This window comes from Mirounga leonina, unplaced genomic scaffold (assembly GCF_011800145.1).
Source record: "Mirounga leonina isolate KUSES-001 unplaced genomic scaffold, KU_Mleo_1.0 Mir_166, whole genome shotgun sequence".
NCBI lineage: Eukaryota > Metazoa > Chordata > Mammalia > Carnivora > Phocidae > Mirounga > Mirounga leonina.
The window spans coordinates 25957800-26026827 of record NW_023270418.1 but is presented as its reverse complement, the minus strand read 5'-3'; the positions used below and the strand labels follow the sequence as shown (position 1 = coordinate 26026827).

Here is a 69028-nt window from a genome sequence, read left to right as displayed (position 1 = left end):
TTCCACAGTGAACTGGATACCATTATTTCCAGCACTTAAAGGACTAGAAGAGTGAGGCTCAGGAGTGTGCATGTCTTGGGCAAAATCGCACAGCTCATCAGCTGCAGACTCAGGATCAGGACCCAGCCTGTGTGACTCCGGAGCGGATGCTGCTGCTGGCCCAGCTGTGAAGCAGGCTGCAGCCAGCAGGAGAGCCCATGTGATTGGGGGTGGTGTCAGGGAGACGGAGTCGAGAAAAGGGTTACTCCTGGGGTAGGGAGGGGGGCTGAGAAATCCTATCAAGTCTGATACAGAAATGTATCTCCGGTCTCTTCCCTTTTTTTTTTTTTTTTCATCTGAACTATTAACAGTGGCTTTAAGGTTTTTAAACTGTCATAAGTTCTCTCTCCTTTCCAATATATCCTCCATTCATTAAGCACACTCGACCACATCTATCACCATCCTTAAAAGGAAAAGAAAGGAAAGAAAAGAGAAGAAAAGAAAAAAGAAAGTAAAGGAAAAGAAGAGAAAAGAAAAAGAAAACAAGAAAACACTACCAAAACACAATCCAGGAGCTCCTGTGGGCCATCTCACAACACTGGAAGTCCTTGGCCTCGCAGAGGTCCCCCAGCTTATTTTTTCAGCTTCATGTCCCACCACTCCCTTTCATTTATTCAACAAGTGTTCCCAGGGGCTCTTCACATGCCAGGTGCCGGGATAGGAGACAGGCCTACACCTACCACGTGGCTGTGGGCCCCCAGGAGATTTATAGCTCACGGGGAGGAGGCAGACACTCAACCAAGGAGTCAAGGTCACTGGGAGGCCTTCAGTGGAGGTGAGACTAGTGTTTTGGGGAATACATGCGCAGGGCCCCAAACCCAGCTTAGGAGACCAGACAGCTTCCAGGAAAAGGTAAAACTTGAGGTGAGTTGTGAAGGAGGAGTACATTAGAAATGAAGAGGGCAATCTGTCATGCCCGCAAGAAGGAAGAGCAGGTGCAAAGGCAAGGAGGTATGAAACCAGCTGGCTTCACACTTCATTCCACAGGTGCTTGCTGAGGGCCTCTTAGGGGCCAGGGGCTGTTCTAGGTGCTGGGCATACAGAAGGGAACAGGGCAGACCAGGCCCTCGCCCTCATGAAGCTGACCGTCCACGAGGGGAAAATGTGGAAATGTGTTGGGGATGAAGAAGGGCAAGCATTAAAGCCATGGGGGCCCATGAACCTCTAGATCCCAGGGAGGGGGCCCACAGAACCCTGAAATTTGAATGTGAAGATGTGTGTATGTGTGCTCATGTTCACACATGCATTTTCACAGGGAGTGGACTCAAAACATTGCATATTGTATTCTCAAAGGGATCCATAACTGTTTTGGGTTAGAACCCTTATTCTAGGGCACCTTGTGTTAAGCTAAGGAGTTTGACCTTGGTCTGGAACTTCTGGGAGCCAGTAATGAATTTTAAGAGGTGAAGCCATCAGAGCCTGCCAGAGAGAACTCCCTGTGCCTTTTTCATTGCTAAGCCTTTGCTCTTGCTCTTCCTCCTGGCCTGGAGGCCCGGAAAGGACCACACTTAAAAGCCAGAAGATCTGACTTTGCATCCTGCCTCCACCCACCACGTTCCAGCTGCCAGCCGCTAGCCTTCTCCCGCTGTGAAAAGCTGTGAGGTTGAGGTGAGCCCATGCTGTTTTGGGGATTTAATAGTTTTTGTTTGGCAAGTGCCCAGCATTTGGTAGCCACTCAGCAAATGTGAATTCCTCTCTGGGCTTGATGGCTTAACTGTTGAGGGATCCCCTCTTGTCTGAGGTCTTCCTGGGCAGTTGCTCACATTGCCACAGAGCTTTGTGGGTATCACCACTCACTCTTAACATGCTGTGTTGAGCTCATATCTGTACTGACTGGCCTTTGCCTCATCTCAGGAACCCACACCTCCCCTCTATTTTACCAAGAGCAATCTGAGGCTCGGGGAGGAGTCAGGAAGTGTCTGGAAGCATCCTATCACCAGGTCTTTGGAAATAATAATACTAAAAATAGCCATAGCAGTAACAACAATGAACCCTTGCTGTGTTACTGAGCACCGTGCTCAGCATTTGCCCTGCAGCACCACAAGCCCCAGTTCCATCCTTCACCTCCCGCCTCCTTAATTAGGTACTGTTACCTGAATTGACAGAGGAGGAAACCGAGGCTCAGCGAGGTTAAGCAGCTCGCCCAGGGTAACCCAGGCCAGTCACCTCCGAAGTCCAGATGCAGACCTCCAGCTGACTAACCCGTGGAAACCCGTGTCACTCTGCTTCTCGGAAAACACTACTCCTAACTGCACGGTTCAAAACCCCACCCAAGCCCGCCCTTGCGTCGCGGCCAGTCTGCTCCAGCTCAGTCGTTCTCCGTTTTGGCCAAGGATACAGAGGGCGCTGCCCAATTCATCTGGGGGGCCCGAGGAAGAGGGAGAGGGTGAGGGTGAGCGAGTGAGGGTGAGGGTGGAAATATTAGGTGCTGGGGCGTGTGCCGGGGGAGAGTATCTGGGGACCCGATGGCGAGTCACGTGCGCGTGAAACTCGACCTGGGGGGAGGGGAAGAGAAGGGAGCCCCCGCCCCTACCTCAGGGCGCAGCCCGGGACGAGTGTAAATACAACGCTTAACTCAGTGGATCCACTTGGTCTATGCCCCACCTCAAGGATCCCGGGTGCCCGGCGGGTTCCCAGCCCCCCGACTTCACCCGAGGGGACTGAGGAGGCAAGGACACCGGACTGCGGCGCTGAGTCGCCGAGGCGGCCCGGCCCCGGCGCGCAGAGAAGTCCGAGCGCCCGTGCGGTTCGGAGCTGGGCCCGCGGCTGCAGGAGGCGCGTTCGCCCCCAGGCCGGAGGTGAGCAGTGGGTGTGGGGAGCGGGTCCCCAACTGCGGGTCCGCTGAGAGCCCCCCGGGCCGGCTCCCACCGACACTCGCAGGCTCCCCAAGAAGCCCCAACCCCGTGGGTCCCGCGGCGCGCTGTCGCGTCTCTCCCAGCGTGCCCCTCCCTCCCCTTCCCTCCGGCCCCTCGGACTCCCCTCTTCCTCTCCGCCCGCTCGGCTTCACTTCCTCAATTTGGAGCAACAGTCCTGTCGGAGTTTGAACGGACTCGCGGCGCGCGGGAACGCGGAGCCCCATTTCACAGATGAGGGTACTGAGGCCCGGGGAGCCGCATCTGCTGTCCTCCGCCCCTCCCTCTCGCCCTTCCCCCCCTTGCCCTTCCCCGTCCGCCTCCTCTCGGCGGTGTCCGTCTCCCCCCCTGCCGCTCCCCGCCCCCGCGCCGCCCGTGTCCCGTCTCCTCCCACGGTGGTGGCGGCGGCCGCGGCGGGGGGAGCTGGGGCGCCTTCCCTCCCTCTGGTAAACACACCCGCCCGCCGCCGGCCCGCTGGCCCATCCGCCACCACTGCCCTTATAAAGTCAGCGGCCGCGAAACTTCCTGCCGGAGCGCGAGCCCCCTTCCCCGGCCGGAGAGCGCGGGCTGGCGCGGAGGCGTGCCGCGTGGTGGCCCGCGCCCCGCCGAGTGAGTGAGGGGCGCCCCGACCCGTCCTAGGTCCCCATCCACGTGGCAGCTGTTGGCCAGGACCGAGAGACTGCAGGGACACGGGTCGCCCGGTGCGGAAAGGGGGAGGGTGGAGGGCTGGCGGGGGCCCGGCCCCGGAGCAGAGGAGTGGTCTCACCCGGGCAGCAGGAAGGGGGGGGGTCTTAGGCGAGCCCCAGACTTCCCCTTCCTCCTCCTGCTTGCTTCTGGGGGTCCTTCCTGGCGCGGGCGGCCGGATACTGGCCAGCGGTGGCTTCAGAGCGCGCTGTGCCCCTTGCTGACCTTTGGGGACTTGGGGAAGTGCGGGTTCGGGCCCGGGCAGCGGGGCGCCGCGCGTTCTGGCCCGGGTGGGAGAGGCCGGCAGCGCGCCAGGAATCTGTTGCGCTCACACAGGACCTTCCTTGTTTCCGATAGTGCGAGCCCGGCGCCGCGTGAGCCCCTGGCACTGCCGGTGCGCCCAGAGCCAGGTTGGCGGCACCCGCCGGGAAGCCCGGGGCTGGTTCGAGGGGCCTCGGGAGCCACCCTCATGCGAGACCCTTCCCGGGGGCCGCTGCGGGGCGGGGAGGGGGCTCCCCTCGCTCAGCGTGGTGTTCCTGTGCAGGCTCGCGGCCAGCATGGCCCCCACGCTGCAGCAGGCGTACCGGAGGCGCTGGTGGATGGCCTGCACCGCGGTGCTGGAGAACCTCTTCTTCTCGGCTGTGCTCCTGGGCTGGGGCTCCCTGCTAATCATGCTCAAGCAGGAGGGCTTCTATTCCATCGTGTGCTCAGGTATGTCCGAGGAGGGGCAAGTCCGGCTGGGGGAGGGGCAGCAGACGTTCTGGCCAGGTGGACGTTGGAAAAGAACAGGTGGCCGAGGGGACAGAAAGCAGGGCTGCCTAAGACGGAGCACTGGGCGGGAGTTGGACAGCCCCACTTCTTGACCTCTTCACGCTTCCCCTAGAGAGTGGGTGGCGTTCTGCTCACTCTACCTCGTTGATCTAATCCAGTCTTCACAGAACGCCAGGTGTCCTGCTGGGTATTCAGACCCCAGGACTGACCGGCAGAGTCCTAAGTCTTTGGCAGCCTCAGGTCTAGCTAGAGCAAGATGAAAACCTCTAGGACAGCTGCTGCACCTAGCTGGGTGAGGGATTTTTTTTTTTTTTTAACCAGGGCTCCTGTAAGACTAAACAAGACAAAGGAGCGCCTACAAAGTGCACTTGAACTTAACAGGTCTGTGCCCTTCCTCTTCTAAGACTTTGAGCCCCCAGGTGTTCAAATCACCCATCTGCACAGGGTTAATAAGCCTGCATTGTGGAGGGACCCTGTTTTCCATTTCAATTCCTTTGGCTTCCTGTGAGCGGCCCCTAATGAGGAAGTAGGAATTCTAAGGCTCCTTAGTGGAGGGGAGGAGTCCAGGTCCCCTCTGAGTTGCTTACGCTGAAGACTGGAGAGGACCTGACCTGCTCTTTGTCACCTCGTGTTCTTGATGCTTGCCACTGCCCATCCTGTAGCTCCTTCTTGCCTTACTCCACCTGTTTGGTTTGTTTTTTTGTAATCAACTTTATCGAAGATTAATCTACATCACACATCTTGATGAGACTTGACAAATGTGTGCCTCAGGAACCATCACCCACCTCAATCAATATTTAGAATATTTCCATCACCCCCAAACTCCTTCCAAAAAGGAAGCAAAGCTTCCCTTTTGCTGCCCATCCCTCCACCTGTGCTTTTTTAAAAACGGGTGTGAAAACTTTATTAAGATCTAAGTCATATACCCTACAATTCACCCATTTAAAATACACAATTTTTTTAAAGATTTTATTTATTTGAGAGTGAGAGAGCAGGAGCAGAGGGGAGGAGCAGAGGGAGAGGGAGAAGCAGACTCTGCTGAGCAGGGAGCCCAACTCGGGGCTCGATCCCAGGACCCTGGGATCATGACCTAGGCCGAAGGCAGCCGCTTAACCGACTGAGCCACCCAGGTGCCCCTAAAGTATACAATTTAGTAAGTTATGCAGCCATCACCATAATCAATTTTAGGACATTTTCTTTACCCCAGAAAGTAATCCTGTACCCATTAGCAGTGCCTCGGTTTACCTAGGACAAAAATAGGTTTTTTTTTTAAAGCACTTGTTACCATTTAGTAAACGCCCACCCCCCACCCCCCACCCCCGGGGCTTCAAGCTACCAGGACACAGCCACCCCTCACCCTTAATCTTCTCTTCAGCTCTTCCGTTGAAAAATTTGGCCTTCCCAATGATGGGCGGCTTTGGGGAGCCCTCCCTTTCTAACACTCTGTAGTAGCCTGATTTTACCCATCAATGATAGGTGCTATTTGAATATTTCATCTACATGGCATCTTATAATAGGTGGTCTTTTGTGACTGGCTTTTTTTCACTTAGCATGATGTTTTCAGGGTTGATCCGTGTTGTAGCAGGTGTCAGGACTTGGTTTCTTCCCATTGTTGAATAATAGTGCACTGTATGGATCGACCACATTTTATTTATCCATTCATGAGCTGATAGGCATTTGCTTCCATTTTTTGGCCATGATGAATACTTCTATAAACACTGAGGTACAAATTTTTGTGTGGACATAGGCTTCCCTTCCTCTTAGGTATCTACCGAGGGGTAGAATTGCTAGGTCAGAAAGTAACTCCATGTTGAACCAGACTGTTTTCCACAGTGGCTGCCCCGTTTTCCTTCCCCACCAGCAGTGTAAAGGGTTCCAGTTTCTCCACATCCTTGCCCACACTGATGATTGCTTGTCTTTTTTATTATAATAAGCCATTCTAGTGGATGCGAATATCATCTTCTTTTTTTTTAAATTTTTATTGTTATGTTAATCACCATACATTACATCATTAGTTTTAGATGTAGTGTTCCATGATTCATTGTTTGTGCATAACACCCAGTGTTCCATGCAGAATGTGCCCTCTTTAATACCCATCACCGGGCTAACCCATCCTCCCACCCCCCTCCCCTCCAGAAACCTCAGTTTGTTTCTCAGGGTCCATCGTCTCTCATGGTTCGTCTCCCCCTCCGATTTCCCCCCCTTCATTCTTCCCCTCCTGCTATCTTCTTTTGTTTTTTTTCTTTTTCTTTTTTTTTTTTTTTAAGATTTTATTTATTTATTCATGAGAGACAGAGAGAGGCAGAGGGAGAAGCAGGCTCCCAAGGAGCAGGGAGCCCAATGCGGGACTCGATCCCAGGACGCTGGGATCATGACCTGAGCCGAAGGCAGACGCTTAACCATCTGAGCCACCCAGGCGCCCTTTTTGTTTTTTTGTTTTTTTTCTTAACATATATTGCATTATTTGTTTCAGAGGTACAGATCTGAGATTCAACAGTCTTGCACAATTCACAGCGCTTACCAGAGCACATACCCTCCCCAGTGTCTATCACCCAGTCACCCCATCCCTCCCACCCCACCCCCCACTCCAGCAACCCTCAGTTTGTTTCCTGAGATTAAGAATTCCTCATATCAGTGAAGTCATATGATACATGTCTTTCTCTGTTTGACTTATTTCGCTCAGCATAATACCCTCCAGTTCCATCCACGTCGTTGCAGCAAATATCATCTCTTAGGGTTTTGATCTGCAATTCCCTAATGGCTAATGATGGTGGGCAACTTTTCATGTGTTTCCTGGCCTTTGGTATATCTTCTTTGGAGAAATGTCTGTTCAGATTCTTGGGCCATTTTTAAGTTGGGTTATTTGCTCTTTTATCATTGAGTTGTAAGCGTTCTTTATATTCTAGATACAAGTCCCTTATGAGATCTACAATTTGCAAAATTTTGCTCCCCCTGTGGATGGTCTTCTCACATTCTTCATGGTGTCCTTGGGAGCACAAAAGTTTTTTAATATTGATGAAGTCCAATCTATCCTTTTCTTTGCCATTTGTGTTCTGGTGTCATGTATAAGAAATCCTTGCCTAACCTACAGTCATAAAGATTTATGCCTGTGTTTTCTTCTAAGAGTTTTTATAGTTACAGCTCTTACATTTAGATCTTGGGTTCAGGTGGGGGTGATCTCATCTGGTGTGAGGTGTCCACCTGGTGTTTTGAGCTGTCTGGAAGTGAGCATGTGTCTGAGCCCAGTTGTCTGGGATCACTAGAGGTGACCAAAGCGAACCCTCCTTTCTCAGAACTTACTTGTCCACTCTTGGAAAGCAAGGCAGAGCCTGTCTCTCTTCCCCTGGCTCTCATTCCCTCAAGTGACTTAGCCTAAATCCTTGGGCCGTCAGGCTGATTGGGGGTGCTGTAGCCTCAGTCATGCTGCCCTATCAAAAGTGGTTATTTTCTGTTTCTTTTAAACATTTTTTTTAAAGATTTTATTTATTTATCTGACAGAGAGAGACAGCAAGAGAGAGAATACAAGCAGGGGGAGTGAGTGAGGGAGAAGCAGGCTTCCCGCGGAGCAGGGAGCCTGATGCGGGGCTCGATCCCAGGATCCTGGGATCATGACCTGAGCCGAAGGCAGACACTTGATGACTGAGCCACCCAGGCGTTCCTATTTTAAACATTTTTTAAAAAGATTTTATTTATTTGAGAAAGAGAGGAGTGAGCACGAGAGCGAGAGAGCGCGAGTTGGGGGAGGGGCAGAACGAGAGGAGAAGCAGACTCTCCAGCTGAACAGGGACCCCAGGACCCCAGGATCAGGACCTGAGCTGAAGACAGACACCCAACCAACTGAGCCACCCAGGCACCCCTATTTTCTGCTTCCTGAAGCCACATTCACAAGGACACCAAATCAGACCAGGAATGTGTGTCCCCACAGTGTGTGGAAAGAGCCAGGCAGCATGGCTTCCAACTCTGTGTGTCTCTTGGCTTATTTTAGGTGTTTACTTAGCTTTCTGAATATCTCAGTTTTCCCGTATGTAAAATGGGACCAATCATCCCTACCCCATGGGACTGCTGTGAAAATGAAGTGAGAACAAGCATGTGAACTACAGGTGGAGGTCGTTATTATGTGCTGGACCCAGTTTTTGCTGTCATTTGCCGTGTGACCTTAGACAAGTCACCCGTCCTCTCTGGATCTCCACTTCTAAGTCTGCAAAACAGAGTGGATGCCCCTCATCCTTCTTGCCACAGAGTAATGATGTGAGCACCAAATGATGGCAGTTAAAAAATGTGGAATTCATGATTGAGGTGTTCACTAGTGTTGGCCTTGGGGGTCCCTGGCCACACCATCTGTCTTCTCAGTGTTTTCTGTTCCCCCTCAAGCTGTGCCCTGGGGTGGGCGGTCGAACCACCTCTAGGGGTGTCAATAGTTGAAGAGGGCTCTGTTACACAGAATTCAGGCAGGAGCAAATCAATTTAACACATACTGCTGTATATCCAGCAAAAGTTCCAAAACAATAAAACAACACCTAAAGTTCATCAAACCTTTACTATTTGCTATTTAGATCTTCAGTCCTCACAGCAGATCTGTGATCTAGGTATTATTATTAACATATTTTGTAGAAGAGAAAGCTGAAGCTCAGAGAGGCTAAGTAACTTGCCTGAGGTCACACAGCTAATAAGGGGCAAAGTGAGGATTCAACCCAAGATCTGACTCCTCGACCTGTCTCCTGGTCCTCAACCTTCTTTAGCTTAGAGTTCTCCTGGAGCAGTCCTAGCATAGACGAAACAACCAGCTAGAACCTAATCCTACAGGTGTTTGGTGAATGTGACTGTCGACTGCAGGAAAGTGAAGCATCAGGGCATGAGGATGATGGTATCTTTTCTGTGTCATAGGTACTGTTTACTTAGTGCTTCCTTTTAAATCAACCCATTTAAAAAAATTAGCCAAAATTTAAAGTGTAATATCCTTGGAATCTTGGGTTTGATTGTACTTACCCACACACACACATCACACACATATATGCGTCTGATACATACACATATGTATCAGAAACACATCCGGACATAGATATGTGAATATATTAGGAAAACATGCATGTTTCTTTTTTTTAACTTTATTTTTTAAACGTTTTTTATTTTCTATTTGTTTTTAAGATTTTTATTTATTTGCTTGACAGAAAGAGAGAGAGCACAAGCAGGGGCAGTGGCAGGCAGAGGGAGAAGCAGGCTCCCAGCCGAGCAAGGAGCCCGATGCGGAGCTCGATCCCAGGACCCTGGGATCATGACCTGAACCGAAGGCAAATACTTAACAACTGAGCCACCCAGGCGCCCCATATGCATGTTTCTTATTTTTTTTAATGTTGCAGTTTATTTATTTTTTAAGATTTTATTTATTTACTTGACAGAGAGAGAGAGATCACAAGTAGGCGGACAGGCAGGCAGAAGGAGATGGAGAAGCAGGCTCCCCGCTGAGCACCCTCATATGCATATTTCTAATGTACATATTCATGCATACATTTTTTCCAATACATTCACATACGTATGTGTGTACTTATGTGTGTTTCTGATACATACTGAAATGACTAATAACTTGGCGCCTGGGTGGCTCAGTTGGTTAAGTGACTGCCTTCAGCTCAGGTCATGATCCTGGAGTCCCAGGATCGAGTCCCACATTGGGCTCCCCGCTCAGTGGGGAGTCTGCTTCTCCCTCTGACCCTCCCCCCTCTCATGCTCTCTCTCTCATTCTCTCTCTCTCAAATAAATAAATAAAATCTTAAAAAAAAAAAGAAATGACTAATAACTATGAAACATCAAAATCCATTCCCTGTACCCCCTAACCCATCTTGAGTGTCCCACATGCTGTGCATACCACAATTTGGGAAACAAATTCTTTTCTAAGGCTTCAGCTCTACCACTAACTCAATACATTTTCCCTATGCCACCCCATGCCTCACTTTACTTGCCTATACGAGTGGGGCCGTTGGATTTCGATGACCTCTTCTGTTGTAATTGGATGGATAGCGTTCTAAGGAGCCTTTGCAACTTGGTCTGGCTTTATCCAAGAAGTCCAGCTTTAGCCAATTACCAGAGTGATCAGGCCTCAGGAGCTATCTCACGTTAACCAGGCTCGCAAGAGGCTGATTGATAAACCAGACAGACTGGTGCACTAACTGACCTTGATTACCAGCCATCCACAGGGCTGGCATGCTCCATGGGCGGAGGAACACGTCTCCTCGCCAGCACCAGCACAAGCTTGGGAAGCGCCCTGAGCTGCTGCGTTCAGGACCGAGGGGTCCTGTGGGGGATGGAAGAGTGCTGGTCTTGGAGACGGTCTTGAGTCCGAATGGAAGCCTGCCTGTAGGAAGCGGTGCGGCTGCGAATTGCCAGCTTCTCAGAGCCTCATTGTCTGTAAAATGGGGATCATCGGGCTCACTTCGCAGGGAGGTTGTGAGGATTGGATGAGATACTGTATAAAAAAGCCTGGCACAAAGTAGGTGTTAATCCAGAGCTAGTGGGACAGTGTAAGGGAAGGTGCCATCTGATGGTGAAAGACTGAGGAGTGGGGCCAGGGTCTAATTCAGGGGCTGCATGCTCATATGCCAACAGGGATCAAGCAGGTCATAATAATTAATTAATAATCAGAATTTAATAATCATAATAAAGTAGGACAGGTGTAAGATGGCAAATGTCTGGGAGCTACAGCAGAGGGGAGGACTTGGGTGGCCTAGAGAGGGCAAGCTGTGGTGGGAAGGGTTGACCTCCATTCATCTCCAGCAACGGCCAGATCTTCTGGCTTCTTTCTCTCTCTCTCTCTCTTTTTTTAAACATTTTATTTACTTATTTGAGAGAGAGAGAGAGCACGAGCACGAGCACGAGCAGGGGAAGATGTTCGAAGCAGGCTCCCCACTGAGCAGGGAGTCCGAGGCGGGGCTCAATCCCAGGACCCTGGGATCATGACCTGAGCCGAAGGCAGACGCTTAACTGACTGAGCCACCCAGGTGCCCCGATCTTCCGGCTTCTTAAAGAGAAGCCAGATTGTTCGGGGATAAGTCCCGATTTTAAACTGCACCCAGTTACAATTTGCACGCCAAGCAAAACACGTGTGGGCCATTACTGGTCGCCTGTTTGCAGCCTCTGGTCTAAAGGATCTTTGCATCTTTCCATCTCTTCCCGCTTCACCCGCTGCCCCAACTCGGTGCCTGGCATACAGTAGATGTTCCGGAAGTGCACAGAGACCGAATAAAGTGGAGCAGATGAACCTGGTGGAGAAATGAGTGATCGTGACCACCACGAAATTATGAGGCTAGCCTGAACCCCAGAGGCCGTGGTCTGAACCCCCCCACTGCTTCTCCCACGGGCCTGAGCACTCTCCCCCAGTGTCCTGGGCGGCAGCTGGTACTGTGGCCGGCTCCCCGTGGCCCGAGGTGCCTCCTCGCCTGGTTGGCCAGCACTCATGATCTGAAACTTCTTCCTCACGTTAACACACAGGTCACTTCACCCCTCTGCTGCCTGCAAGCCCTTCGGATATCTGAAGTCAGGAGTCATTGTGGCCACCCAGGGCACGTGCTTCCCCTGCCAGCATTCAGGCATCCTCACGTCCTCCTGTTTTGTTCTCTTGACAGCACCTGTCACTCTGCACTTTCCTTTCCTTTCCTTTCTTTCCTTTCTTTCCTCCTATGTAAGCCCTACGCCCAACATGGAGCTTGAACTCACAACCCTGAGATCGAGTCGCATGTTCTACTGACTGAGTCAGCCAGGCGCCCCAAAAGCACCTGTCACTCTTTCAATCAGGGTCCATTTGTTTACTTGTTTAGTATCTAATATAAGCCCCACGAGAGCTGAGAGCTTCCGTTTTTATTCACTGTGGGATCCCCAGCACCTAGAGAAGAGGCTGACTACATTGAGACCCCCCGGGAGGGCCACCACCTACCCCTTCGTCAGGTGTTTCAGGAGAACCTTCTCTGGGCCAGGCCCTGTGCCAAACTTACCTTCCTCAGCTGAATCTAAGGAACCCACGGGCTAGGCCTCCTCCGCTCCCTGTCACAGGCTAGGGGCCTGTGGCTCAGAGAGAGGAAGCGACTTGTTCCAGGTTGCCCAGCCTGTAGGGACGGCAGTGGGAATTCAGACCCTGCTTGGGCTGCCCTCCCGGTGCACCCCCGAGTGCACCCTTTGGCAGTGATGCGTAGGCAAAAAATGGGGCAGGGAAGCAGCCACCTCGTGACTCAGTGAGCACTGAGTGAAGTGAATCGCCCTCCTTCCCCTTAACCTTTTCTATTAACTTGTCATGACTCCAAGTTAGCAGTTTACCTTGAGGATGAGTCCTCAACCAGAGTAGATAGGACTCTGGGCCACACGCAAAGTTGCCAGGTTGGCAGGAAGTCCTAAGCTCAGGAGCCCCGGCCCCAGGCCCTTCTGTCCTGTGCCCAGCAGCTCGTGCCGCCGCGTGCTGAGCCCTCCCTTGCCTCCTCAGCTGAGAACACCACCAACATCACCCAGGATGAGCAATACAAGTGGCTGAGCTGTGACGGCCAGGAAGAGATGCTCAACCTGGGCTTCACCATCGGCTCCTTCGTGCTCAGCGCCACCACCCTGCCGCTGGGGATCCTCATGGACCGCTTTGGCCCCCGGCCCACACGGCTAGTCGGCAGGTGAGGCGGCCAGGCCCGTCTGGGGCTGAAAGGCGGGCTGGCACCGCAGGGCGAGGAGAGGCTCAGAGTGTTCACGGGCAACTCCTCCCCCTGCCCTGGGTCTCCACAGCGCCAGCTTCGCTGCATCCTGCGCCCTCATGGCCCTGGCCTCTCGGGACACCAGAGGTGAGCTGTTTGGCCTCTCGTGCGCCCACAAGAAAAGAATGGGTGGATGCAGGTGGATCATCTGCCATCCCAGCTCCCCCCTTGGCCTCACAACAGCTCCCCAAATGCCCTCACCCATCCCTCTCCCCTTCCCAGTTCTGTCTCCGTTGATATTCCTGGCGCTGTCCCTGAATGGCTTTGGTGGCATCTGCCTAACGTTCTCTTCACTCACGGTGAGTGTGACCGGCCCCGCTTGGCAGCAGGGCACCCAGGAGTGGGGTGGGGGTAGAGGTGAGTTAGGGGGAGAATGGGTGAGGGAGGGGCCAGTGGCTGCAGAGCAAATGCTTGTGTGGGTCTGGGACCCTGTAGGCTGCAGCTAAGGGTGGGTGTGAGGCTGTGCACGTGGGGATGCGACAGTGTGTGAGTGGGTGTTGGGCTGTGCGTGTGTCCCGAGCATGTAATGTCTGCCCAGCGCCGTTCTACACACTGGGGCCACGGCTCAAACAGAACTGCCAACTTCCTCACCTTCCTGGAACTTCCGTTTGGGGGGCGGTGACCAGGCAACGCCCCCAAAGAAGTAAACTCGTAAATGATGTCAGTAGTCGTTAGTGCTGGAAAGAAAATAAAATTGGGTGTCGTGATGGATAGTGACGGAGGAGGAGCAGCTGGGGTGTGCGTTTGCCACGTTGTGTATTGTGTGGTGCTGTAGATGGGGAAGGGCGTGCGTCCGTGAATATGAGCGTATGAGGTTAAACCGTGTGAACTTGCCGGCGCTTGACCGTGCTGGACCTACAGAAACAGCTTTTTCCATGACGAGACCTCTTACATATGTGTGTTTGGTGTGCGTGTTGCTCTGAGTGTGTATGTTTATAGATGTGAGTGAGCGCAAGGGTTAAAGGCTTCTGAGTGTGTGGTGGGGGAAGGGTTCCTGGCTGGGCCAGCCTCAGGCTGTTTATCCCTGACCGCCAAACTGGGTGTTTTTGGCTGAATTTCACCTCACCCAGCAGCCGCCTTTAATTCCAGCCTGGGACATTTCACAACTCTAAGGAAGCGGATCCCTTCCTCCCCGCCCCCTGCGCAGCCCCTTCTCCACGCTACGCAACTTGGCTCGGGCCCTGAATCCCTGCCCTCCGCGGCGCCCAACCTCGGACCCTGCCCCGGCCTGCCTAGGGGTCTCTGCCCGCCGCCCCGCCGCTCCTCCCCCTGCCCCGCCGCCAGTAATCTCCAGCCAATAGCAGGGCCCGGCGCCCGCCCCGCCCCCGGCCCCGCCCCGCCCCCGCCCCCCGCCCCGGGCCTCTGCCCTAGCCCGCCAGGACGGACCCAGCCGGGACACCCAGTGCTGCCCAACCCCTCGGCCCGGGTTAGCCAGGTCGGCCTCGCGCCCTGCCCCCGGCGCGCCTTGCCGGGCGGAGGCAGCGCCCGGGGACCCTGGGGCGGGGGCGCCAAGGGTTCGGCCGCTCTCCGGCCCTGGCCCTGGCACTTTCCCCCCGCGTCCTTGGCGGCGTGCCTTGCAGATACTGGGTGTCAGGGAAACCTCTACCCCAGTGAGGGTCAGCCTGGTCCCACCCCCTTTTCATAGCCACTTGGAAGGTGGTGGTGGACTCCGTTCTCCGTGTTTACCATCTTCCTTCCCCAAGGTATTTGAGGTCCCCCTTCTTGGCCTGGGTTACCCCCTTTGTAGAGAGGGTTGAAGTTCGGTATGGCATCTAAGGCCCTTCCCGGCTATGGGATCTGTTGACCTGGGGAGGATGGTGGGGCCAGAGGGGGGTGTACACAAAGGGCAGCGTGACTTTGCTTTCTCCTCCCCGGAGGGCCTGGCTCAGGCGGGTGAGCAGAACATATGATCAGTTCTCTACTGGTGGGAATTCTGGGCCTGCTCTGGACGTCAGAGCCGCCCCTCCTGGACACCTGGCCTGCCCCTGCCCCTCCTTTAGCTCCACCCTAACCTCCCTGGCACCTCCCATGACTTGTCCTGGCTCAGCAGACTGGGACCTTTGGCGTCACCAGGAGGGTTAATTCCAGAGCCAGCCATGGTCACAGCCTTGGGGCTTGGGAGAGAGCAAGGATCGCCAGAACAGGGGAGAAAGTCAGTAACGAGCTCTGTGAACTTGAGTACATTTCTCTCCCTCGCTGGGCCTCAGTTTTCTCATCTGTCAAATGGGTTGCACTAGATCAGCTTTTCTTAAACACCCATTGCATGGGTTATTAAGAGGCGGCACCCAATAGAAGGGCTCCATTAACAACTAACTTTGGAAACCCCGGGGGGGTTAGACAAAATTGACAAATTTTTGTCTTTGAGGGCATGTCCGGGAACCTTTCAGATGCTAAAGTGCATTGGGAGTCTCTAGGAGGCTGTTGGCTAGTTTCCGACCGTGATTTTGCCTTCAGACTTTTCTGCTGCATCTCCCGGAGCTAGTGTTCCTGGAGCTCACTTTGAGGGCGGTGGGGCTGGATGCATCCAGGCTTTACCCCATGGGGCTGGGCAAGGGGCGCCCTGGGTGGCTGTGAGGGTCCCCCGGCTCACTAGGGCTGCTTCCCTCCCTCAGCTGCCCAACATGTTCGGGAGCCTGCGGTCCACGTTCATGGCCCTCATGATCGGCTCCTATGCCTCTTCTGCCATCACGTTCCCGGGAGTCAAGGTATTGGGACTGTTTGGGGGTGGGGGCAGTGAGGTCACTTGGGTTTTCTTTTTGCCTCGACACAAAAACTCGGGGTTGGCTGAGTAGTGGCCGGCGTGTCTGAGGATCCTGTTCCGGCCGGTCAGAGGTCCATCCCCACCACCATGGGGCAAAGCACTGAAGCATCATGGGGAGAGCCTGGACATTGCTGTGGACCTGCAGGTCTAACCTCCCTGCGTTGCCCCCTTCCCTTTACTGCTGCCCCAGGCCAAGCCTCCATCCTCTCTCCTGGGCTAGTTCAAGCCTTCCTAGCTGGTCTCCCTGCCTTTGACCTTCCCCCTCTCTAGTCTGTCATTCACATGATTCTATTTTTTTTCTATTAAGATTTTATTTACTTATTCGAGAGAGAGAAAGGGAGAGACAGAGCACAAGTGGAGGGGGAGGGGCAAAGGGAGAGGAAGAAGCAGACTCCCCCCTGAGCAGGGAGCCGGAGCAGGCAAGATCCCAGGACCCAGGGATCACGACCTGAGCGGAAGGCAGACATCTGCCCAACCAACCGAACCACCTAGGCAGCCCCTCTCATGACTTCTAGAATGCTCTTAGATGGAGGCCTGGCTCACTGACAGAATCAAGTCCAACCCCTTCAGGAATGCATTCAATGCCCTTGACCTCTCTGGCCTCACCCAGCCTTTCCAGCCACGTCTCCTTCTCCTGCCTTGGAGAGACTGTTTGCCTTGGGTCCAGGGTCATGAACGTAGTCCATACCGGGCTGGAGCCTGGACAGATCCGCCCGGTGGAACTAGAACCAGAAGGCCTGGATTCTAGCCTGGGGGCAAGCTTGGGGCCTCACTTCTTCCCCTGATATCAAAGGACATCAAGGCGTGATTTCACCTGGGCCATCGCATACCCTTCAGATTCCGCCTGGGGCAGTCACGTTTGTTAGTTTAGAAGGCACTTGCTAGGCATCCGAAGGAGTTTGAGAGTGCATTGGTGGGGGTGGCCATAAACTGTTCAGGTAGCACCAGGCATGGAGGGTGGCAGGTTCTCCATTTTCTTTGAAGCGCTGTCCCGTCTGCAGGGAAGAAAGAGCACCCAGGCCCCAGGCTGAGGAGGAACAGAAATGCTCCCAGGCTGCAGGGGAGCTCTGAGCCCGAGCCCGAGGGGATGGCAGATGTCAAGTCATCCCAAGCAGGGAGGACAAGGGGAGGGACACCATCTCTGTGTACCTGGCTTCCCCGTTGGCACCGAATCCCAATCAGTTCAGAACCTACTTGTCCTGGGGTGGGGAGGCCTTGGGCAGAGCTCTTGCATGTGCGCGCATACACACACACAGTTGTCCTGCGCACCTGGGTACACCTGTGCAAGGAGAGATAAGGCTTCTCAGATTGGGTTTTTCTTTCCCTCGGGGAATGTGCCAGGAAGGGGCAAGATAAACACAGTTAGGCCCGGGAAACCTAGAACATTAATTTTTCTCTTTTGTACATAAAATGAAATGGCATTTTTGTGTGAAAGCCAACATGCGCATGGACTCATAGGCAGATTTGTGCACCTTTTTTAGAGAGTAATTGAGATTTCAAAGACCTTTTGTGCTTGTGGCCAGCAGCTTCAGCTCTCTGTGGGAACTGTTTCAGATCTCGTTAGGGGGCTGGGGTTACGAAGGAAGAGGGTGGTGGGTCTTCTGGGTCTGACTCTTCACTTCTGCCTCAGCTTCCTCATCTGCAAATTAGGCACAAGGAATGGGGTAAAAGAAACCTTGTCTCGGGCCAGTGGGGCCTGGGCTTGGCCTTGGGCTGGAAGAGGTGGGGCCAGGCGGCCACCCCCATGGGCCTGCCCCCTCCTTCCACAGCTGATCTACGACGCCGGCGTGTCCTTCGAGGTCATCATGTTCACCTGGTCGGGCCTGGCCTGTCTCATCTTTCTGAACTGTGCCCTCAACTGGCCCGGTGAAGCCTTTCCGGCTCCTGAAGAAGTCAACTACACGTGAGTGGCTGTGTCAGGAGGGGAGCTCCCCTCCCTGTGGAGGGAGAGATGGGGGGGCGGCGGCGGTGGTCGTGCAATGCACAGAATCAGCTTTGGTGTCAGAGACCTGCATTTGCAGATGGCCTCTGTTTTCTCATCTGTACAATGGGCTTGATCCTCCCCACCCACAAGTGTGTGAATAGACGTGGCACCTAACAGGTGGTCAAACAGGGTGACTGGTACTGGTAATATCCTTTCTGAGTTTGGAGGGTGGGATCAGAGTAGGAGGGATCCCAGCAAGGGTGCCCTGTGCCATATGGTCCCAGGAGGGGGATACAAAGACTCAAATGCCCCACCCTTTATGGGGCAAGCTAAATGCCAACTTTTCCCCATGCCCTATCAGTTCAGTGGGGGTGGGGTGATGCTCCACAAGGAAGCACATAGGGTGCCGGTCAAAAGCTGATGTTTTTCCAGTGTCTTCTACAGGCCAGGCGCTGTGCGTAGCTCTCATACCATTCTCAACAGCCCTATGGTGTGGCTTCTGTTATTAACTCCATTAATAACAAAGGCTCAGGGAACAAAGTGACTTTCCTAAGGTAGTACCACCGAAGGGGGTTGAGGTAAAGCTTGGAACCAGGCGCTCTGACTGTAGAGTCTGAATTCTTAATGCTGCCTCCATGGCAACAGCCCAGGTTGCCTCACGACTCACCCACCCTTCACTTACTGGGTGCTAAGCTGGCCCCTGGCCCGGGCTCTGAGTGACCAAGACGCAGTGGGCACATCGGTCAGCGCTAGGTCCCGGGGTGCTCAGCACCCCTGGGACCGACTAGGACAGACCTGGAGAGGCAGGCTGTTGAGGGCAGGGTCTGCATAGCTGGTCCCCACATGCCCTGGCCTGGCTGCCGGCAGGAAGAAGATCAAGCTCAGAGGGTTGGCCCTAGATCACAAGGTGACAGGTGACCGCTTCTACACCCATGTGACCGTCGTGGGCCAGCGTCTGAGCCAGAAGGCCCCCAGCCTGGAGGAAGGGGCTGACGTCTTCATCTCATCCCAGGATGTTCGTGGCGCCTCAGAAAGCCCTCCTGAGAGTGAGTTGTCTGGTCAGGGAGGGTGGACGCTCAGGCTCAGTGAGTACTCATCCTAAGCACTCATTCTCTCCCCTTGTGTTCTCTCCACACCCCATGATGTAGATGGGTCATGCTCCCCATTTACAGAATGGGGAGAAATCAGAGCTCAGAGAATTCTGGAAGTTCAGACTCAGGGGTACTCTGCTGGATTCCTGGGTGAAGGAGGGAGGGAGGAGCTTCCAGAAGGGGGCGGGCTCTGCAGGCCTATGGGGCAGTCGGGGCAACCCTCTGAACCGCTAGCTTCAGACCCTGACTGCGTGAGCCCGCGGCCAGGATCGGCACTCCGACGCCCGGCCGGCTGGCTGGCTCCCCCTGCTGGCTGGACGAGGAGCTGCAGCCTCCTGCCTGGGCCACTTCGCAAGGTATCCATCAGCTCCCAGATTAGGGGAAGGTACACCCGCCTTGGAGTCAAGAGATGGGGGTTTGAGTCTGGCGCGCCCGTTGCAGACCATGTGACCTGGGCAGATCCTGTAACCCTGCTCTGGCTTTCCTTATCTCTTAAACTAGCAGCCATAACACCCACTGAACAGGGAAGTTAATCGTGAGGATTAAATGGTCCACGGATGTGGAAGCTCTGTTCCGGGCACAGGGGTGTGCAGGTGTGAGGGTGTTACCCGTGCTGCTGGCCTCTCACGGCAGAGTGAGGCCGGGCAACCTGCCGCTTCCAGCCCCGTGAGCTTGAGCAAGTCATTGAGCTCTGGGCCTCAGTTTCCTCAGCTGTAGAATGTGCTGAAGACAGGGTTTTGTACGCTTTGAGTAATGGGATGGCATGTGTCAAGTGTGCAGCACATAATGCTTAATACATAGTAGCTAGAGTTATTATTACCACACCAGCGTGGACATCCAGACATCGTTATAAAACTGGGCAAGAACCTGGAGGCCGGTGAGTCTGAACAGTCCTTTTTGAAGAAACCAGTCCCTCCAGAGTCACGTAGTGAGTGTCAGAGCCCCCTCTGGAACTGCATCCGCTGGGACAATCAGAGGGAAATGGAAGCTCGGGAGGCTCAGGGCGCCCTCTGCTGTCTCCCCAGAGTCCGTCCCCCTCCGCCAGAGCCTCTGCTCCCCCATTTTCCTGTGGAGCCTCCTCACCATGGGCATGACCCAGTTGCGGGTCATCTTCTACATGGCCGCCATGAACAAGATGCTGGAGTACCTCGTGACTGGGGGCCAGGAGCATGGTGAGGTGCTGCTGAGCCCGCTGGGGGCCGGGGGCACGGGAGGGTCACCCCGCTGAGCTCCTCTCACTCTGGCTTCTCTCCCCACCCCCCATCAGAGACGGACATCCTGAGAAAAAGGGCGGCAGAGACAGGTAGGGGGGTGAGGCCCTGGCCCACACCCGTCCCACCACTGCCTGCTCCAGAGGGAGCCTGGGCCCACCCTCGGAGCTCTGGGCGTTCGGGGCATCGAAGAATCTGGGGTCCCGGGGGAGGCTCTTCTGGCACCCCCTGTCCTGCCCCGAAGTGGGCTGCTGGCATCTGTCATGCCGTCTCCTGACTCCGCTTCTCTTCCCGTCCTTCCCAGTGGGGTTCTACTCCTCCGTCTTTGGGGCCATGCAGCTCTTGTGTCTCCTCACCTGCCCGCTCATCGGCTACATCATGGACTGGCGGATCAAGGACTGTGTGGACGCCCCCAGTGAGGGCACTGCCCTCGGAGACGCCAGGTGACCGGCACAGGGGTGCCCACAGCTTGTCACTTTCTCTGCGCTTTCACAGCCAGCATCTCATTTCATTCTGCCCAGAGCCCTGGGAGAGCAGGAGCCTCTCCCCAGTTTACAGAGGAGGAAACTGAGGGGGGGCACGGCTTGCTCGATGATAAGTGTAGCCCACCTCAGGTGCTGACTGCACGAGGTACCTTGCATTGTCCTGTTGAGTCCTGCAGCAGCTCTCTGAGGGAGGCGCGGTGTCCTCATTTCACAGATGAGGACGCTGAGACACAGAAAGGTTAAGTAACTTACCCAAGATCACACAGCTTTTATTTATTTTATTTTATTTTATTTTTTTTTCCTAAGATTTTATTTATTTATTTGACAGAGAGATAGAGAGAGAGCACAAGTAGGCAGAGAGGCAGAGGGAGAGGGAGAAGCAGACTCTCCACCGAGCAGGGAGCCCGACATGGGGCTCGATCCCAGGACCCTGGGATCATGACCTGAGCCGAAGGCAGCCGCTTAACCGACTGAGCCACCCCGGTGCCCCTATTTTATTTTATTTTAAAGATTTTATTTATTGGAGCGCCTGGGTGGCCCAGTTGGTTAAGCGTCTGACTCTTGGTTTTGGGTCAGGTTGTGATCTCAGGGTGCTGGGATCAAGCCCCGGGCCTCCCTGCTCAGTGGGGAGTCTGCTTCTCCCTCCCGCTCTGCCCTTCCCCCCACTTGTGTGCCCGCATGTGTGCACTCTCTCAAATAAATAAATAAAATATATTTTTAAAGGATTTTATTTATTTACTTGAGAGAGAGAGGGCCCAAGCAGAGGGAGGGATAGAGAGAGAGAATCTCAAGCAGATTCAAGTATGGAGCCCAACACGGGGCTCAATCCCAGGACCCAAAGATGGTGACCTGAACTGAAACCAAGAGTCTGCCGTTGAACCGACTGAACCACCCAGGCGCCCCGATCACACAGCTTTTAGTAGCAGGTTGTAGAAGCTATCTTATAAAGGGTATGTATATATGTGTACATATATATATATATACACATATATACATGTGTATATATGTGTATATATATATATATATATACCCTAAAGCCTTCTTTTTTTTTTTAAAGATTTTTATTTATTTATTGAGAGAGATAGTGATAGAGAGAGAGCATGAGAGGGGGAGAGTCAGAGGGAGAAGCAGACTGCCAGCTGAGCAGGGAGCCCGACGTGGGACTCGATCCCGGGACTCCAGGATCATGACCTGAGCCAAAGGCAGTCGCTTAACCAACTGAGCCACCCAGGCGCCCCTACCCTAAAGCCTTCTTTAAGCAGCTAACATTTATTGTCTCATATAGTTTCTGAGTCAGGAATCTGGGAGTGACTTAGCTGGGTGGTTCTGGCTCAGTGTCTGTCTGAGTCTGTTTGAGCTGGTATAACAAAACACCACCACACACTGGGTAGCTTAAAAACAACAGAAAGCTAGTTCTCACGGTTCTAGAAGCTGGAAGTCTCAGATCAGAGAGCCACTGGTTGAGTGAGGGCCCTCTTCTGGGTGGCAGACTTCTCCCTGTGTCCTCACATGGCCTAAGGAATAGAGAACTCTGTGGGGCCTCCTTTCTAAGGACACTAATCCCATGAGGAGGGCTCTGCCCTCGTGACCTAATCACCCTGCAGAGCCCCACCTCCTAATACCATCATGTTGGGCTTTAGGATTTTCAGCATACGAGTTTCGGGGGGACACAGCCATTCGGACCATAGCAGGGTCTCATGAGGCCACAGTCTGGCTGTCGGCCAAGACTACAGATATCTGGGGTGTTGACCAGGGTGGGGGAATCCATTACTGAGCTCCCTCACATGGCTGTTGGCAGAAGAGGCGGCTCCTCCCTGCCTGGGTCCCTCCATAGGGCTGCTCACCACAGGGCAGCTGGCTTCCCCCGGAGCCAGGGGTCTAAGGGAGGGAGACCAAGATGGAAGCCTCTGTGTCCTTCACAGTGAAATCTCATGAGTGACGTCCCATCGCTTCCGTAGTATTCTGTCGGTCACACAGAGTGACCGGTCCGGTGTGGGAGGGGATGACACAGGGTATGGCTAGCAGGAGGTGGGGCTCACTGAGGCCCATCTTGTTGGCTGGAGACCACCGTTGGGTCTTGAACTGGGGTTTTCTGACTGCGTGTGTTCTTTTTGTGTTTGTCCTGAGAGGATAGGAGGGAAGGCATCTTAAGGAACAGTCCAGTGGCTTCCCTCCCCAGCACTGGTACCCCAGCCCTGGCACCCAGCCTCCTGAAGGCAGGGCCGTCTGTCTAGGATAGATGGGCAGCCTGCCCTCATCCCAGCCTACTGACCTCTCCCCTGGGGCAGCCCTCAGCCCTTGATTGTGCCAGAGCGGGGCTTGCTGGACAGTCAGGGGCCAGGCTGCTGTCCCCAGAGCAGTATCTACTTTTGTCCAGGCTGATGGGCAGAGACGCTTTTGTAGGGGCTTCCAGTGGGGGGTGGTGTGAGAGCTCCCGGTTCTCCACCTTCCTTCCCATCCTTGAGCCTCAGACTTCAGTGTGCGTGAGACATACCTGGGCTGTTTGTCAAAATGCAGATTCCTGGGCCCCACTCCTGAGATTCTGGGGGTGGGAGCCTGAAATCTGCATTTTAAAGAAAGGCCCCAGGTGATACTGGGGTCATAGGTGGGGGAGCCCCATTTCGAGAAACACAGGGCTGGAGAAATGGCCTGCTCCCTTTGCTGCCCCACAGCAAAGGCACAGTAGAAGAGGGGAGGCCAGGCCGAGAACCAGGGAGCTGCTGGGGAGGTGGAGGCAGCGGCCAGTGACACCCTGTTCTCCTCAGGGATGGGGTTGCCACCAAGTCTGCCAGACCCCGCTATCGCAAGATCCAGAAGCTCACCAATGCCATCAACGCCTTCACCCTGACCAACTTTCTGCTGGTGGGGTTTGGCATCACCTGCCTCATCAACAGCTTACACCTCCAGGTACCCACTTCCATCCTCCCTGCCTCCCTGCCTCCCAGGACCCCTCCAGAGGGACATTGCACCCAGCGCCTGCCTTCCAGGAAGCACGGTTCTCATCCTCTGGGCCTGTTTTCCGGGGACTGGTTTGTCAGGGGCTCCGTGTCCCTCTTCACCTTACCCATCCTTCCTCTTGCCTGCACACCTGCTCTTCACCTCTTCCCTCTCTTTGGTTTCAGTTTGTGACCTTCGTCCTGCACACCATGGTTCGAGGTTTCTACCACTCGGCCTGTGGCAGCCTCTATGCAGCAGTGTGAGTCAGCCCGCGCTGAGCTGCCTTCCCGAGCTTTCCCTCCATAACCAGAGAATCCCGGAGCAGAGTTGAAAGGGCCCCGGACACCCCCTCACGCCCTCCCTGCGCTCCGCTGCCCCTCCGGAGTGCTGACTGACATCTCAGAGTCAGCGGGGAGCTGGGAGGCTGTCTGGGGGGGCCGTCCTCTCGGAGCTTCCCTGGTGGTGGGGCCTCCGCCTCTATCAAAGGCAGCCTGCCCCGCCACCAGCCGCCTCCAGCACCAGGAGGTCCTGCCTTCGAGGAAGCCGAAATTCTTGGTTTGATGACGCTTTGGTCCTACGTCTGCTCTCCTCTTAACACCCCCCCCCGCCCCCCCACCGCCGGCAGCCCTGTGTCCTTCACCGGCTCCAGCCAGAGCCTCGGAGTCACCCTTGAGTCTGCCCTTCCTCACACTCCACGTCCAGTCCCCAGCAGTCCCGCCAGCTCCCCGTCCACAGACCCCAGGGCAACCCTCTCCTCCTCCCCACCGCCACCCCCCTGCCGGGGGTGCAGCAGCTCCTGGCGGGCTCCCCGTGCCTGCTCTTGCCTCCCTTGGTCTATTTTTAACACAGGGGCTGGAGACACCTGTTGGGACAGAAGTCTTTTCCTGTCACTCCGTGGCTTCCTGCTACGCTCTCAGAAAAAGCCAGAGGCTTTGTTATGGCTGAACAGGTCCCCCCCATTGACAGGTTCCCCTCCAACCACTTCGGGACGCTGACGGGCCTGCAGTCCCTCATCAGTGCTGTGTTTGCCCTGCTCCAGCAGCCGCTTTTCATGGCCATGGTGGGACCCTTGAAAGGAGAGCCCTTCTGGGTGAGAACTGGGGGTGGCACACGGGGAGCAGGACCCCCTTTCCAGGGGTTCTGAGGAGTTGGGGCTGGAGGGGGGGCTTGTATCTGACAGAATCCCTGACTCCTATCTCCGACTGAAGGTCTCTAATCGGGGGCTTCCCAAGCTGGCTACCCATCACAACCCCTCACAGAGTGAAAAATAGATTCCCCAGCCTGCCGACTCAGCGCCTCTTGCTCTGGGCCAGGAGTGTCTCTGGAAGAAGCTCCAGGTGCCTGGTGAAGTGGCCCAGTTCTGATGCCGTCTGGTTTCACCCAGGGCACGGATGCTCTTAGCACCTCTGGAAAGGGGTTCCTCCAAACCCTCTCAGCTCAAACACCCTCAAGACAGGGCAGCAGCCTTTGGTATGGTTAGAAGGGCTTTTCCTTCCACCGACCACACGTCTGCCTCCCCAAAGCTGGTCCTCTCTCCGCCCTCTGGGGCCACCTGTCCCATAACCCTTCTCCCAGCAGAGCGATCAAGAAAGGACAGTCATGGTTTATGGGGTGCTCACGAGGTGCTGAGGTCATTTTGCCCTGACGAGGCACTTAGAGTCAAGGTGATTTGCCTAAGTTGCACAGCGAGTCATGCAGAGAAGGCTGTGAGCCGAGGCCACGCCCGAGTGAGGGCCACTGTCCTGGGCCTTCCGTCCCCCGGCTGCATGCCTGGGCTCCTTTCACCATCTGCCAACCTCTTCTCACCAACCTCAATGGAATCAATGGGATCCCGTCATCAATGTCCCCAGCCCAGAAGCTTCCATTTCAGAAGGTGCCCTGCATTGGGCACCAGCCCAGACTCCCCCAGTATCTCCCCAGAGGGCACCAGCTCGTGTGGGCACTGGCCTCAGCCAGGGTTCAGACCACGCTCTGATACTTTACGAGGCTGTTGAACATTAGATGAGATATTGGTGAAATGGTGATTGAACACAGTACGTGCTAGCCATATTTCTCATTCTGGCCCAGGACCTGGAATGAAAATGGCTGCCTCCTCCTCTCTGTTGGAAGCTGAGGGGAGGGTCCTTGAGGGTGATGAGGGAAAATCGGTACCTACTTGACTCTTGCCTCTCTCTCCTTGCCCTCAAGGTGAATCTGGGCCTCCTGCTCTTCTCACTCCTGGGCTTCCTGCTACCTTCCTACCTCTTCTACTACCGTGCCCGACTCCAGAGGGAGTATGCCACCTACTGGGAGGGCCCAAAGAAGGTGCTTGGCGGCTCTGAGGTGACCGCGTAGACCTCTTAAGGCCAAGGGACCTGGATGACAGGCAGCCAAGGCCTGAGCAACCAAAGGGAATGCCTCATGTGGCTTTTCTACCTGTAACATACACACAGAGCTGGGCCATGGATTTATAAATACCAAGAGAGGTTCTATTTTTGTAGGGACTTGCTAAAAGGGAGAAAAAAAAAAACACCTAAAAAAAAATTTCCCCAAAGCAATGCTCCATTGACTGAAGACAGCCCCTGTGCTAAAAGGATTGGGCCCTCTTCCTTCTCAGATTGGCAGATACCAGGGTGTGGGGCTGCCCTTTCTCTAGGCCTGCATCCTAGGGGCCTGCCTGCTGGTGCCCCCTGGGGGCTTGTGGGATCAACAGGCAAACAGGCTACCCCTAGGGTCCCAGCTAGGCAATGCCCAGAGCCCGCGTGTGTGTATATGCTCACGTATGCATGTGTGTGTGTGTGTAGGTGTGTGTATGAAACAACCTTCCCCTCCGAGGAAAGGGGCCTGAGGTGCTCGCTGTGTCTCGGATGGGGTGTTGGGGGCTGGAGGGCGGGTTCCCTCCCTGGTACTGCTTTTGGCAGGTCTTAGAGAAAAATAAAAAGGGAAGTGAGAGACCGGCTGGTGTGTGCCTGTATCTTTGTTGGGGGGGTAAGGGGGAGTGTTTTCCCACACCCCCATCTCTCTTCCTCACCCAGGCTCGCCTGGGCATTAAGTAGGACACCTGAAGTGTCAGCCTGTCCACCTCTGGCTGGCTGGCTCATCTTCCGGTTCTTATCCGTGCCCTGCCCTTGGTGTCCGGAGGGAGTCCACATCCTCCCTCTGCTCCTACCCCCCACTTCCCATGGTTTGAGGTGCATCCAGGAAGTCGCCTTTCTCTGTACAGGGGATCAGGGCAGGATGCTTTAGAAATAATGCTGAGGGATGGTGGAGGGTTGTTGAAATGTACACTTTTTTATAGTCTCCTGTTTTATCTTAAAACCTCATGCAAATGTGGAGCTTCACTTTGTACTATATTTATACTTATTTTCAACATCTAAGTGAGGCTTTAAAATTACATAGGTAAAGACACCATCTTTGAGAACAAGGGGCCTTCCAAGAAGATATATCTTATTTTCCCCAGGCCTACACCTCTTCGTGTCCCTGGGACATAAGCCTTGGAGGCTAGAGTAAGTCACAGAATGGAGGGATGGGGCCCAGAGGGCCACTGACATTTGTTGGGGATCTGCCTGGGCTTCACAAGTATCTCATTTCATCCTAACCATGGCCCAAGAGGTTGGTATGTTCACAATGTTTTGCAGGTTGAGGAAAGCCCAGGCAGTTAAGGCACAAGACCAGTTGGTAGGTGGTAGAGCTGAGCTCAACTCTGACTGTCGAGTCCCGACCACAGGGCTACCAGGACAGTCAGCAGAAAGGAGGTCCCAAGCTTCTCAGGCTAGCTCAGCTGTCCTCTCAGGGCTGAGAGACCTCAAAGGCCCTAGTCACAACCCCCCTCCCCAGGGGAAAAAAAAAAACAACTTTGGAGAACCCACAAATGTTAGTGCTGAAGACAGTATTACAGATAAAACTGCCCCTTTGTCTCAAACTCTTTAGAAGGTAATGAAACAGACTGATCCACCCATTTCATGGATGAGAAAACATGTCCAGAGGGGTCTGGAGGCTTGACAAAGTCACATAGCAGACTCCCAGCCGCTCTGAGCCCAGACTCCTGGCTTTCAACACAGTTCCCTTTTTGCAAAATACCAAACCAGAATTGGACAGCACCCACTAAGGAGTTGGGTGGGTTCCTGGAGGGCCTGCCTGGGTCTCACCGTGCTCGCCGTCCCGGACCTTGACCTTCCGAGTAATCTGGTGGGGAGTTTAATCACGAGCGACGGGGAGTTTGATCACGAGCGACGGATCCCACCGGGCCGGGTTGGGTTAGGGTTAGGGTTAGGGTTAGGGTTAGCGGAGGAAGCAAGGCGGGTGGGCCGGGTGCTGGGTGTGCCCAGCAGGCGGCGCTGCGGGGCTGCGTCTGGGATGGGGTGGGGGTGGAGAGAGGGGGACGGAGAACCAAAAGGGAACCCCACCCGCCACACACGCACACCCCTGCACGCACACAGCCTCCCCGCTGGCCGGTCCTCCCTGGGCCTCGACCCCCAGACTCCCACCCTGGCTTGCGCTGCCCTCTTTGGACCGCTTACGCCTTCACGACCCCCACCCTTTCAAGCGTTATCTGCACCCCCACCGACCCTCGGACGGAGGGAGGGGCTGCACGCCGGCCCCTGCCCGGCTGGGGCTTCGGACCGGGTGGGAGTTGCCGCCAGAAATCTCGGCCTCCCCGGGGAGGGGTGGAGAGCTTGGGGAGGGGGCTGGGCAGGGGCGGAAGCGAGCTAGAGCCGTGTTTGTCGCGGCGCTGCCGAGTGGAACAGATGGCTGGGGAGGGGAGAGGGTACGTGGCGGGGGGGGTGTTGGGGGGAGGAGGGGTGCGGGGGCCGGAGGATGAGGAACGAGGAATTTCGACGCCCCGAGTCTCCCAGGAGAAATCCCCCTCCCCATCTCTTCCCTGCAAGAATGGGGGCCAGCGCCGGCCTTTCTCCCGGAGAGCCTAGCCTCTGGCCTGCCGCGGCCCCCGCTGCGCAGCCGGCCGTCCCAGGGGCGCCCCTCGCCCCTGGGCCGCCCCCCTGCGCGGGCCTGGCCGGCTGGGTCAGGGCCGCCGCGAGCCGCCCGGGGCGCTAGGGTTAACGGGGCCGCACCCCGAGGGGCGAGGGGGCGGCGGGAAGCCGGCTCCCGAGCTGGGAGCGAGTTCAGGGATCGTAAATAGCTGAGGGAAAACGTGTTAATTGGAACTTTATGCAGATGAGCTGGGACCGGGGGCCGGGGGGTGGAGGGAGGGAGAAGGTCACGCGGGTGCGGGACCCGAGCCCAGTTCCGAGGGCAGGGGAGGAGGGCTCTGGCCCGGGAGGGGTAGGTGAGTGTCCTGACGTCTGGGCGTTGGCCTCCGGGGAGGGCCGCGGGTCCCTGCAGGCTAGCCTTCCTCCCTGACCCCCCCACCCCACCCCAGAAACCGAGACGACTCTTCCAGCGTGTCCGCATCCCGCGTCCAGAAGTCCAGGGTCTCAAATCGCCGCGAGGGTGGGGGACACCTTGCAAGCATCTGTTTCCGCTCGTGGCTGCTTACCTCGGGTCTCACTTCTGCTGTGTCCCCGCCCCCTTCGGTCTCTGCGTCCTCCCTCTCTGCCTCCTCCCTCCTTTATTCCCCATCCCCGGCATCACCCTCTCGGCGCTGGAGTGTCGTCTGTTACTTTCACCAAGTGTGCCTGCGGTGGGGGTGGGGGTGAATTTAACTTTTCTCCCTTTGCTTTCCCCAGTCTGCCCCCCCTTCCCTGACCACCCCACCTTTGGGATGTTTCTCAGCCTTTAGAGTGCTTGGTAACCAACCCCCTCTTGTCTAAAATGAGTTCCAGGGTCCCTCCGTGATCTGATTCAGCAGGGCTGAGGGGCTCAGGAATCTGCATTTTAGCAACTTCCCACCTAAATCAGATGTAAAAGACCCCCGTTCTTAAAAACCACTGGCAGGGAATTGGTGGGCAGGAAAGACTGGGCAAGTCTCCTTCGACAGCACCCCCCTTCCCCCTGCCAACGCTGCCTCCATGCTCCTGACCTCACCTCTGCTCAGAATGGCCATCCCGGCTTCTGGCGTGATTGGCCCAGGTGTGGAGAAGGTGCCAGGAAGGAGGGAAGGAAGGAGAAAGGGAGAAAAGGAAAGAAATGAGCCTGCACTTAGCTCTTCCCTCTCTGAGTAGGGTCTTCCCCTTCCTGGCAGCTGCCTGCTTCCCTCCCCTTCACCTCAGCTGGACCATCTTCTCTTACTCCACCGGCCTGGCCTCAGCTTCTCACTTCCTTTCCCCCTCTTCAGCTGAAGTTTCTAGAAAGGCCAAAGGATCTTAGGGGGGAATGGCAGAGCTGACCAAAGCCCCCACCTCCAAAAGAAAGGGGCAAGAGGCGCCCCTGGGATTGGAAGTAAGAGGGGGAGGGAAGCTGGACTTGAGGGAAGATAATAATAACAGCAAATGTGTAGGTCACCTTTCCACGGGGTTATTGTACTTACTCCCCACAGCAAGTCAATTTAAGCAGGTGCTATTGTCCCCAGGTCACAAATGGAAAAAACACAACAGACATTCAGAGAGGTTAAGTAACTTGCTGAAGGTCACACAGTAAGTGGAAGAATAACTAGGTCATTCACCTTCCACTTTCCCCAAATCATTTCTCCAGAGGCCACTGGTAGCTGTCCCAGGCCTGTCCTCCCTGCCCTACCCCCAGGGGCAATGGGGATGGGGAAGGGCACGGGCGTACAGAAATGAAAGGAGATGCTCAGGTTTCGGAACATCTGACAGGTCTGGCTGGAAGCATTAAAAATTCATGTAGAAACCTGACCCCAGCCGGACCTTGGGTCTGCCACCTGGACTGTCCCTGGCCTGTGGCCTCTCAGAGCCTGGTGGGTGAATTTCCCTTCAGCAGTGGCCTGGAAGCCCCAAGTCTTTGTAGCTCAGAGGAGAGGGGTTCTCTTAGGGATTAGGGGTCTGAAGTCAGGTGCCAGCAGTTCCGAAAGCAGGGCTGAGAGCCCTCCCCGCTACTCTGAGTGTAAGAACCTTAGAGGCTTAAGGGCTTATAAACCCCATCATCTGGCGTCCTCCTGTTCCGCTCCCCAGGCGGGTGGATGGATGCTCACGCTCAGTTTACGTTGACTGGAGCCTGGCTGTGAGTCCCAAGGTGGCCAGTGGGGGGCAGCCATCGGCCTGGAGGTAGCCTGAGCCTGAGCCTTTACCACCGCTTTGAAGGACAGTCAAAGAACCCCCACTGATAACGTCAGAGAGGTGCAGACTGGGCCTCCGGGAAGGGGTCTGGAGTCTGTCATCTGAGGAGAAGGGGAGAGGCTTCCTAGTTCCGGGGGGGAGATCGAGGAACTTTAGGGAGAGCTCAAAGTAGGTTTGTGGGTTGCAAGTGCATGATAACTGACGGCCAGCGTGATGGAATCATTCTAGCTGGAGTGAAGATTTGGGGCGAGGCCATGAGAGAAAAGTCTAGAAAGGCAGTTGGTAACTGACTCTGAAGGATCTTTGATGGTCTGCTATGGCATTTCATCTTTAACCTGTAGGCAGTAAGGAGGCATTGTAGGTTTCTGAGGGACAGAAAAACACAACGCAAATTTTGGTCGGCTGAATCTGGCCACCATGGGCAGTGGGTGGGAGGGAGAGAGACTGAAGGTAGGAAAACCAGAGCTGGGTACTGCTATTTTCTTCTCTATTCTAGGCATGAGGTAATGAGGAGATGGAGCAGGGAGGTGGTAGGGAGAATGGAAAGGGAGGGATGAGTCGGGCCGGGAGGGGACTGGGTAACTGGGCAGATTAGAGAGAGGAGTTAAGCACAGCATGCCCGGGGGGCTGGCAGACAATTCAGGTCGTGGGTCCACTCACAGAATGAGGCAGGTGAATGAGCTTTGTTTTGTTCAGGGGTGGGGACTCTCGGACAAATCCCTTCCCCTCTCTGGGCCTCAGTTTCCCCATCAGAGCACTGGTGGTTGGATGGGATGGCCTTGAAAGCCTCTCCTGTTTCAGGGTGTGAGGCTCAAGGCTGTAAATCTGAGTTGTCCGGAGTCGCTGGGGGGGGCGGGTGCGTGAGATCTCTGGAGGTGGTCTCTGTGCAGGGTCCTGCGTGCATGCATTTGGGGTGCATCTGCCTGTTTGTGGGGCCCGTGGGTGTCAGCTTGCCTGCACGTGCTCCACTGCTCTGCATTGTGCGAGTGTGTGTGAGAGAGCGTGTGAGCGTGGGTGTGCACGTGATGGGCGTCCGTGGGTCTGTCTGGGCTGGTGGTGGTGGAGGTGGGGGTGGTGGAAAGAGGCATTGCTGTGGACTTCTTCCTGAGGCTCACACACTCCTCTTGCTTTCACTGTTCTGAAATAGCATCTGGACCGAAGGCCCATGAATATTTCACAACGATAATTCTGTGACCTGGACAGCCTGCTTCTGATTTCCCAGCATCCTCCCTCCCCCTGCCCAGTCCCCAGCAGCTCCTCCTCCATCAGAGCTCTTGCCCCCCATGCCGCTCGCTAGCCTCCCCAAAGCCAGCCTGACACAGGCTCCCTGTGAGGCCCCAGACCCGGAGCTCCCCAGGGTCCTGATTCAGGCTCTTTTCACTGTTCCCCCACCCATCCCACAGTCTTATCCGAGGTCCACCTGCCTCAGGCCTTCATTGTCGACTCCTTCCCGTTTCTGCCTCCTCTTCTTGCCATCCTTCTGACTTGCCTGGCCAGAGTCACAGGATCTCAGCATCCCTGCTCTCTGAGCCCTGGCATCCAGGTCCCCTCTCTTTCCATTCCCCCCACCCCCTGCGGTTAGATTCTTAATCCTAAATGTAAACCATCAAACTTCTCCCCAGTTGCTCTGATGAGGCTCACCCCTAACCTCTATCCCAAGTTCTTCTCAGTTGGGCTTTTTCCTTCCCCAGGCCTCCCTAGCCCTAACCCTAACCCTCCCTTGCACACACTGGAAAGATGAGGCTTCAGATCATACCTCAAGCCAGCAGAGTACCCCAACTTGGGATTCATGTCCCTCTGGTCACCCTAGGACCTTGGTTTCTCCTCTAATGTGCTTGCAGAACTGCTTCTTGACCTGGTCTGGCCCACCTCTGGAGCCAAGGGAAAGAGACCATTGATCTCTAGGGTTGTTGCGTACAGCTGTGCAGGCTGTACACTGCACAAAGACACTCAGCCAACGGGGCAAGTACGAGCTGAAATTCAGCCTTAGGCTCTGCTTGCTGAGGTGTTTCTTGTGGTGTGGGGCTGGGTTCCCCTGAGGATGAGGTGCCTTTTTCAGATTTGCCTAAAGCCATATTTGGGCTGGCTGTGACCCTGGATGTCTGTTATTTCTCCTTGCAGGGTAAGATGGGAAATGCTCTTCCTTCCTGAAGGAACAGGCCTAGGAGGGAGCCGTTAACCAGGCTGGAGGCCTTCCCCAGCCTCAGCTCCTCAGGCGCCAGACAACTCAGGGTCGTCTGTAGCTGCTTCCCCGGACCGATGGGAGGTGAGGCGATGTCAGCACCCACTCTTGGCTGTCAGATTTCACCAGATTTCAATGGCCTGCTTGGGACTCCAGGGTCACCCCTCTTTCTCAATCTTCAGCTTCTCATCATGGGGGAGCAGCTCTCCAGCCAGCAAGAAGCACTTTGGTGGCCTGGGAAGGATCCCCTTTCTCTAACCCTCCTGGCCCTGGAATCCTGATTGTTCTAAGCCCTCCTCCGACTTTTGAGGTCCTGAGCCAACAAATCTTACAGAAGAAGATAAAATAATAGAATTTTTTAATAAATTTTTTTTTTTTCCCCAAACAACTTCTGTTGATCTTCACCACACAGGGGCCACGGTGGAGAGGAAAGTTCTCTCCAGGCACCCTAAAAAGTGTCCCGGGTAGACTTAGGAGAAAAGTCTTCCTCCAGTGTCGGGAGGCTGAGGGGGGCTAGGATAAGCAAGGGCCTAGGGCTAGCCTGGCCCCAACTGAGGCATCCCTCCAAAGGGCTCCTGGGTGGGGCTCCCTTCCCGGGAGCTTCCAAAGGCTCTGCTGGTGGAAGACGCTCTGCAGACAAAAGCCCCCTCTCGAGTCCACGGTGGGCACTGGGAGAAGGGGTCAGCGGCTGCCTGGGGTGCCCCACCCCAGGCTTGGGGAGGGAAAGAGTTAATGGCCGGACTCGGGGAGAACAGGGCTGAGCCACCCGAAGCAACCCCGTCCTCAGCCAGCAGCCCAGGAGGCAGGGAGAGGCGGCCGGTCTGTCCCTGGGGAGGGGACAGGAAGGCCGGGGCGGGACGCGGTAAGGGGGCGGGTGGCCCGAGCCGCAGCGGGGGGCGGGGGCGGGCGACGGACACACTGGCCTCTTCAGTCTCAGCACCGCAGTCAGAGGTGGTGGGGCGCCAGGAGCAGGAGGCAAAGCAGAGGGGTGGGCAGGCCGGCCGAGAGCGCCGGGCCGCGGGAGTCCGGGGGCGCCTGGCAGGCGGCGCCCGGGCACGTCTGCTCCCCCCGCTGGTCCTCGCCCCCGTAGCCCCCCCAGTAGTCGTCCTCTGTGGGCGCGTCCCCGCCCTGGCGCCCCCGCGGGTCTTCGGCGGGCAGGTCTCGGTAGAGGGTGGAGGGGTCGGCGGGCGGCGCCCCGGCCTCGGCCACGCCGTACAGGTGGTTGGACGAGCTGTTGCCGCGCGCGCGGCTGCCGGGCCGCGTGGGCGCCGCGGGCGGGCACGCCTGGAAGTCGGACTCGCGGAGGGCGCGCAGGTCGCGGCCCTGGCGCTCCGGGGGGGTGGCGCAGGTCACGTCGGAGCTGGACACGCGCGCGCGCTGGAACCAGGCCCAGAGCGGCCGCGCGCGGCAGTCGCACGCCCAGGGGTTGGCGTTGAGCCGCAGGAACTCGAGCGCGGGCAGGTCGGCCAGCGCCTCGCCGGGCAGCGAAGCCAGGCTGTTGTTGAATAGGTAGAGGATGGTGAGGCGGCTGAGGCCGCGGAAGGCCGCGCGGTGCACGCCCTGCAGCCGGTTCCCGTGCAGCAGCAGCCGGTCCAGGCTGCCCAGGCCGCGGAACACGTGCTCCGTGAGCAGCCGCAGGCGGTTCCCGTGCAGGAAGAGGTGGCTCAGGTTGGCCAGGTCCGCGAACAGGTCATCCTGGGGGGGGGGGGGGGGGGGGAAGAAGAGAGGGGTCCTCAGAGGCAGGTGGGGAGGAGGGGAAGGAGGGGGAGCGTTGTGCTAGAACGGAAAGGGTTTGACGGTTTGATTTGGAGAGATCTGGGTTCGAATCCCGCCTCCCCTAACCTATTAAGAAGGTAATGTGGGGGGCACCTGGGTGGCTCAGTTGGTAAAGCGACTGCCTTCAGCTCAGGTCATGATCCCAGGGTCCTGGGATCGAGTCCCGCATCGGGCTCCCTGCTCCTTGGGAGCCTGCTTCTCCCTCTGCCTCTGCCTCTCTCTCTCTCTGTCTCTCATGAATAAATAAATAAAATCTTAAAAAAAAAAAAAAAAAGAACACATTCTCTTGGGAAATTCTTTAAAAAAAAAAAAAAAAGAAGGTAATGTGGGGAAAACAATATCGTTGAGGCCAGTGGTTCTTAAATGCTAGTGCTTTGAATCCCCTGCAGAGCCCTGCGTGCTGTGCCGCCCCCCCCCCCCCCCCCCCCCCCCCCCCCTCCCCCCGTCTGGGGTGCGGCTGCAGGATTTGTTCCCAGGTGGTGCTGATGCTGCTGGTCAGAGGACCACACCTGGAGAATGAGCACCCCCGGTTTGCTTAAGCATGCAGGCTGGGCGCCCAGACTTCCTGACTTCAAATCCTGGATCTATCAGTACTGACTGCCACTCTGGGCAAGGCTCAGTATCTCTGACTCCGTTTCTTCAGCTGTAAGATGTGGAGATTAAATGAAGCAACATCTATGAAGTTACTTAGAATAAGATTTCCATGAGGTAGGCATTCGGTGGGTTGGCCACTGTTGTTAACTTGGCCAAGCCAGTAATCTCTCTAAGCCTGTTTCCTCATCTATAAAATGGGGATGAGTGTACATCCTCCTGTGTTGGTGCTGAGGATTAAGGAAGACAAGCCACACAAAGAGCAGATGGGTGAAGTGCTGGGCCCAGTGCCTGGCACATTGGGATTTGGTCCAATGAAGCCCACAGGCTCAGGAGTGAGAGCCCGGGGCTTCAGATCCAGCTTGCCCTCTTCCCAGCTGTGTTATTTTGGGCAAGTTATTCAGCCTCATCCAGTCTCAGTTTCTTTAGGATGTATAACTCAGCGGGCTGAGGGAGGGTTGGGTGAGATCATGCTGGAAAGATACGGCACCCTGTGGGCACATAGACCACCATCAATAAATAGTGGTTATTACGACAGTAGGATCTCAGTTACAGTTGGGTCCATCCCTATTCCTCTAACAGAGGAGCTGCCTGGGGCTCAAAAGGTCTGCTATTCTACTTCAATAGGATATTAGACGGGGCCGGGTGTCAGCTCCACCCCCCAGAGGCAGCAGAGAGGGGAAGGAAGGCTGCTGGCTGATGCCCTGCATCACTGGCCCCCTTAAAGGGCTGCCCCACCTGCCTGCCTGGGGCTGGGGAGTCCCAGAATCAGGCCTTGTTAGTGCTGGAAGGATTTTGAATGGTGATTCAGAATTAATGGGGGTGCAGGAATAGGTATAGGTTTGCTTCTTGGTGGGGGGTAGCAGGCAGGGAGCTGGATTCTACCTTTTAACGAGCCCACCAGTTTGGTGGTGGTTAGCCAGACTTGGGAGTTAGTGCTTCTGGGCCCACTGGCCCAGCCCCACTTTTTATAGAGGAGAGCACTGAGACCCAGAGAGACCAAGGGCTTGCCAGAGAGGGGCCCAGAGCCCCAGTACGAGGTCCTCCCCTCTGTGCAGGACATCACTGTGGTCAGCAGGCTCAGAAGGTCTGGTTCTCAGGGATGAGAGCATCTACTGTGTTGAAGCCTGCTCACCGCTGGGTCCTGTTTCCGGGCTGTTTCCCACCCTTTCCTGGCTGGGGGATGATCCCGCCCTTCCCACCCAGGAGCCTGGGTCTCAGGCTCTCAGGTGGGGGGAGGGCGTTGACTCCCAGCCCACACCCACAGCCTCCACCTTCCTGTGCTCCTGCGTTTTCTCGCCCCCTCCCATCTGCCTTCCACCCTCTCCGCTACAGGAACTGAGCCTGCCAAGAACCCTCCTCTTGGCCACATTGAGATCCGTCCCCTCAACCTTCTTGGCTGTCTCTGACACCAGCGTTCTCTGCCCCCTGCTGCCACCACCCCATGCCCAGCTCAGTGGATTCTCTGCACGCCTGTGGCCTCAGCCTGTCCCAGCTTGGCCTGGTGCCCTTGTCCTTCTCTTCCCGGCTCCCAGGGAGTGCATTCTGAAACCCTTCCACTCAGACATCTAGTTAGGGTTTCCCTTTTTATGGAGTGTCAGCCGTGGGGGGACACACCCGGAGATACCTGGTCAGGATCAGTATGGGGTGGGGGTAGAAGCAAAGGTCATCAGCACTCTGGGGACTTCCAGAGGTCAGGAAGGGAAGACCAAAGGTTCAGACGCCCCAGAAATTCAGGCACCTTTGATCCGCAGCCCCAGTTTGGGGGCTACAGAATCCTTTGATCTCAACCTCTTCTTTTTCCCCCTTTTCCCTCTTGCAAATGTCCTGGCCCTCCCCTCGCTGAGCCTCTGTCTGGGGGTCCATAGCCCTCCCTTCATCCAAGCTGTTGCCAAATCCCACAGCCACTTCCTGGGCTACAGCTCTCAAATCTGGGCCTTCCTCTCTCCCCGTTAAAACGTTCTCTGTGCATTAATAAGCTCTTGACTTTCACAGCCCTCGCCCTCCCCACCCCGCGCCCCCTCCCTCTGGGCTGAGAGCGGCTGCTAAAGTCATTCACTTCCATTTCGAAAACCACATTTCCCTCACCTCCCTGCAGGTCGGTTCCCAGCTCTCTGCATCCATTTGGAATCTCAGCGCAGCATCCCTGCCCCCCCCCCCCCCCCAGGCCCCCATGGCATCCAGCATCCTGCTCTTAAGCTTGCCTCCGTCCACCTTCCCCACTCCAGTCTCTGGCACTTAGCTGCTGGGCTGTGTGACCTTGGGCAGCTCCACAAACCTCTCTGAGCCTCAGGTTTCTTCATCTATGAAACAAGGGACGTGAGACAGTTGATCATTAAGATCTAGCCTCATCTGATACTTATGAGTAAGTGAGTCCTGGAGTGTACCTCACTCATTCAACAAAGCTGTATTGAATGTCTGCTCTGTGCCAGGCACCCCCACTCACAGTGCTCACCAATCTCTGCCAGGTGTCACCATCATTGTCTGCGTCAGAGCCCACACTGGGTGCCAAGCTCTTTGCTACCCAGATCCCATGTAGTAACTGAATCATCACAGCCCCACGAGGCAGATAATATTATTACGTCCCTTCCGGAGAATAGGAGAGGGAGGCCCCCAGAAGGCAAGTGACTTGCCTAGGGTCCAACAGCTATATGTGGTGGAACGTGGGTGTGAACTCTGGAGTCAGGCAGAGCGGGGCCCGTTTCTAGGCTGTGCTCCTAAATGGTTGGGTGACCTCGGCCTGGTGCCTGGACTTCACCAAGGCTCAGTGTCCCCAGCCGTGGAGGAAATGATGCTTACTCTGAACGACATGTTGTGCTGAGCCCTTTGCAAGTAGCATCTCCTTTAATCCTCACAACAAGCGTCTGAGGCACAGGTCACTTCCTCCGCTTTACAGGTGGATCCATGGAGGCTCAGAGTGGTGAAGAAACTTGCCCAGAGCCACACAGCAAGCCAGAGGTGGGCCTGGGATACACACCCAGGTCTGTCTGAGTACGAAGACTGCCCTTATGTACCATGCAGGCTGTCGTGATTGAAGGAGAGAGCTGGTGTTTCTATCCTCTGGTTCTACTCAAGTAGGAAATAAGCTCCCGGAGAGCAGGGACGCTGTTTTTGCTCACTTGAATCCCTGGCACCCAGAACACCGCCTGACATGTAGTAGGTGCTCCATAAATACCCACTGATGAATGAACGCCCCCTGGTACAGTGCCTGGCCTACAACAGACAGTCCTTGAGAAACTCCACCCCACCCCGCCTCCATCTTCACCTTCCTCTTCCTGAAAAGCTGTGGGCCCTCGCCCCCTCCAAAGCTCCCTTCTCGGGAGCTCCATCTTCGGTCACACCTGCGTCCTGTGGATCTCGCCCCAGCCGCACGTTTCCTCACCTGCCTGTATCATCTCCTGGCCTGGTTCTCCCAGGCCAGCCCCAGGCAGAGGCTGGCTCGCTCTTTCTTCTCTACGAAGGGGCCAGGTGCGGAGATGCTCCCTCCCCGTGATGCCCCCGCACCATTCACACCGTGGGGTGCAGGTCAAGCACTTCCCGTTTCAGAAGGACCCCCCCACCTCTACCCCCTGCATCCACTCAAGGCCCCCTTTGCCCAGACCTTTCCTGAGCCCAGGTGCTGGCTACCATTCGTGGCCTGAGAGACCCAAAGGGTCAGGTCATCATGACATGATTTATTCTGCACTGAACTACGTGCTTTATATTCACAAACTCATTGGCTTTTTATAGCCATTCTTTGTGGAAGGTCTTATTTTTATTTTTCCCATTTTATGGGTAAGGAAACTGGGGTTCAGAATGGGGAGGCAACTTGCCTCAAGTAAGTCGGAAAACAGCAGAGCAGGGATTCAGACTCAGGCTCCCTGGCCCCAGATTCGTCATTCTGAACAACTAATTGTATCGGTAAGGAGGTCAGGGTGTCAGTAGGAGTCGTCCAACTACTAGGAGTAATACGATCATGATAGCGCCTCAGACGCTTGTTGTGAAATGTCATCAGACCGCGAAGGCTCCAGTACCATGCTCTTCCTGGTTGTGTGGCCCCAGCAACTTCTGTTCTGTGTCCCTACTGCCCCTACCTGTCCCCTACTACCAGGCTGTTGTGAAGGTGAGACACGAAGCCCCCAATCACACGGACAGTGGTGTAAGAGAGTTGATGTGTAGAGGCCTTCTATCTGCAAAGTCTTTGGGTCCCGGGCCTCCGCTTCCTCATCTGTAAGGAGACAACCTCTGAAAGGGCGGTAGGTGTGAGATGAGGTGGCTGAATATACTTTGTAAACCCTGAGGTGCTAGGCAAATTTAGGAAGCAAAGGAAAGGGAGGGAGTATTCTGGGACCCACTCGTGGCCTCAGTATCATCCATGAAGATGACCCAAATCTCCAGGATCAGGTCCAAGACGGGTCATTTCACCCAGGCCAATGTTAAATGAGGCTTGTTTCTCTTTTTAAAATAGTATTTTAACAAGCATTTATATAGTGCTTACCGTATGCCAAGCACTATTCTAAGTGCTTTACAAATTATTCATGCCCTGAACGCTTATAAAATCCCTAGGAGATGGGGGGCTGTTGCTGCCCCCGTTTTACAGATGGAAACACTGTGGCTCAGGAAGGTTAAAATTCGTCACACGCCTGTAAATGGTACCAGAGTCGATGTATAGTCCTTAGCACAGTGCCAGACACACAGTGTGTCTCCTAAGTCGTGGTGGGCGCTACTGTTACCATTTTTTAGGCAGTGATAATGGCCATGACAGAATTTTCCAGCAGACTATGCGTTTTTCTTGCCTCTCTCCCCGACTAGAACGCTATCTCCGAAGGTAGGGAGCTTCGTTTGTTTCCCTCACGGCTGTCTCCTCCGCAGCTAACACACAGTGGGTGCTCGGTATACCTGTCAGGCTATCCCACCTGTTTCATCATCACTGTCAATATCAGCACAGACCTGGTGTGCAAACCAGCACATTGGCGAGACCAGGATGGGGAGGAGCAAGTGCCTTCCAGGCTTATGTGGGGGCGGGGCTGGGGGTGGGGGTAGAATTTGGAGGTCTTTGCCCCCTTCCAACCAGAGGCTGTGTAGCCCAGGGAGGAATTTCTTCCAGAGTGGTTTGGAGGGTGTGTGATTGCTTCCTGGGGAAACAGAACGGGACGATCTGGCTGTCAGACAGTCAGCATAACAACAACAATAAACAATATTTAGATCAATGATGATAACAATAAATAGCAATTACTGTTATTCCTTCCGTTTCCAGAGCATCCATTTTCCAGCTACTTAACCGCTCTTTACCCTTTTCTTTTCCTTCTTCCCTTGCACAGGGATGACAGGTTTGGGGGGAATCTGGAAAGGATAGGGCTCCCCCTTGTCCCAATACCCAGTGAGCTGGAGAGAGGCGGAACCTTCCATGGGGGCATGATTACAGGGGCTCTGCCCTCTTGTTCCTCCTCCCCCCGAGGTGGGAGGGTGTAGGGGTGGGTGAGAAAAGCAGCCACTAAGGCCTTCGGGCTGGGTGCCTGGGGAAAGGCAGAGTCCCCCGAAGGCAAGCAAGGGGGAAAGGAGGGATCACGGAAAGAGAAACGTACATACACCCAGACAGACATGGGGGAGTGTGTGGAGTGGGCGTGTGAAGGGAGACAGACAGAAGAGGCAGAAGAAGACAGACGGGGGAGGCAAGTTAGTGAAAGAGGCAGAGAGGGACAGAAAGGGATAGACAGACAGACAGACAGACGGGCAGAGGGAGACACATGGGGGGGTTGGAGGGTGAGGGAGCGAGGCCGCGAGGGACCCAAACGGGCATTGACAGGAAGCTGTAAAGAGAGAAAATAAAGAAGAGCCCCTGGCGAGAGTGAGGGGGACAGAAACTTAGGAAAGGGGCGGGGAACTAGAGAAGCTTTGGCGGGAAGGGGGGCCCCCGGGCCCGAGCAGCCGGACAGGCCCGGGGACAGGGGAGAGCGGGCCGGGACTGCGTGCGCAAGCGCGGCCCGGGCGGGGCGGGCTCACCTGGAGGTGGAGCAGGCTGTTCTCCTGGAGGTAGAGGTACTGCAGGCTGACCAGGCCGCGGAAGATGGTGCCGGGCAGGCTGCTGAGCTGGCAGCGGTACAGATGCAGGGACTGCAGCCGCTCCAGGCCCTGGAAGGTGTCGGGCTCCAGAGAGCGCAGGTGCCGGTTGTCGCCGAGGTCCAGCTCCTCCAGGGCCTGCAGGTGGCGGAAGGTGCCCGGGTAGATGGCGGAGAGGTTGTTGGAGAAGAGCCACAGGGTGAGCAGGTTGGGCCCGAAGGTGCCGGGCCGCAGCGTGCGGATGAGGTTGTTCTGCAGGAAGAGGCGCTGCGTGCTGGGCGGCAGGGACAGCGGCACGGAGGAGAAGTTGTTGGCCTGGCAGCTCACGGTGGGCGGGGATGAGTAGCAGGTGCAGAGCATGGGGCAGCTGGGGGCTGCTGGGGGCAGGGCCAGGAGCATCAGCAGGAGGCAGGCCGAGGCGGGACCTGTGGGAGAGGGAGGCCAGGCGGTTCTGGGGTCGGGGGTGGGCCGCGGCCAGGCCTGCTGGCCAGGGGCCTGCCCACCCACCCACCCCTAAGGGCAGCGGAGGGGTTCTGGGTGCAACCTGAAGGTTGCAAGAAGCCCTGGCCGTGTCTGCTTTTTGAGGCTTCTGGTGTATTAAAAAATAAAGAAATGCCAAGGGGACACTGTGGAAAGCAAGGTTGAAAGCTGTTGGATGAGTGGTGGCCTTTTTTCATTGGTTTTCACTGTGGTCGGTTTGCCCTTGTAACTGTCAGGGCTTCTCCAGCTCCGGGTGCTAGGCCTGATGGTTCTCCGTTGTACGGGGCAGTCCTATACGATGTCTTATTTAGCATGTTTAGCAGCATCCCTGTCCTCTGCCCACTAGGTGCCAGCAACACCTGCCCCCTGGTTATGATAACCAAAATGTCTCCAGACATTGCCAGATGTCCCCTGGGGGGCGAATCGCCCCCATTTGAGAATGGCTGGAACTAAATTGAGAACCTTCGTGAATCTAAGGTCCGTGCAAAACGGCCCTCGGGCTGCCCCGGGGTCTGGCCTTGCTGAGCCCACCGGTGCCTGCAGCCCCCTCCCTCACCTTCCAGCAGCTTTCACCTTGGAAGAACGGGGGCCTGTCCAAGCTGGAAGGGCCCTGATGGACCAGGGGTCAGTGCATTTCTAACTGGGGCCAGCAGCCACCTGCAACAGAATCAGCCAGGTGGTCCCGGAAAGCAGGCAGAATCAGAATTCCTGGGGCGACAGCCTGGGAATCTGCATTTTATTCCACAGGCTCCCCTCATTCCAAGTCACTTAAAAATAATATAAATATTTGTCGAAGTAACTTCTGAATGGCGGAAATCGTTCCGCCTTCTTATGATACGGATGGAGAAGCAGGCCCAGGGAGGCCCAAGGGCCTGGGGCTAAAGAGTTGTGTCTAGGCCCCCCTGTTTCCCGTAGGGGGTGCAGGACCTCCTCATCCATCCCTGTCCCCTGGCCTTCTTGCCCTCACTGCAGCTGATAAACTTCTGGGCGGGATCTAGCTTGACCTCTGCCCTTTTTCCTGACTTCCAGATGAGTCCTGGGATTTTCTCCTGGCAAGTTTGCCTGGGGAAAGGGAGGCCTACACCCCACAAACCAGGCAGTGACTTCCTGGGCACACATTGACCGAGAACCTTCTGCTTCAAGGAGTGTGGGCAGAGGGGAGGAAGACAGGCCCTTGGACCCAAGACCTGAGATCCTGGGGCTCTGTGGGTTTCAGAGACTCCAGGGGGAGGACGGAGGGTCTGTGGCTCTTAAGTGGTGCCTTGCGCTCCAGAGGTTGCTGTGCGTGACTGTGTGTGTGTGTGATCGCAGGTCCAGCTGTGAGCTGGGTGCTCTCTGCTTACAGTGCTGCTGAGCCTGGTGTGTGTGCCCCCGGCCCCGGCAGGTCCGAGTGTGGCACGGACGGCACGGATGCTCTGCTGTGCCTCCCGCCCGGGTCCGGGGGGACACGCCCTGCGGGGTGTGTGTGGTGTTCCCGCTCCTTGGCTTCGGGCCCCTCCTGGTGCCGCCTGTCCTCCGTGTGTGTGTGTGAGTGCGGCCCCGTGCGTGTGTAGGCTGGGTGTGATGTAATAGCTCGGTGACACAGCGGCGGCTGTTCCGTTCCTTCACACCACCTCCGCATTTCTCGGCCCTTCTCACCCCTCCCCCGTGCGGCGTTTCACGATTACTTTCTCCTCCCGAGTTTTTCAGAGCCACGTGGGGTGGAGGGGCCTGTCTCTCACCCCTCATCCGAACCAGGCCGTGGTGGAGAGTGGGAGCGCAGCAGGGCACCCTGGGTGGGTTTCGTGAGGCCTGAGGTTTGGGGCTTAGAACAGGAGATTTCAGAGCTGGAAAGGTCCTCCAGGTTCACGGGGCTCAAGTTCTTGTGCTATGCAGGGGACATGGGGGCTCAGAGAGGGCAAGGAACTTGCCCAAGGTCACACAGCAAAGTGACTGGGCAAGAACCAGAAAGGACTCTCCTGATGCCTGGCCAGGACACTTCTGTTTCCAGCAGTTACCCTCTGAGCTTGCTTTCCCAAGGACTTGACACCAGAGGAAGTCAAATCCTTTTCTGATCATTAATCCCACCCCTGAGCCACAAAGCTCACCAGAGTGTGAGCTCTGACGGCCAGCACCCCTCCAGCGGATTATGGAGCTCTTCGCTCCAGCCTCTAGGGCTGACTGGCACCCCAAAAGAGACAGAGGGAAGGATGTGTGATTCCAGAGCGCTCCAGAATCCCAGGGCCACTCCCTGGCCCCAGGGTCTCCTCTGGCCTGGGGGCCAAGCCTGCAGGGGCTGATTTACAACTCCTTGGCTCCCTGCTTGTCCACATCAGGGGGCTCCTCTGTCTTTCCCCACGCCCCCTCTGGCCGGTCCCCACACCTACCCCCATCATGGCCCACCGCCCCAAGTCGGAGATGGTGTTCCCTGCAGGCTCTCTGAGGAGGGGCCCTGAGCAGGGGCCCCCTCAGTGACAGCTGCAGCGTAACCATGACTCTGTTGCCATTCCTTGCCCTCTCCGCCGGGCAAAGCAGCTGTAACCCAAGGAGCCTCATCCATAATTCAGGCTGCGGCTGTCACTGGAGGCGAGGAGGAGGGGAAGGTGGGGGGCTCTGGGCTTCTCGGCCCCCAGGCCTGGCTGGAGCGCTGCTGGGCAGAGGCAGTGGGGGCTGGCGAGCCATGCCACTCTCTCCCTCCTCCGCGCTCAGTCCCTGCCCGGTGCGCGCGTGCCCTTTTCCTTCCCCACCCCCTGCTTCCCACAGCTCCTCACCATTGCTCCTTCCCTCCAGGCCTTGTCTTTTCTCCCTCCCTGAGGACCATACGTCCACTCCCAGCCCCCATCTTGTGACTCCCTGGCAAAGACTAGGGCAAGATGCAAAGTGTTGGAGCTGGAAGGGGGGGGTACCTCAGTGGCCATCAAGAGCAAACCCCCCTTAGTTCACAGGCAGAGCCCCTGAGGGCTGGGGAGGGAAGGACCAGTTTCGGAGGGAGTAGCTCAGGCCTCCTGACCCGGATCTCTGACAGTCTGCCTTTAGTATCTTTCTTGAGGCCTTCATTTCGCCGCTCACTCCTTATACAGGCTAAGGAGAGCCCCTGGTGACAGCCTCCCGCACCCTCTTGGCTCACCCCATCCTCTCTCTTTCCTCCTCTTCCTTTTTTCTAAAGTCAGCAGGTGATGGCTAGAGCCGCAGGGGAGCGCAGAGCAGGGATGGGCAGAAGCCCTCTGTTATTAAGCACCTACTGTGTACCAGACACTGTATCTGTGCATAGAGTATAACATAGTATAACCCTGTGGATTAATATTATTGCCCCCAACCTGCAGCTGAGCGGAGGGAGGCTCAGGCACAGAGAGTTGCCTCAGGTCATGCAGTTAGTATAGACCGGATGAGTCCATGTCAGAAGAGACTCTCTGACCTTTCTTTGGGAGACCTCACATCATCCACAGAAACCACACCTGAGTGTGACAGTCACTGCCCTTGAGGTCAAGGGAGACAGAAAGTGCACCCAGGTGCACGGGGCTGGGCCAGCCATGATGCTATTTGGGGTGAGAGCAAAGAAGGGACCCAGGCTCTCTGCAACTTTCCTCTTCTGGGCTCCAGCTTGTGGCTGCTCTAAGGGACGGCCCGTTTGGGAGTCAAAAAGGAATGACCAGTGTCCAGGAGACGTGGCTAGGATTGACCTATGGAGGGAGCGGAGAGAGGCCAGAACATGGTATCGATCCCGGAAGGCTGAGGTGCCGAGAGCCAAAAAGTATCCATTCACCGAGGGACCATCGTCAAGGACTCTGGACCATCACCCCGGAGTCCCAAGGCTCAGAAGCAAGGTTCTCACCCCAGGAACCACCTTTTAGTCCCGAGGCTCTGGTGAAAGAAGGAGCTTGGGGAGGAGGTAGATGCACTCTGGGTGGAGGGCAGGTGCCAGGGTGCTAACCCAACCGGGCGCAGGGGAACCCTGGAAAAGGCGCTCCCTGAAAGGGGAATCGAGGGCTCTGGCTCTGAAGGAAGGACCCAGAGTCCCAGCTGAGCAGCCACAGCTCCACACCCAAGAGGCTGGGAAGGGCTGGGGCCTGGCAGGCAGATGCTGAGGGGGCAGGGGCTGAGGAGGTGGGAGCGTGGAGCAGAATGGAGGTGGTGGCAATACCAGTGACGCAGGGGCCTGGGGGAGCACTGATGCGGGTGACGGAGGTTCAGAGCTGCTGCAAACAGCTTCTCACTCTGCCAGAATGTAACACCCCAAATTAAGCAGCCACCGTGCTGGCGGTGGCTGGATCCGACGACGGCGACGACGACGGGGCCCAGAGATATAAATGGCAGCATGCAGCCAACCAGGGTGCCCACCCTTGGAGGCTGCCGCCCCACTCGAATGTCCTCACCCTTTCCCCCTCACAGCCGCCCCCAAGGCCCAGAGCTGAGCCCCCCACCCGGGGCTGGCCCAGCAACCACTCCCTGAGAGAAGAGATGTGACAGGCAGGCGCTTTGGGAATGGAGGGCTTCCCACGTGGAAGTGGTTACCAGAAGCCTCTTTGTCTCATCCCTGGGCAGCCCCCCTCCCATCTTGTCCTCTTCCTCCTCCTCCTTCCTTCCCAGCTACATCCCCATCCACATCGGCCCCCAGCCGCTCTCCCCTCTGTGGTTCCCTGTCCCCAACCAGAGCGCTCATCCTTGACCCTCTTCCCGGCTCCTGACACCCCATCTCTATCCGCCACCCGCGTCCCTCTGGTTGTCAGGCTTCCGATCTTCCCACTCCCCTTTCCTTCCCAGGCCCCAGGGTCCCAGCCCTCCTCTTTCCCATTACCCACCCTGCCTTCCGGATTCTGGGTTCCTCTCCCTCGCCTTCTCTCCACCCCTCTGTGAATCTGGTCTCCCCTCTCCTTCTCTCTTCCTCCGTCCTCACCTGGGTCCCATTTCCCTCCATGCTTTTCCCGTCTAACCTTTATTCCTCCTCTCTCTCCCTCCCCTAACCACTTTCTCCATCAGCGACTGCTTCTCGCTCTCCCCCTCTCTCTGACCCCTTCCCCACCCCACCCCCAATCTGGTCCACACCCTAGTCTGTCACTCAGTCCGTGGAACTATCCCCCTTTCTAGCGCCCTCCATCTGTCTTCCTAAGCAGGGCCGTTTGGATTTCCCTCTGAGCCTCCTATCCACCCAGACAGCCCCCTACCCACACCCCCTGTCTTCCCAGGTGACTGGAAAGTGCTGAGGCACGGGGCACGAGGAGTTGCTGAGTCGGCGCTTCCCCAGCCGGCCAGAGTCCTCAGCGTCCCCCGGAGCAGGTGGAGCCCGGGCCGGGTCCGCCTGCCCCAGCGTCCCCCCTCGGTCACGAGCTACCCGCACCTCCCAGCAGGCTCCGAGCCGGGTGCGCTCCTCCAGCCGGCAGCCCTGGGCGCGGGGGCGGGGCTCCGGGCTAAGCTCTACCCCCTCCCCAGGCAACCCCCCACCCCCACAGCGGCCCCACCCTCACGCCCTGGGGGGAGGGGGCACCCCGGCTCCCCTCCTCTGGTTGCCCTCCGCCCACCGTTGGGTTGGGGTCCCTACCTTGCAGCAGGCGCCCGAGCCCGGGCAGCATCTTGTCTCGACGCTCGGGGGAGGGGGCGGCGGGGGGAGGGCGCTCCCTCTAGCTCCCTGAGCCCGCCGGACGGACGGCGGGGACTCCGCGGGGCTCCGGGAGGGCCCGGGAGTCCCCGGGCTGTGTGGCCCGGCCGCGGCGCTCTACCCTGCGCCCCCCGGGCTGCGGGCCTCGGGAGGAGCCATCGGCCCCGACGGGACGGGGCGGGGCGCGACGGGGCTGGGAGGGCTGGAGCTGGCCGTCGACGCCTCGTGCCGGCGCCCCCCAGCAGCGCAGGCAGCGCGCGAGTCCGTCAGTCCGTCGGTCCGTGCGCCCCGGCTGCTCGCCGAGGGAGAGTGGGGACGGCGAGGATGCTCTTCCCAACCACCCCCACTCCTTCCCGCACTCGCTGGCTCCTCCCTCGCTTCCTAGCTAGCCGACTTAACCCTCTCCTGGCCACTAGGAGGCGGGAGCGGCTCTCTAGCCCCCTCCATCCCGGCCCCCTCCCATCCTTGGGGAACCCGGAGGACGGTGTTCGATCGCCTTCGCGGAGCCACGTTTCGAGAGAAAGCCTTTCCGGGGGGGGGGGGGGCGGGGCGGTGCAGTAGTGTGAGGGATCCCCGTGGACTTGGCCAGTTCCCCCTCCCAACTTTCCCGGGCTCCTGGGTCACCTCCCCCTCCTGCGGCGTCCCCGGCGCCAATGTCCAGGCCTCCGCCGTTTTTCTCGCCTAGATTCTACCTTCCCCTCCGTTCCCAGACCCCAAGCCCAGAGTGTGCGCGACTGTAAGAATAGCATATGCAAGAGATTGCGTGTGCAAGATTGAGTGCCTATGAACGTGCACGCGCGCACAAGGACACTTGTGCAGGTGTGACCCTAGAGTGCTTGCGCGCGACCTTTTAAACGGGCCCGAGGAAGGGCGAGGGCGCGTGAATGTGCGAATGGGTAAGCCGCTGAGTGCCCACCAGCGTGCGCGTCCGCACTGGTGGGAACCGTGAGGTGTTCGAGAGTTTGGCGCGAAGTGAGCTTGGGATGGGTGGCAAGGGTGTGTGCCCCTTAATGCATTGGTGAGCGGGTGCAAGTTTGGGCGCGCGCGCGAGTGTGTGCATTTTTATGTGTATGTGTGATGTGTCCTAAAGGGAATATCTCATCTCCCGCGTGGGGAGGAGACCATTGATTTCACTCGAGCTTCTTCTTCCTCTAAAAGAGGGGTGCATTCTGCTCTTGTCGGGGTCCCTCCCGCCTCTCGCGGCCGCACCATCCGATCCGTGACCTAAGCGTCTCCTTACAAAGGCGGCGATGACGATGACCCCGGCCGAGACCCAGCCCGGGGCGCCGAGCAGCCTGCCCTCTGGAGCCGCCGCGGCTCCGGACAGGCGCGGGGCGCCGCGGGAAGGCGCTTCGGGGACGGCGGCCTTGCGGCACCCGCGGGTTTGGAGCTGCGGGAGAGGCGCGTGCAGCGCAGGCCAGGGCCATCTGCACGCAGCCTCACCCGAGGAAGCGCGAGAGCCCCGGGCGGCCGCTCCCGGGAGCACAGAAAAGGAACCCCTCGCCCCGCTGCCTCGCTCTCTGGCTCCTCCTCCCCAGTCGGTGCCGGAGTCCAACACAGCACCGGGCATACAGTCGGCGCTTTATAAATGCCGGTTTCTTTTTCCCATTCCTTCTCTGCTCTACGCGTAGCCTCTCATTCTTCCCTGGCTCTCCTTCGATTTCTCTCACTTCCTTCCTCCACCCTTATTCATATTTTGTAGTCTCTGTCTCTCTGTTCCACGCCCCCCCCCGCCCCATTCTTTCACCCTTCTCTCCCCTCCTTCCTCTCTCCTCTCCCTGTCATTTCCAATCTTGATGCATCTGTCTCTATCACTCTCTCTCTCTCTCTCTCACTGTCTCTCCTTGTCCCTGTCGCCTCCCTTCCGTCCCGTGGCCCCCTGCCTCTCAGACTCTACGTCTCTGTGTCTCTTGTCTCTTTCCCAGTGTCTACCTTCCCCCCCACCCCCGCCCCCATTTCATTGGCAGGCTCCCGGCCTTCCTGCACCTGGACGCTCGGGCGCCCCCTGCTGGTTTATCGTCCGCCCTTCCTGGGCTCCCTCCGCACCTAATGTCCTCTCCCGCGCCGCTCCTGTTCCGGAGAGGAAGGAGCGGAAAGCGCGTCTCTGGGGCTCCAGTCCCCCTCCCATCTCTAGAAGGCAGGAATAGGCCCCAGCGTTTCCTGGGACCCACCCTGCCGAGGCCCCGCGCCTGGGAGGAGGGCCTGGAGGGGGCGGCGGGGAGGGAGTGTTGGGGGTAGCAGGGTGGGATTTGGCGTCCTTCCCCGGAATGAGCCGCGGCACAATCTGTCACTGGGTTTGTTTGCCGAGCTGCCTCCGGAGCGCAGTGGGGCTGGCTCCCGGGGAGCGAAATATCACAAGATGCGGAGACAGACGCTGAGGGGCGGGTGGGCGGCGGGCTGACTCAGGTGTGCTGTCATCGGCTCCCTGGGCCCGCGATCTTCTGAGAGGGGTGGGAGGGGGACCCCGGCTCCCCAACACAGGCCAGCTCCCGAAGCTGGGACGGGATCCCCCTTCCGGGGGTGAGATGCAGGGAAGGGATGCCCCTGCCCATAATCCTTGGCCTTGGGAGCCCCGGGGACACCTCCAAATTGAGTGTACCCCAGAGGGGGTCACAGACCCTTCTGCTCCTATCCCATCGTAGGGGCGTGCATGCAGTTTCCTATAATTATCTGCTGACTCACCACTTTCCCCTACTAGACTGCCAGCTTTTTGAGGGCAGGAAACTCCTCTCATCCATCTTTGTGTCCCCAGCAAATGCTCAATGAACCCTTTTGGGTAGATGGATGGATGGGGGGTTGGGGTGGATGGTTGCTTTACAGGAAATACCGCAATGCATTTGGTCTTCCTGGTAGAGCATTCTGACCCCTTGCTCCCCTCCCTGTCCACACCTGCATTCTGCCCCCCGCCTCCCATCGCACCTCCAGAGGGGCAGGGCATTGGAAGCAGTTCTCCCTCCGGTCTGAAGACCAGCTTTCTCTAGGTGACCCTAAGTAAGTTATTCCCTGTTCTGGCGCTTCCATCTCTTCATGTGTACAGTGGGAACATACTCATAAGGCTTCAGTAAATCTCCAGCCACTCCCCATATGAGGAAATGCTTAGTGAAATGAAGTTCTGACCCGAGTGTGTGGTGGTAACAATTGTCCTTACTGTTTCTGGTGGTAGTTCTTAAGATCTTTACCCCACGAGAATCAGATACCATGTGTGAACATGAGTTTTGCTTCTGCAGTTAGATGTTTTGACATCGGAGGGAGTAAGCTGATAGCAAGATGTAGCGGATGGCTGTGTCATAGGGCATCTGGGTCCATCCCTGCCTGGCTGGACACTTGGGCAGTCTCTGTGGCTGCTGGGTCCTCAGGACTTGCCACAGAGCTGGCCTGCCCTCTGGTGGCGGTAGGCGGATCTGCAGCCCCAAGGGAAGCCAAGGCTCTTCGGAATTGGGCTGATGGGATGGATGGATTTTCCCTGAGAAGGGGGAGGATCCGTCGTGTGGAAAACAGTGGGCTTTGGAAAGGAGGTCATGTAGAAGAAACAGGATATTGGCACAAATTAGGCGAGGTCTGAATTCCTCTATGAATTCCCACTTATTAACAGCACTCTTACTCTCACTGTGACGCCCAGGGCTCCTCTTTCCTCTGGGAGACCCCATCCAGTGAGTCCACGGAATTTCCCTGACTCTTTTTGACACCTATTTGACAACGTCATTGTGTAGGACTCTTGGCAGCAGGTGAGGTGGCGGTGGCTCAGTGGTCAAGAGCGCAGGCTTCCGCAGGTTCCTGCCCTGGCTCTGCCGCACACTTAGCTCGCTCCGTGACCTTGGGAGAGGTGTTTAGCTGTTCTAAGCCCCAGGTTCCTCATCCAGAAAATGGGAGGAGGGCAATACTAGTTCCCAACTCACGGGGGTGTCTGAGGATTAAATGAGATAAAAGGAGAAAGAACCTAACAGAGTACCTGACCCTGTGCTCAACAAACCCTAATAATATTACTATTAATTTTCTCTTTCAGCCTGACGGCGGATTGCAGAGACAGATGTCTAGCAGAGAGAGCAAAGTGAGGACCTGAGGTCTCATATGTACTGAGAAGCACAGCTGGGTCTGGGAGTCAGTTTTTAGTTGTAACCTCCTATCCCGTGTGTGTGTTTCTGGTCTCCACGTCTCTACCTTCCCCTGGCACAGACCAGGGCTGCCCGGTGCGCTGAACGCAGTCCAGGCCTGAACTGGAAGTCCAGTTCTACCCTGAGCCTGCCTCCAAGTGGCTGCTGTGTAACCTGGGACAGACCTCTCTCCCCTCTGGGTGTCAGGCTCCCCATCACGGAAAAGAGCAGCTGGGACTCGGTGCTCTTTCTTGAAGGTCCTGCAGAGCCTGCTTTTGTGACATCCTCGTTTCTCTGGGGTGGCTCTGGAGTCAGAAGCTACTGAAATACAGCCCTCAACCAGATTCCTTTCCATGCTGCCTGCCCCCCTTCCCAGCTCTGGGGGTGTGATGAGGGCCCCACGGGCAGATGAGAACTTCTAGGACTTCCCAAGCCCCGAGCCTTTCAGTCCGTGCTGGCAGTGGGTAGCGGCGACGGGGGGGGGGGGGCAGGGGGCGGGGGCGGAGGCTGCACTTTTCACGCAGAATCCTCCCACACTGAATTCCAAGTCCAACTCTGTCCTCCTAATGGGGACAGGGGACAGGGCTGCTTTTCAAAATAGGGAAGAAAACAGAAACCAAAGTAGATTAAAGGGCAAGGTGTTAGAACTTGTTTTCTGCTTCCCTGCTTGGTTTCTAGGGTCTCTGTCCATTTATATTATTTATAACAGTTACTGGCATTTGTGAACTACTTCATGTCATGAACTTATGTGTATTGGCTCATTTAACATTCCGAGCAGCTCTATGGGGCAGGGCCTGTTAATATCCCCTTTTTACAGATGGAGATTACTCCGAGAGGTAATATTACTCTTAGCTCCTTCTTGCCCTGGGTCCCATGCTTTAGAGGGTTTTGGAAAAAAAAATATAGTGTTTTTTGGGCGCCTGGGTGGCTCAGTTGGTTAAGCGACTGCCTTCGGCTCAGGTCATGATCCTGGAGTCCCGGGATCGAGTCCCGCATCGGGCTTCCTGCTCGGCGGGGAGTCTGCTTCTTCCTCTGACCCTCTTCCCTCTCGTGCTCTCTGTCTCTCATTCTCTCTCAAATAAATAAATAAAAATCTTAAAAAAAAATATATAGTGTTTTTTATTCAGGTCCTCCTCCAACCAGCATCCCTCCATGGGGCATGAAGTCCCTGCAACCAAGGGGATGTGCCCTCTGGGAGCCTGTATTCCCCTTCTAGACCACACTGTGGGTATCCAGAGTTCTGGACTCTTTTCTCAAATGGCCCAAGTCCACTGCCAGGACCTCTGGGGGTGCCTTCTCCCATCTACCTTTTTTCCAGTGTGGGCACCCCTAACCAAAGGGTGGCTGAGGGGCAGCTGTGTGGGGGTGGTGGCTGGAGCTTGTACATGTGGGTAGGATATTCCCATGCAGGATATACATGAGGCCCCTTCTTTGGGATGGAGCTATGTTTGGGAAGACAAGAGGAGGTGGCTCTTTCTGTATAGAACTCCATGGAGTTAGATCATTCTAAATTTGAACCTAGTATTTCCAATGTCAGGCTCCTTTGGAGAATGCAGAGGAACAATGCTGGTGTGGTAAGAGGCTAGGGGTACCTTGTGGATGGGGGTTGCCTGGCATGGACCGGTGGGGTGAGGAGAAACCCAGCTTATGGTACTGGTGCTTCCATCTAACCTCGCGGATGTCAGGGCAGCCATGTTGAGAGCTCATGTGACTTAATCAAAGCTGATGTGACTAGGAAGTTGTGGAACCGAGCTCTGAATCCAGGTCTGTGTGACTCTTTCCTTGTTTCATGAAGCTCCATGCCCGTCTTGACCGACAGTCCGAATTTTGGCTCCCTGAAGGCCTGTTGGTTAGAAAATTGGGTCCCACTGTGTCTGCTGGAGTTCCCTTCCTGGTGTCGAGAGCCTCCCTTCCTCACTAGACTGTGACTTGCCGAGTGCAGGGTCCACATTTTCTTTGACTTTATTTCATGCACCTGGCACAGCCTTGGCTTGGCAAATAGTGCTGACCTCCCAGACCTGTGGTCTTACAAATAATCATGGTGCAGGGTGCTGCTGGTCCGGTTGATGTCCAGCAGAGGGGGCAAGTCTGGGATGGAAAGTGGGCTTTGGGAAGTATTGGGAAGCCCCACCTGCTATTAGATGAGTTGCCTTAGACTCTATGAGTCTCGGAATCCATATTTCGGGTTGAAAAACTCCAATGATGCCCCCTTCCCTGTTGCACCGATTCTCCGACCCCTCCCCTACTTCCAGGAGACACGAGAAGAGAAAGGATGCTTATGGTATGGCTTCCCTGTGTGATTCTCTGTGGGCAGCACTCTTCTCATTTATATCGTGAATGGACAGGACAGGACAGGACAATTCCCTTCCCCTTAAATTCTGTAGACTGAAACCACTGAATTTGCAAGGGAGAGTGCATGTGTGTGAAGGGTGTTGTGGGAGGCAAGGCAGAGAGCCACAAGTTCTAGTATATAGGGGACATGGACCCCTCCTGCTTGTTCCCACCACCACAGCCCAGTTCAGGCTCCTGTTATGGGGTCGAGCACAGTAGCCTACTGACAGATTTCTCTGTCTCTCAGCCCACTGACCTCAGTTAATCTCAATGTTAATCCCCCAAGGTGTAGTTTTGATCCTCTGACCTGCTGCTCAGAAGCCTCCCATGGCCAAATCTGGCCAGCAAATGATTCATGTCTCTGAACCCCGAAGCACTCAAAGCAATAAGAAAAGCCTTAAAACTTCAACAGATAAACAGGTGAAGGATGTGGACAACTACTTCACCCAAGAGGATAAGCAGAGTAAACAAATACTCGGAAAAATAATTCAACCTGTTCGTGATCAAAGAGATGGAAATGAAGGCAGTCTCAGGATAGCGTTTCATACTTATTCAATTAGCAGAATTCATAAACACCATCACCCAGTGCTGGCAAGGTTGGATGAAGTCTGTGTTCCTACATCTCTGGAAGCAGTATGCAAAACTCTGCAAAACAATCTCATAAAATGTAACAAGAGCCTCAAAAATATTATTACCTTTTGACCCATTAATCTCACTTCTGGGACTTTATTTTAAGAGAATAATTCAATAGATGAAGAAAGCTCCTGGCATACCACTGGCTTTATCCTCCCACATTTTTCCAGGCAGTGAGATGGTTAAGAAAACCATGGCTCATCCAGTCAATGCAATATTATGCACCCACAAAAATGATAATTATAGAGAATATGCAGAAGCATGGAAAATGTTTATAACATCATGTTTGTTGAGGAAAAACAGGATACGAAATTTACATTAACACTGTGATTGCAACCATGAACAGTAAGTATTCATGTTGACAAAGTCTGGAAGAGAATATGCAAAAATGAAAATTATTTAAGGTTGGGAGGATGAGTGGTTTTCCTTTTTGTTTAAGCATCTTCTTTGTTAATGTTGTTGAAATATTATTTTCACAACAGGATGAATTCTATAAAAACAAAACCTCTATTATTGCTTATAAAATAAAGTCAAGGGGCGCCTGGGTGGCTCAGTTGGTTAAGCGACTGCCTTCGGCACAGGTCATGATCCTGGAGTCCCGGGATCGAGTCCCATATAGGGCTCCTTGCTCAGCAGGGGGTCTGCTTCTCCCTCTGACCCTCCCCCCTCTCATGTGCTCTCTCTCTCTCATTCTCTCTCTCAAATAAATAAATAAAATCTTTAAAAAAATAAAATAAAATAAAATAAAGTCAAAACTCTTTAGCCTATATTCACTATAATAATTAGAATGATCACTTTTATTAGGTGTTTAATAATTACAGTGATCCCATTTGTTAGGTGTTTACTACATTCCAGGCCTCGATGTGCGTCACGCATGCAATTTCACTGAATCTTCATGACGACCCCATGGGTAAAAACTAACATATTCCCATTTTACAGATTAAGAATCCGACATCCAGGGGTGTTAGCCCATGTGCTTACGGGGTAAATAGCAGAGCGGGGCTTGAGCTGCTGGCTGTCTGCTTCCAGAACGTGTGTTAATCCCATAATTGGCTTTGTGTGTCAGTGTTTCAAGAACTTCAGTCATTAATGTATCACTATGATGATCTGGGGCCTAATGGTGGCTCACACATCATGTACTGTGATTTACTTAATCTTTAAATTTAAATCAACTCATTTTTTAAACATTCGAACGCCTACTCTAGCATTATCCTAAGTAAGAGTCCCCTTGGAATCATCTGTTAAATGTGTTGGTTATATTTTTCAATGTACAATCAAATGAAAAAGAATTACTAGTATAAAAAGTCCCTGAAGATCATCTTGTACACTTCTCCCCCCTTACGGAGAAACTGAATTATCTCATGCCACAGTCTAACTCGACCTCCCAGTCCGTTTTTCTTCCTCCACACCACCTGCCCTATCAGCTACCACCATTCCTGAGGCCTGAACCAGTCCCAGCCAGATGGCTTCTCGAGATTCCCCTGGCCCCTTCCAGCCTGGTGCCTTGAGACCAGCCCTGTGTCCCCTCTCTGCTCCTGTGTTCAGTGTTTCTCCAGGGCTTGCCAGAGTCCAATCCAGATCAAAGCCCTTAACGGACAAAGAGGACACTCAGATTCAGAAAGCTGCCTACCATAAAAATTAATTCTCATTTATTAGCTCCCACTGTGTGCTGGGCGCTAGACAAGAAGCTTTATGTATACGGGACCTCTATTGGCTCTTTTTTTTTTTTTTCATCTTGGGGTCTTTCATTCTATTGAGGTAAGGGCATTTAACATGAGACTTACCTTCTTAGATTTTAAGGGTGTAGTGCAGTGTTATTACCTAGAGGCGCTGTGTTGAGCAGCAGATCTCCAGAACTGATTTACCTTGCGTACCTGACACTTTATTATTGACTCACTCTTTTTTTTTTTAAAGATCGTAACTTTTTATTATACTAAAGACAATACAAACTAACAAAAAAAAAGAGTAGTCACAATTTAAAGGACTGTTTTCTTCTAAAAACTATAAGCTTTCAAGCTGAAAAAAAATACATATACCAAATATGTAAGTGAAGAAAAGTTAGGCTTAAAGTTTAAAACTTTAAAAAGACAACGTTAGGTTTGTTAGTTGTTAGAGCATTATTTATAAATATATGATTTTATTGATTGGACCCTAAAGTGAAACAAAGATAATGTAGGATTTTTTTATCCTTGGTAAAAAGTTATAACACTCGTAATTCAAGACTAAAGTCTTTAGTTATGGGTTTCTTTTTCTTTTTTTTTTAAGATTTTATTTATTTATTTGAGAGAGAGAATGAGAGAGAGCACATGAGAGGGGGGAGGGTCAGAGGGAGAAGCAGACTCCCTGCTCAGCAGGGAGCCCAATGTGGGACTCGATCCCTGGACTCCAGGATCATGACCTGAGCTGAAGGCAGTCACTTAACCAACTGAGCCACCCAGGCAACCCAGGTTATGGGTTTCTTATAATATTTCATGTAGTGTTCCCTTGATCTAGATATGCGTGTTACACTCACCTGATCACAGCTTCAGTAAAACTCCAGCAAAAAGTGAGCAAAAAAACAGCATTAAAGAAACAGTAGAAATCAAAACAGTATAAATTATACTCACCTCAATTTAATTATATGAACTTTTTTATGTGTAAATACTTTGTATAATTTACACTCTCAATAAGACTGGGTATACTATAAATACTAGCAACAGAAAATAGATCAAAAGTTCCCATTGTAAGAATGGTTATCTTACTAATATTAACGTTTAAAAATTAAATGGTTCAACTGGTAAAGAAATACTAAACTTTTCATTCTATTTCCTATGAATCATTTCACAGTCATAGCTTAGAGACACTAAAGTTTGCTCTTAAAGATGTGAACGTAATTATTTCCTTAAAAAAACAATACTGATTCTCCAGAAGATCCTCATACTACTTATCCAGTAGTATTCAAGCATTTGCAATGGCAAATTATTAGCAGGAACATTGAAGTATGCAAAAATATTAAATACACCAAGCCCTCCGTATTTCCAGGTGAAAAATCTGAGTAATTCAATGATGTATTTGTCCATATGCATCTGCTTGCAACTTCCCCAAAATGTCATCAAGTTTGGCATTCAGTCTCTGCAGATATGAGTTGACCCTATCCTGGAATAGGGTCGCAGCGTGGCTTCACATCCACAAGCATCTTCTGTGGAGATAAGTGACTCACTCTTTTTTTTAAAAGATTTTATTTATTTATTTGAGAGAGAGAGAGAGAGCACAAGGAGAGGGAGAGGGAGAAGCAGACTCCCCACCAAGCACGGAGCCCAAAGCAGGACTCAATCCCAGGACCCTGATCATGACCTGAGCTTAAGGCAGACGCCCAACCGACTGAGCCACCCAGGTGCCCCTATTATTGACTCTATAATGACCATGTGAAATGCATATGATTTTTAATTTCTTTATTTTATTTTAATTTTTTTTAAGAGAGAGAGAGCACGCAAGCAGGGGGCAGGGCAGAGGGAGAGAGAGAGAGAATCTTAAGCAGGCTCCATGCCCAGCGTAGAGCCTGATGTGGGGCCCAACCTCACGACCCTGAGATCATGACCTGAGCTGAAATCAAGATTGGACACTTAACCAACGGAGCCACCCAGGTGCCCCTTATTTTTAATTTCTACTTTACATGTTGACAAACTGTGGTCCATGGGTTAAGGCATTTACCTGAAGCACAGAGCAGGTAAGTAATAGAGCCTAGACTCAAGTCTTGTACTGTTTGACCCCAAAGTCCTTCCTCTTACCACTCTGGTTCTCAATCTTATTAATGATGAGGGTGTATGACAGGCCAGTACTCCCTCCTCCACGCCCTCCAAAGTGGGCTTATGAATTTCTTGCCTCTCCAGGGTGGGAACAAGAGGCATTCATTCACTAAGGGAGGGAGTGTTGATTGGTCTGACCACTTTGGAAGACAATTAAATTGAAAATGAGGGGCACCTGGGTGGCTCAGTCGTTAAGTGTCTGCCTTCGGCTCAGGTCATGATCCCAGTGTCCTGGGATCGAGTCCCACATCGGGCTCCCTGCTCAGCGGGAAGCCTGCTTCTCCCTCTCCCACTCCCCCTGCTTGTGTTCCCTCTCTCGCTGTGTCTCTCTCTGTCAAATAAATAAATAAAATCTTTAAAAAAAATTGAAAATGAATATGCTTGTAGACCCCAAAATTTACATTTTTTTTAAGAGAGAGAAAGAATGAGAAGGCAAGAGGTGGGAGGAGCAGTGGGGAAAGGAAAGGGTGGGAGAATCTCAAGCAGACTCCACGCTGAGCACTGAGCCCGATGTGGGGCTAGATCTCACAACCCCGAGATCGTGACCTGAGCCGAAACCAAGAGTCGGACACTTACCTGACTGAGCCACCCAGGTGCCCCTACCTACATACATTTCAGTACATCCATATGCAGTCATCAAAAAGAATGAAGGGCGCCTGGCTGGCTCAGTCAGTTGAGCTTGGGACTTTTGATCTCAGGGTTGTGAGTTCAAGCCCCACATTGGGTGTGAAGCCTGCTTAAAAGAAAAAAAAGAATGAAGGAAGTGTGTATGTTCTTAAAGGGAAAAATAAGTTAGCAAAGATACTAAGTTACAGCAAGGCAAGGGGCAGAACAAAGCAATAGTATATTTTCACTGTGTCAAACCCCCGTGAGATGAAACGTATCTAATTATACACACACACACGGATGAAGCTACCTCTGTAAGGACATAAACTAAACGGGTAACAGAAGCAGCCCAGAATTTTGCATTGGAAAGACTCTGCTGGAGGTGAGAGGGAAGGGCTGATTTTGCAGCTGCGTCCGGCCAGAGGCCCGTCCTGGAGTCTCAGGGTCATCCGAGGGGTCTGTGCCCGTGAGTAATAGACACGTCCCCACCTCCGTGCCCACCGTAGCCAGCCTGCCCCAGACTCATGGCAGACTTACTTTCTACTACATAATCTTCTGTGCTGTTTGTTTCTTAAAACCCTGGGCCATATATTACCTCTTTAATAATTTAGAATTTAAAATTAAAAAAAGAGGAATTTCCTGCCTGAGGCAGGACCCACCTAAGAAATGGGAAGAGGCCAGGCTGCCAGTGGAGGGAATGCCAGCCTTCGAGGGCCAGGACCCAAGGGGCTGAGACGCCGGGACCTGGGGCTTCTTCCACAGCCCATGCGGGACCTCGGGACCCTCTCTCCATCTCCCTTCAGGGGAAGGTTTGATCCTCTCCTTTCTGCCGCCAGCAGCGAGTCACGGCTTCAGAGGCCAGTTTTTGGACAAGATGTATTTCAACAGCTACACTGAGCTCGCGTTCCTTCCCTTCTGTAGGACGGGACTTCCTTGTTTCTAAGATGGGCATTATACGTACTACACGGGGTGGTCGTGAGGGTCAAGGAGCCGAGGCTGGAGGACAGGACACTGGGGAGACTCCTCCATGAGCTTGGCAAAAAGGGAAAATGTGCCTGGTGAAGGGTCCAGGCAGCACACAGTGGGGTGGAAGGAAAGGCCAGTACTGAGTTTTTGGAAAACTCAACCCAAACTGGCTTGAGCGAAACTCCTTATCCATCTCCAGGAGAAAGCAGACGTTCCCCAGTCGTGGGATGAAAGTCCTTCGCTTCTCTCTGGGGTATCTTATGTCAACCCCCTCTTGAGACCGGTAATTGTCACATGGAGGATAACGGACGCTGTTTGAGAAGGCGGGATCCCGAGTCAGTCTCCCGCAAGGACCGTGACCCCACCACCACTGTCTTGGACTCATCAGGGCGGCCCTGTAGGTGAGAGCAGACCCTAGTCCCAGGACTGCTAAGCAGAGGGAGGGGGAAGAGATTTTGGGGGAGGGGTCAACCACAAGGACCACCACAGTCCCCTGGGGCTGGACATTAAACATAGCTAAACAAAGATGGTCTTATCCACTCACCCATCTATTCTCCTGTTCAGTAATTTCTCGAATGACGACTGCGTGCCAAGCATGGGACCAGGGACTGGAGATGGGACAGTGACCGGCAGCCCTCTGCCAAGTCCTTGCTTTCCTCTAAGGCTCTGTGGGTGCCCTCCTTCTCAGTGAAGCCCCCCTGCTTAATCCTCGTGCTCCCACCCGGCACCCCCACTCTGCTCTACTTTTCCTTTTTTCCCGCAGCACTCCTAACTTGCCAACATGCTATGTAAGTTATCTGTTTATTAGGTTTATTTTATTTTTTTTAAGATTTTATTTATTTATTTGACAGAGCAAGAGAGCACAAGCAGTGGGAGCAGGCAGAGGGAGAGGGAGAAGCAGAGTCCCCACTGAGCAAGGAGCCCGATGCGGGGCTCCATCCCAGGACCCTGGAATCATGACCTGAGCTGAGGGCAGACGCTTAACCAACTGAGCCACCCAGGAGCCCCTGGGGTTATTGTTTATTGTCTGTCTCTTTTTACTAGAATGTAAACTCCATGAGAACAGGGAGTTTTGTCTTTGTGGTCACTGGTGTATCTGTGGCCCCTGGTACCCAGCAATTGCTCCGTAAATGGCTGTTGAGTGACTCCAACCCTACCCCCCTTTGTGTGCTTGAGCGGTAGGGGGAGAACTCTGAAATCAAGTCATCCCAAACGCAAATATGTAATTACAAGCAGGGAGCAGTTCAATGAAACAGTGCTGGACCCAGTGCGTCTGTCCTGGGGCTCAGGAAGTTATACGGATGAGTAGGATTAGGAGTTGGCGAGGGATAAGGCAGTAAGGGCCAAAGCAAGGGGCTTCCTGCGGGAGCCGGGTGGCACAGAGGGCCCCATGAGGAGGAGCCAGGCCCGGGAGCCGTGTGGCCTGTTCAAAGTTTCCGATCGCTTGAATAAATGGAGTGTGACAGGTCCTCCCAGTGAGGCCCAGGCAGCCTGCCTGAGGGGGAACAAGGTAACAGCCTGCCTGGGCCGCCTTTTGGTCCTCCACACACCCCAGCGTCTCGGCACTAAAGCCATTCCCACCCAGAGGCCCTCACCCAGTGCCCACCCAGTCGATGGCAGAGGGCACCGGGGGACAATGCTATGCAGACTCAGAACAAGGGTTTCCGAATCTCCTGTTGTTCCGGGAGAAAGCGCAGGGCAATGTCATTCCTCTTTTCCAGTTGAGGAGGGGGCTCAGAGGAGGAGGCACTCATTCACGGTCATGGGTGGGGGGAGGGTGTCACAGCTGGAGGGAGGCTCGTGGACGAGGGGTGGCCGTCACAGGCGTGGGCAGACATCACAGTGCCCTTTGACTCCCCGGCCTCAACCCCTCCCAGATGCACCCCGGAGAGGATATCCTGTCTCACGCGCATTGGTGCTTGCTCTCCTGTTGGTGCTCGCTGCCTCTTCCCACCAGCGCGGATCTCCTGTCTGGGCTGAGAGAGGAACCGCTCTCTTCTTGCTGACACTGAAGCTCTGTAGCTAAAGTCCCAAGAGAGTTTTGTTTTCTCCTTTTTCCTGGAGTCTCCTCTCTTGAGAAACCAGGACAAGTGTCTCAGGGCATAGATCCCCCGACTATGTCTTTCCGGAGAGCATTGTTAAGCCAGTGTTCCCAGGAGTGGTCCCAGGCACGCCCAGTCTTGCCTGGGGGTCGTTGTCCAGCCTCCCTGGACACTCTCTGCAGGCGTGAGGCAGCCTCAGCCCCAGCTCCATTTTGATGGGTTGGGTTTAACTGCAGCCCTGAGCCTTTCACCCCTGTGGTCCCCAGTCGATGGTAGGCTCATAGCCTACAGTTGTGCATCACCCCTGAGCCCTGAGGTATCCAGATCCTCCACAGACCCAATCCATCAGCATGACCAGGTATAAACTGAGCCGTGCACAGAGCTCAGCGGATACCAGTTCGCTCCTGCTGTCCTTTCTGGATCAATATGCCAGCCCTGCTTCCTGGAGCCCCATTTGTCAGCATCCCTCCAATCCCGTTACTTGCTTTGGATCTCTTTGTTTCCCGATCTGACTTCAGGCCTTTCCTTTGCATGTTAAGATGGCTTACAGGCTGACCCCATCAGCAAGCGGCGGGAGGAGGCAGGTCAGCTGCAAGGAGCCCCAGCCACAGTGTGCGAAGCCTCCTCTCTCCGGCTGCTGGGCTTTGGTAGATGGAAGGGAGGTTCTCCAGCTGACTTGTCATCTGGTGGCAGGGTGACACTGCACAGAAAGGACCCTTAGCCTGTGTCTGCTCTTCCAGAAGCCTTAGGCCTCTGACTGCAAAGTGGAGTCTGGGCCTCCCTGCGCCATTGCTATATCTCTTGCTTGCTCAGGCACTGGGCTGGAGCCTAATCACTTAATTTGTCACTTTGGTGTCACTGCCCCTGAGCCCAGATACCTATCAGGTGCGCGCTGATGAGCAGCAGGTAACGTCCCTGTGCTTACCTCTGGGAGGGATCGGCTTCTCCCCGGGGACTCTAAAACCCTTCCCCAAGGACTCCCGCCTGCATCCCTTCCAGCTGGCGGTGGGGTGGGGGGTGGGTGTTCAGGGAGGTCTTGGGGAAGTGCTTTGTTTGGCCAGTTGGAGAGAACTGTGTAAATTCGCGGGATTTTTCAGTCTCTTCCCTTTCCTCCATCCCCCATGCATCATCGCTTGGCCCACGTGCACTGACGAGGGATGGAAACTGAGGCTTGAAGGGGGTACAGGATCTTGGGTGCACATGGGTGCCATCTGCCCTACAGGTTCGGCTGGGTTTCAAATGGGAAGAAAGGGAATTAGCCTCATTTTGAGATGTGCGGAAGCTCGGGCCATTTGTGTCCAGGACTCTTCCGGCCTTCAAGAGCTTCTCCAGGGAGGACGCCTCCCCGTCACAGAGGGAGGACCTCCAGTCCCTCGAGGACTCAGCCTCTCAAGATGGAGGCAGCTGTGCTGGGTGGGTTCCTGCCAGGAGAGGCCAGCTGAGTGCTGTTCTGGATGTGGGAATGTGTGAAAAGGAGGAAGCACCCATCCCTGGCACTTCCCAAAGGAACGGTCTGGGAAAGTGGGAAACCATTAACCTACTTGGCATCTGGAAACCAAGAGCAATTCAACTCTCAGAGATTGTTAACACACCTTCCAATGCCCTTTCTTGGAGGGACCTTTGTTTGATTAAGTCCCGCACCTGGGGTGACTTTTTGAACAGGAATTGCTTTTTCAAGTCCCAGAGAAGTAGGATTAAAGTTGGATGTTCTCTGTCCTTGAAAAAGCTGGTTTGGGGATGAATTCAGAGATGACTGGCTATATAGAATGGGGAACAAACAGAAGACGTGAGGCACAGAGCCGTTTTCCCCGGAGGGGTCCTTGCTGGGCATCAGAACCAGCAGGTATCTCTGGGGGCGGGGCCAGGAATCTGCATTGTATTTGAAATAAAGGTAGATCATAATTCAGTAAAGGGCACATGCCTTAAGTGCGTTGCCCAGTGAATTTTCACATAGGAAGAGACCTGTATGACGACGGCCTAGATCCAAACACAGGACACTCCCAGGGACCCCAAGGGTTCCATCAGGTGCTGAAGGTGATTAACCCACCTCTCCCCTCCTGGCACAAATGAACCACCACTCTAGTTTTTGTCACTACCAGTTGGTTTTGCCTGTCCTTGGACTTCACACAAATAGAATTGTACATCATATAATGTCCTTTCCTGTCCGGTTTCTTCTGCTCCACATCACATGTGTGAAATCAATCTATGTTGTGTGAACTAATAGTTTGCTCCTTTATTGCAAAGCAGTATTCCATTGTGCGAATACAGGGCAATGTATTTATCTATATTCCTATCAGTGGGCATTTGAATTGTTTCCAGTTTGGGGCTATTGTGAATAAAGCTGCTGTGAACATATGTTTTGGGGAACGTAAACACTCATTTCTCTTGGGTAAATATCGAGGGTGGGATTGCCGGATCCTAGGGTAGGTGTGGTAGCTACACTGAATTCCCTTCCTTATGTGTTGCTGGGTGGGTGGGGGGGCGCGAGGGGGCTTCTTGAGAGGATTCAGAGGGTGAAAGGGAAGCAGCAGCTGTTCTGTCGCTCACGCATATTGTGGCAAATCCACACACACAGTGGTTGTCTTCCCTGGCTGACCCTGGTGGATTCCATCGGTGGGTTCTCGCTCCATTAGAAACTGCCGAACCCATTTCCAAAGTGATGGTTCCTACTTACTCCCTCCAGTGGTTCCAAGTCCTTGCCAGACCTTATTATTTTCATCCTTCTAAATGTTACCCATTCTGGTGGGTGGGTATCTGCATTTTTAACCAAGCTCCTCTTGGGATTCTTGTGCAGGATGAGGGATAAGAAGCCGGTTTGGGGCAAAACCTTCGCACTCAAAGGGAACCAGTTTGCTTTTGAATGATCACTTCACCACTTACTGGCTGTATGATCTCAGTTGACCTTTTCACTCTCTGGGCTTCGGCGTTTTCATCTATAAAATGAATTATTAAGCATTGCTAACAAGTATCGAGTGCTTACCAGATTCCAGACACTCTTCTAAGCACTTTATGTGTACTAACTCGTGGTGCTCTCTCGACAAATGATGAGGCGGAGGCTATTATTATTTCCAGCCTCGAGATGGGGAAACTGATGTGCTGGGATTCAGACCCAGGCTGTGTGGCTTCCATGTTTTTTGCCATCGGCCATCCCGCTGTTGCAAAGCTGCGTGAAGATGAACTCATGACTTGGAAGTCAAGGCTCTGCAAAGGGCAGTGCAGTATGATTCTTCTTCAGTGGGTCTCAATGGGAAGTTCCCTTTCAGTTCCCCCAAGTATGCAGAACTAATCTAAACAAACGAGCTCACAAAAACAGTAGGCACAATCATGATAAATGCAGCCAGAAAGGTAGGCTTTTCTTAGGATCCAGAAAAATCCAGCACTCTCCAGAAAAGAGGACACCCGTAGGGCTCCCTGCCTTGGGTGTTTTGGCTCCTTGGCAGGTAGGAAGCTTTGGAGGGGTGTGTCAGGCTTTACCTAAGTGTCAGTCCATCAACTCCCTTCACTCTGACACTGTACTGAACAAAGAACCTTCTGGTATTGATTTCCTTTCCCCAAAGTCTATCCTTCCTGAAAGAGATTGTGCTGACCAGTCAACCTCAGGATTCTAGTCTGCTGGGTGGTTTCGTTTCTCAGTGTAAATTAATAAATTGCATTCCAGGTTTATCAGTCTGTCTCTTGTGAGTCTGCTTAGTGTAGGTCGCTTCCCCCACACCTAATCACAACAACTAAACTCTCAGGGAGAGGCTGGGAAAGGAATAACTTCCAAATAGTATAAGAGAGATGGCCAAGGAATGGTACCAAAAGGTATGCTGTGAGACCGCAGAGGACAGAGAGAGGACTTTTGTGTGGAGGAAGAGAGCATCAAGGAGGGCTTCCTGGAGGAGGGTGATGTTGGCACAAGAAGAGGGACACTATAGCATCAAAGTGTAGTTAAAATACAGGCTCTGGGGCTGGCTAACCCAAGTTGGAAGTCTGTCTCTCCCACTTACTGGCTGTGTGATGTGGCCAAGTCACTTTATCTCTTGGTTGCAAGGATGAAATGGTTATATATAACACGCATAGTTCTTAACACAACGCCTGGCCCATAAGCAACACTCTGGAAATGGCTGTCATTATGGTTTGCCAGTATTAATACCCAGAGTGATGTGTTCATTGAGGAGCATTCTAGGAGAAGGGTCACAGTGGAGACCTTTGTATCCCCAGAGGCAATTTTGTATCAAAGGGAGTTGAATCTGTGTTTGCTTTAAGACTCAGAGGGCAGAAAGCCCTTTGCAGTATATGGCTCTTTCCTTGAGAGTGGTCACAGCCCATCCTGCGGTTTCGCAGCCTGCGAAGAGAGCTTCTTGTACTATCTATATGAACCCATCAGCCTCGAGAACATCCGTGGTTTCTGAGTCACTCTCAGGCCATTTCAGCTTCCAAGCAGAAACTTCCAGGGCATGCGCACCTTCTAGGCTTTTCTGCCCTCCGCTGTGTGGGGGGAGGGAGGGCAGCATCCGGAGGCCGCCTGCTGCACCCCCAGCAGATCCCGGCTCACCTCCAGGCCCTGCCTGAGGCCCAGCGGGGCAGCCAGTGAGGGATGAGAGACATCAGCTCTTGCTCCATGATTGCCTGGCTCAGGTGCTCCAGACCCCAGATCTCCTGCTTCTTTGTCCAGTGGTCTGTCTGTAGATTCTGATGGGCCTTCCTAGTCTCCCCACAAGTTGGATTCCAGCTGATGCAGGGAGGAGGGGGAGAGCGGCCCAGGGAGGCACCCTGGAGGAGCACCGGGGCTTCCATCATATATTTGGAGATCCCACTTGTCTTCAGTTCTCCCCCCTTCTCCCAGTGGATGTCTATGTCCCTGCACCCTACCCCTTTAGCACCAAGGAAACTTCCAGTTTTCTCTCTGCTTCTCTTTGCCTTTCCCCATAACTAGAGTGTTCCATTGGCCCCAGCTATTTCTTGTTCTTTATATCCTGGGGGAGCTGGACATCGGAAAAATCCTGTTGCTTTCACACAGAACTCCTGTGCTCTCCTCCTGGGTCCATTTCCTCTTTCCCCCGAGTGTGCCTGTGTGCGTGTGGAGGTGGTTAGGTGAGGAGGGCTGGGAGACACAGACCCATTGCAGAGTAGAAACGAATGCTCCTCTCTTGTTTTAACCAGTGATGCCTTCTGAATGAGGTACCTGCCTCATTCCTATGACTAATAATTGATACTTACTTATAGCAACCCAATTCCAGAGCTCATGCTCTATCAGTGCTTGGGGGAGCCCCCTCAGGGAGGCTGGGTGGGGTACTGGTTAAGGGCATGGGCCATAGTCAGAGCATCTGGGTTTATATTCCGGCCCTGCCACTTACTACTGGTGTGAGGTTGGGGGAGTTGCTTAATCTCTCTGGGCCTCAGTTGCCCAGATAATGGATGCTAATAACATCTATTCCCATGGGATTGTTAGATTCAGTGAGAGAATAAGTACTAGGCACTTAGAATAGTGCCCCACAGGTGGTCAGTGCTCAGTGAACATTGGGTCCTATCGCTACTCACTCTTCTCAGGGGGTGAGGCAGCCCTCGGTGTGGACAGCATCCCCCAGCCGGGTCCTCAGCCCTGGAGATTCAGAGGTGGTCAGTGCACCCAGGGTTCTCTGTTCTACCAAAGTCTGTGCAGGAAGTTGAGTTAGCAATCCACTGTTGCTTCATAAGCATGGAATTAGAGCTGAGCAGAGTGCAGACTGGCAATGGGAGGCTCTTGGGGCCGAGTGTGGTGGGGCCCCGGGGCTCCCATTTCCATCACAGGGACTGGCCCCGAAGCTCCCTGTTCTCTGCATGGTGGAAGGGAGGGCTGATCTGGCATGGTGGCAACATCTGCTGACTCCAGCATCCACCAGGGTCGAGCTGGCTGACCTGACGGGCTGGAGCAGCCCCCACCCTGGCGCCTCTTGGGCGGCCTTTAGGATTCACTCTTGGTTAAAAAAAGTCTTCCCAGAACAAGGAGGCCTCCTCCTCATTCAGGATTATGTAGTGGCTCCCCACCCTTGTCAGAACTGTTTTGAAAGCACTAGGAGATACTCTGGAAGAACTCCTTCCCGTCCTGTTTACTTTGGTTCGTGAATAGACTTCCTTCCTGCGGCTCAGAGTATAATCAACCAGGCACCCCACCCCACCCACTTTGGACAAGGCTGGTCAAGTGGGGGAGGGCACCTGGATGACACTGATCTGCATTTGGGTGCTACCTAGGGATCAGTTCTCTGGGGCAGCGCTTCTGGAACAAATGACCAAGCTCACCCATTATATGATGGTTTTTTTTTCTCATTTATTTCTCTTTTAGGTTAGGAGTACTTTGTAATCCTCCTCAAATCTGACTTCATGATTTCCTCTTTGCTTTTCAGTACTTAAATCATTTTTGGTAACAACAATAGCTGCTATTTGTTAAATTTTATTTATTTTTTTTCAGTCATCTCTACAACCAACATGGGGCTTGAACTCATGACCCTGAGATCAAGAGTTGCAGGCTCTTCCGACCGAGCCAGCCAGGCGCCCCTAGCTGCTATTTATTAATTAGCCAGTGTACTGATTGGGTGATTTCCTTACCTGATCTTTTTTTTTTTTTAAAGAATTTATTTATTTATTTGAGACAGAGAGAATGAGAGAGACAGAGAGCACATGAGAGGGGGGAGGGTCAGAGGGAGAAGCAGACTCCCCGCCGAGCAGGGAGCCCAATGCGGGACTCGATCCCGGGACTCCAGGATCATGACCTGAGCCGAAGGCAGTTGCTTAACCAACTGAGCCACCCAGGCGCCCTCCTTACCTGATCTTTAATCCATACAACAACCTGATTCCAATTTCATAGATGAGGAAACTGAAATCAGTAAGTGGCCCAGTATCGGTGTGTGGGTTTGGTTTTGTTTTGGCAATGCCTCAAGATGTTTAGTATTTTTCGGGGTGCCTGGGTGGCTCGGTGGGTTGAGCATCTGACTCTTGGTTTCAGCTCAGGTCATGATCTCAGGGGTCGTGGGATCGAGCAGCGAGCACTGAGGGGAGTCTGCCTGAGATTCTCTCTCCCCCTCTCTCTGCCCTCCCCACCGCACGCTCACTCTCTTTAAAATAAATACATAAATCTTAAAAAAATGATTAGTATTTTCCCCCTCAGTTGAAATGAAAGAGATAATGTTTGCTTACTTTTGTTTTCCAAAATAAGCTCTTGAAACTTCATTCAAGACCCAAGCTGGGAAAACCAAACATCTTGAAATGCGTGAACCCAGATCTTGAAAGGACAAGAAGTTTATGTTTTGTTTTGTTTGTTCATTTGGCATATCAGCAATTAAAACCCTTTGTATGAACGGCTCACAGTGTATCCACATATAACAACTTAGG

The 69028-nt window shown here is 54.5% G+C and overlaps 2 protein-coding genes across 7 annotated transcripts; one reads left to right on the top strand and one right to left on the bottom strand.

Annotated features, from left to right (window-relative positions):
- The first annotated feature begins 2558 nt into the window (after positions 1–2558).
- Positions 2559–26407, top strand: SLC43A1 (solute carrier family 43 member 1). Of its 6 annotated transcripts, none has more exons than XM_035012872.1 (16): positions 2559–2837; positions 3933–3985; positions 4120–4286; positions 12808–12985; positions 13095–13150; positions 13286–13362; positions 15676–15768; positions 17594–17727; positions 18616–18794; positions 19865–20011; positions 20107–20142; positions 20355–20493; positions 23301–23442; positions 23658–23731; positions 24439–24562; positions 25660–26407. In XM_035012872.1, exons 3-16 carry the CDS (start codon positions 4133–4135, stop codon positions 25804–25806), a joined length of 1680 nt encoding a protein of 559 aa, XP_034868763.1. In that variant the 5' UTR covers positions 2559–2837; positions 3933–3985; positions 4120–4132; the 3' UTR covers positions 25807–26407. The 6 variants fall into 6 exon arrangements, with proteins under 6 accessions (XP_034868763.1, XP_034868764.1, XP_034868767.1 ...); XM_035012871.1 differs by lacking the exon at positions 2559–2837 and adding an exon at positions 3374–3592; XM_035012875.1 differs by lacking the exon at positions 2559–2837 and adding an exon at positions 3463–3500.
- Positions 26408–33711: 7304 nt separating this feature from the next.
- Positions 33712–47198, bottom strand: RTN4RL2 (reticulon 4 receptor like 2). The gene is made up of 3 exons (XM_035012336.1): positions 47168–47198; positions 41116–41597; positions 33712–34461 (listed from the first exon to the last, which is right to left on the bottom strand). Exons 1-3 carry the CDS (start codon positions 47196–47198, stop codon positions 33712–33714), a joined length of 1263 nt encoding a protein of 420 aa, XP_034868227.1.
- Positions 47199–69028: the final 21830 nt, after the last annotated feature.

Coding starts and splice junctions, on each gene's coding strand:
- SLC43A1 (XM_035012873.1), top strand. CDS start 4,133: ATGGCCCCCACGCTGCAGCAGGCGTACCGGAGGCGCTGGTGGATGGCC. Junction 17,728..18,615: donor CCTGAAGAAGTCAACTACAC/GTGAGTGGCTGT, acceptor GGCTGCCGGCAG/GAAGAAGATCAAGCTCAGAG. Junction 18,795..19,864: donor CTCAGAAAGCCCTCCTGAGA/GTGAGTTGTCTG, acceptor CTGTCTCCCCAG/AGTCCGTCCCCCTCCGCCAG.
- RTN4RL2 (XM_035012336.1), bottom strand. CDS start 47,198: ATGCTGCCCGGGCTCGGGCGCCTGCTGCAAG. Junction 41,598..47,167: donor GCTCGGGCGCCTGCTGCAAG/GTAGGGACCCCA, acceptor CCTCTCCCACAG/GTCCCGCCTCGGCCTGCCTC. Junction 34,462..41,115: donor ACAGCCTGCTCCACCTCCAG/GTGAGCCCGCCC, acceptor CCCCCCCCCCAG/GATGACCTGTTCGCGGACCT.